This window comes from Salminus brasiliensis, chromosome 23, assembly GCF_030463535.1.
Source record: "Salminus brasiliensis chromosome 23, fSalBra1.hap2, whole genome shotgun sequence".
Classification (NCBI taxonomy): domain Eukaryota; kingdom Metazoa; phylum Chordata; class Actinopteri; order Characiformes; family Bryconidae; genus Salminus; species Salminus brasiliensis.
In genome coordinates, this window is record NC_132900.1 from 32,032,763 (window position 1) to 32,103,507 (window position 70,745).

Consider the following 70,745-nt stretch of genomic DNA (forward strand, 5'->3'; position numbering starts at 1 on the left):
GCAGCTCATGTAAGTTCCTCTACAGCTCAGCTCCTCCATGTACTGACCAGAGAGGACGCCATGCAGGTCCTGCAGATGACCAGCCTCTTTCTGTCAGTCAATCACTTCATTCCTAAGTGTAGCCCCGCCTTCTTACAATAGAGCAGAGTAAGGGGTTAAAAACTGATTTCTGAAGGAAAATGAAATGGTCTGATTTTAGCACAGGGAGACTAACTGCTGGAGTTTGGAAACTCTGGAAATGGAAGGACAGTTTAGAGTAAATGACACTATTAATATTACAGTATACTGCTGTTGATCTCTTATTACTAGGGACGTTCACAGACACCCAAGTATTTAGTTACCTGTTTGATGTGCCAGTATTCAAATATTCTGAAATCAGTATTTGGGTATTAGTAATGTTCACAGGTCCAACTGTATGGTTTTTATGTTTTTACGGGGCAGTAAAATGAACAGTTCTGGAACACCAGGGCTTAAATATGAGCACATCGCCAAGGGACATGTGGCAGTTGTTACCACTCCATTAGCAAATGACAGCTAATGTTAACTACTGTTAAATCCTCTCACTGATGTTAGCTGGGGAATTAAAACGTAAAGATAAACACAATCATATCAGAATATTATTACCTGTATAACAGAGTGTGCAGTGTGGCTTGGATAGCGCTAGCGAGACGCCGTGGTGTGGATTATAGTAGGTGACGGAGGATTATAGATGTTTATAGAGCTGCTCTACAGCGGAGCATCGGTTGTGCTGAAGTCGTTGTTCCCCTCTGGCATCAGTTGCCCGTGGTACACCACCGGCGTGCCGTTGGGAGGCACTCAATGTCCAATTAGCTACCACCCTTTGCCCAGATCATTATGACGACCCCTGGACAGGGTTTGCTGTATGTGTAGAGAACAGACTTCTTGCACATTGAGAGCCTCCCAACAGCATAATAGTGGTGCCCCCACAGGCCATAAATGCCAGAGGGGAAGGACGCCTCCTGGCGAGCGTACAGGGCAATCGACGGCCCACTGTAGAGCAGCTAACCTCTACAATGTCCACCTTCCATCTGAGCTGGTTAGCGGTCAAAGCACATTTTCCCTGGTTTTGTCATTATTTTAAAGTAACAACTAGAGGAATGATCCACTGTCGGACTGTCAGCAAGTGAGTTTTCTGTTGAGCAACACTTGCAAGTGAACTTCAGATAAGGAGCATGGGGAAGTTTTAAGGGCATTTGTGTAGATACAGTATCACACAAGCACAAAGTACGCGCTTACAGTACACACTCGGAAACACACAGACTGCTGGGCGGTTCTATTCCTATCACATGGGATAGCCTACAGGGCCATGCAAATCCGGACAAAGGCAACGAGTGATGGGGCTAAACCTTCCAGTCAAGGTGACGTCCCTTTATGGGTAGGGCACTTTTGCATACAGCTGTCCAGAACAATTGTTGGAGATGCCTCAGAGGCACATGCAGCCACCCTCCCTCCCCCCTTCCCCAACACACTTATGTATTTACACATATACACACACAAACACACAAATACAGGCATAAAGCTTTTTAGAGCAACAGTGAGTCTTAACATATTTTTCAAATGTAGTAGTATGGACCGGGTCAGTGGCCTTTCCAGTCCACCACTGATAATCTTCAGAATCCCTTACCCCCCCACCCCCCCATTCCCCAAATCCCTATTCTTAGCATGACTTAGTGCAAAGTTCTTCTTGGTCTTCTCTTGTACGCACATTCATTTCTCTTTGGAAACACATTCCTCCAATGTTACTTGTGCTCTTATCAACAGCACCAGCAAATCTTCATGACTTACAGCTCTACTGGACACCATAGCGTAATGCCAACACATCCGAACTTACCATCAGCAATAAATTAATGGAAATATACTACTGTAGTTGAAGATTACAAATAAAATAAAGCATAATCTGTAATGGAGTATGGTATGTTGTCCTTGGTGATCTCTTATGGAGGAGTTGAGGGTAGAAGGCAGCTGTGAGTCAAAAAGTCAAAAGTCTTCGAGAATGGCTTTGCTTTGGAGTTTGGTCTTTGCCGCGTGGTTCTCCTCGTCCTCTTGCGGTTTCCTTCCTTTCGTCTGTCCGTTTCAGTCCTGCCAATCTTTTCATCCCCTCCTTTCCCTCAGAGACATTCTATCCAGGTGTGTGTCGGCTGTGTGTGTGTGCTTGTTTACGGGAGAAAGAGGAGCGCAAGGCGTTGACGAAGATGAACTTCAGCCACTTTAACTGCACTTACAGCTTCTAACCGCCATGTTGGACAAGTGCTCCACCTGAACACAACAGACAGTGCAGAAGATTCAGAACATCTCATCACATAATGATAGGATACAGCATATACAGTTTAAGGACAAAAGTATTGGGACACCTGAAATCAAGGGTATTAAAAGAGTTGATCCTGCTTCTGTTGGAGTAACTGTCTCTACTGTCCAGAGAAGAAGACTTTCTACTAGATTTCGGAGCAGAGCATTGCTGTGAGGATCTGAGTGAGGTCAGGATGTTGAATGATCACCACCCCACCTTATTCCCAACTCCCAACTCATCATTCCAGAGAACACAGTTCTTCCACTGCTCCACAGCTCAATGCTGGGGGGCTTTATACCCCTCTAGCCCACGCCTGACATTATACATCATAGATTGTTTAGGGTGTTTTCTCTGCTTTTAAACATGGTGGAGGCTCATTGTTGACCCTTAAGGCAACACAAGAGTTAAACAGTGTTGCTTTTAAAATGGAGCTTTCTGCCCTCACATTTCGTGTTGAGATTAGATTTGGACCCTTCCCTTGACTGAGATATAAGGACAGCATGTAAGAAGGTGAGGGGAGGGGGATCAGATTACCCTGATTATCCCAAATTACCCTGCAATTACTGACTGTAAACTATCTTTTGTTGCACACTTTTCTCAGCCCTCCTCTGGAACTCTTTCTGGTAATTCAAAATGAAGCTTACACAGAGATGTTTACCTTGTGTTGTCTGCCCACATAATAGATGATTGGAAGAGGATCCAGGACCTGAGGTACGCAGCAAGGCTGGGCAGATGCACCAGGGTTATGGTGTTTGTACAGGGCTAAAATCTGCAGGAAACACACACACACACACACACAGAGATTCATATCAGACATGTTCCATCTGCATGGTTTAGGCCAGAGAAAGCGCAACAGGCATCAGCGGTCAGAGTGTGTGTGTGTGTGTGTATGCAAGTGTGTCAACCTTTTTCACACAGTAAACACTACTGCACTACAGTACCAGTCTTGTTTACAGGCAGCTGGAAATGATACAGTGTGTATCTACAGTACTGTGAACCTGCACTCTTATTATTCTGAGAAAGGCAGTCTTATATTTACAGCTATTTATCAGGCCAGTAATATAAAAAATACAAGAAAACAATTTAACAGTTTATCAGTATAGCCTAGTTTATCTAATCAGCCCTTCACCTGTGCACAGGGGACTGTATTCTTCTATTATTTCAGCAACTTTTCTGAAAACAAGATTTTTTACAATATTTCCATAGACATCTGTTACTTTCATGAATAGAAAGCAGTGTATATAATCCAAAACTGGGCTGTTCAATAAAATAGCCAATACAGTGAAGACAGTTGGAGAACCATTATATGAACAATCATCAGATATCAGCTGAAGAATTTAGGCTTGTGGCGCACACTTCTTCACCGAACACTGACTAAATAATCCATCATCCTCTAACTTCACTATGTATGACACAAGAACCTGTGCAACTTTACAGGAGGAGGAAAATGTTGTTCCAAGTCATTTTGGAGCATTTCTATTAGTCCATTCATCATGAAACTCTGACCCAATTTAAATACATTAACATTAAATGTGAGAAAACCATTTAGAGTGTTCTGGTGTGAAGAGTGAAGAGTGCAGAAAATGACTGAGATTAGCCTTACAGTGGTGCTGATAGTAACAGTCAAAGTCAATGCAAATTCAGCCTTTATAATCTGAGGTGTTTTATGTAATCCTGATAATAACAAGATTAAATAAAAGTGTTAAATCAGAAAGAATACTAGTTTTCTTTGGGGACTAGTTTACCTCAAAATGCCCTGCATGTAACTCTATATTAAAAACATAAAAAATGTATTCTAACATGAAGCAGGCAGTGTTTTCATAACCGTTTGCTCACATATTAACTATTTAATTATGCAGAAATGTTATTATTTTTAATCAGCCCCTTTTAGATGCTCTTTTTGTTGTTTTCAAATTCAAGCACAGAAGCAAATCTGTCAGTACAGATAGAAATGTAATTATGTATACAATGTAAATTTGAATTTGAAAAGTAAATAATGACTAAATTATACAATTTTTACTATAATTTAAATGTAATGTAACAGCAAAATGCCAAATTACAACTCTGAGACATCTGAGGCGTACGACCTTTCACACACAAAAGAGCTTTTTATAACTAAGGATGTTGGAAAGCTTTGGAAAACCATCAGCAAATTTTCCAGTAATGTCCGCCATGGGACGGCACTCAGGTACTCAGCTTCCTCTCTTCTGTCCACAACTTCGAAAACAATCCAGATTTCAAGTCGCACATTTACACCAAACACTACTCTCCAGCCAGCTTTGCGCATGCCTGCCCCAGGAATGCCTCTGACGGGAAATGACTTCAGGAAATGAGCGAGGCAGGAAGGAACAGAAAAAAAGAATGTTGTTTTGGAGACTGCGTGTTCGGCTCATCAGGGACTGCTCAGAGGCTTTCGGTCACGTGGATCCTGGAGAGGAGATGTTTTCCTACCTGTGAGTATTTGTTCTCAGTGTTCCAGATGTAGGTGCAGGAGCCCATGCAGTAGTCGGCGAAGTATCCTTTGGGCTTGTGGATCCACTTCCAGCCCAGGTCCTTCCGGAAGTCGATGTAAAGCTTCCGCTTGCAGCAGGTCTCGGTTTTCCTGTTAGAAAAATGGGTGAAGGAAAAGGGGTGAGAGTGGCTGACGTTACCCCACACTGTGCTCACGCGAAGTGGCGCGAGTGTGAAATCTGTGACGTTTCTGAAGGATTTATGTGGTCCTACATCAGAAACATGGTGGCTACAATCAGGCCTTCAATCTACACTATATAAGCAAACACTGAGAGAGAGGGAGAGAGGGAGAGACACTCACTCGTCACAGGCCTCGTCAGTACCAGTTGAGCGTTTTCTGCGTGTGGAGACGTGGGTGTTGCCGTCAGATGGGGAAGACATAGCCAGAATGTACGGCTTGACCATACGGTTAGCAAGGTCACTTCTGTCACCTCTCTTTTTATGCACACCTGGGAACACACACAAAGCCATTTAGCAAAAGTTTGGACACACCTACACAAATCACAACAGAATGATCTCATACTTTGGTGTTATGCGTGTTATGATTTCTGTAAGGATAAGCCCTCTTTACAGGCAGTATTTTTTAAAATATTGTATATATAATGTATTCTGTTTCTATCATAGTGATACTTCTTCCAATTCCAACCACTTAAAATCTCAAATATGATGAGAAATAATGACATATTATCTAAAACTAATAACTAATCAATGTACTTATAATAATAAATATATAGTGTAGGAATGGGCTTCCATAAAAAACATCTAAAAAATGGCAAATTAATAGAAGTTGATGTACTGAGAGTCTAAAAACATCATGAGGTTCTCACTGGACAGTGATGACGTCAGTGCTATACACGGCAGATAAAAACCGGGTATGAATGATCAAACCTGATATTTGAAAGTTGAACGTCTGCTCAGGCTCCCCGCAGCCACAGTACAGCTTCAGCTCGAAGTTCTGCTCCTTCTCCGCTCCTTCCCAACACAAACACAGAGGCCTGAAATTAACATTCACTAAAACCACAACATCCTACAGCGGTGCAGCGGCATTAGGCAGCATGGTGCCAATAGGGTCATGGTGTATTTATTCAATGTCCTATTCTACTGGTAGTACTTCTATACAGGGACTAGACTACACAGAAATGGTTGCAACTTAAAATAGCTGAATGCATTCAATAGAAGGGGTGTCCACAAACTCTGAGTTGCCTTTACATTTTTAATCAGGCCATTTAAACTTAGAAATCTGTATGTATTTTTCTGGTGTACAATACACCAGTATTTTTATTTTATTTTCTTCTTATTTGTATAATTAATTAATATTTATTTCATTTATTATATTATTTGTTATTGTTATTAATTTAATTTATTAAATTATTACACTGATGTTGCACAGGTCTCAAAACCTCAAATATGTATGAAATATGAAACACTTGGCTTTTCAGATGTCAGTGTTTTATTTTTTTTCTATCTCACTTTTTCTCCAAACCTTAATTCTAAACTCTGCAGAACCACCGGTGGTCTTTTTCCCCTCTGTTAAACTTAGGAAAAACTCCCGGTCACAGCCAGTTTGCATTGCTTTGCATGTAGTTACCGATTAGTAATCTTTAGGGTGTAATAAAAGTCACGGAGCATGAGGAGTTAATTTAACAGTGTTCCCTGAGACTTGCTTGAGTAGCCCATACTGTTCTACCATTAGACCAATAAACGACAGCTGTGCCGGGCACACTCACCCCAGCACCCTGTACAATACCATGCCTCTGCTGCATCAGTGTTGTGTTATATTTTCACACCAGGCGTTCACTAACCTTGAGACTGTAGCCAAGATCTGAGCGTGGCCGTAACGTCGAAGGAGATCCAGCGGTCGTCCAGCTCGTTGGAGATAATATGGTAGTCTAGGTAGTGTTCCTGACCCCCCTGTCCCTGGTAGAGCTCCAGCCTCTGCTCTGAGCCGGGGGCGATGGTGGGACTCTTAATGCGCAGCCTGAGCTCGGCCTTGGACAGCAACCTGTAGTCCGCAATACTGTTCCTCATCTCCGTCATATTGAAGAACAGCTGCGATGATTGATTATCAGCTAGATGAAGTGAAACAGGAAAGAGAGAGATCCAGACTTCAACATCACAAGGAGCACCAAGCAAAAAAGATTTGAACTCTCAGATACGTTTGACCAGGATTTCAGGCCTTGATTAGCTTGTTAGGGCTGTGGCTTGTCCAGTCATCGTTAGCAAATTTCACAGCTTTATAAAAACTCTTCAAAGCTCGTCCCAACAATCAGCAGCCACGGGCTCTCTTAAGCAGCTGCCGAGCACTCTGAACATTAACATAACTGAAGACCACAAAGCAGAAGAAGACTTCATGCTTTCCCACAACAATTTCCAGCTTCAGAAGTTCTCACAGGAACATCTAAACAGGTCTGATGTGTTTTGGAAACTAGTCCTGTGGAGCTGCATTGCTGACACAGATGTGCAAATGCACACACACAGCTTGTCTAGTCCCTGTAGAGATAGAAGTACTGCCAATAGAATAGGACTCTCTGGAGCAGATCAACATCATGACCCTATTGGCACCATGCTGCCTAATGCCAGGCATGGGCTAGAGGGGTATAAAGTCCCCCAGCATTGAGCTGTGGAGCAGTGGAAGAACTGTGTTCTCTGGAGTGATGGTGGAGGAGCTCCATCCAGTTGAATAGTTGTCACGCTCTTGTCACTGAATGCAATCAAGTTCTCACCCTGGACAGTAGGTGTCCTAATACTTTAGTCAAATGTTTGTTGAGTAAAGGGTGCAGACTTTCATGTTATGGACACGTCTCTAACTGTGAGGCTGTGGAGAAATGGTTTCAGTGCTTCCATAATCTGAAGGTCTTGCTCTGTAATGTAACGCAGATGACTTGAGTTGCTCCACTCTCAGCTAATCCTCTTGACACAGTAGCACCAAAAAGCATAAAGGCGACGACACACGAGTCCCAAGGACCGGCTTTCATCAGGCACTGCTGCAAATAATTATGAATCCGTGTCTGATTCACTTCCCCACAACCACAAAGAGCTACCAGAGAAGAGAGGGTGATACACATCCTGCTGGACATGCAGCTGGCCTAATGAAAGGCCTAATGAAAAGCACCTGCCGCGGCGACTCTGATAGTACAGCAGACGCCACCGTCCGTACGTGCCACCTGCTCAGTGTAGCGTGCAATTTTCTTTATTACAGTTATGTGCAGCTCTGCAGCCCTTGCAGTTAATTGTGCATGTATCGGGGACATGTAATTTACTAAGAAAGGCACTATCAGACATCTGAGCGGAGCATTATGAGCAGTGACCGTGTCAGCAGATTCTTACAAAGAAAAATTCAAAAGGACAATAATAACTAGGGTACCAAACTACTTAAACTAGTTTAAAAGTATAAAAAATTAACCCTGTCTTGAAAATGACCCTCCGCCATGTTTAACAGCTAAATGTTTTTTTTTCCAGCTTGGAATTGAATTAAGTTTTCCTGGAGTGACCCAAACATTATTTGTATTTCATTTTATTTATGTAAATATATATTTTTTGATTTAAACAAAATGTATTATAATAAACATTTTTATTTATGTAGTATTTATTCTATTTTTAAATATATGTATACATTTTTAAATGCAATAACTGAAATCTTTCTTTAATTAAAAATGAAATGTTATTGATTTTATTTATTTAAGTTTAAAAAAAGAGAATAATATCACAGATATAAACTGATGGTGGATGCAACAAGAAGTTGTAGAGTTTTCAGTACTTTTCTCAGTACTAGGTAATTAAGTTAGGGCAAGTGGGCTCAAACTAATGTAGGATAAAATGTAACAGTAATATTTTCTGAAGTAAAGAAAATATCAAGTGCAAGCATCTTGGCTGCTGATTGGCTGATTAGCATATTAATAACTTCAGTTATTTTAGTTATTACACACACACACACACACACACACACACTACACAGGCTATCAGAATTAAATGCATTTTCATTCAGAAGCAGGAATTGAAATCGAAAAAAGCATCATTTAGAAACAGGAATCAGTCGAGGCTCTGCCAGCTGAACATTAACAACATCCAGCCCCAGAAATAACGAGAGAAAATGCTGCCTAAGCAGAAAAAACAGGGAGGTGGGGTTCAGTGTCCTGAGGGCATCTGGTGTTGCATAATAGTGACATGAGGGGACAGTGGAGAGGAAAAGAGACAGGAGGAGGAAAGAAAGAAAGAAAAGTGACGTACTGAATTTACTTACTGCAAATATGTTTCCACATCAATAAAAGACACTACAGCAGTTCTACCTGCTACTAAAGTCTGTAAACTTGGAGATAAACGTGGTGATGCAATCGCTGTCATTTCTGCGGAAATGATGTAGACACTTAAATGAGATCAAATCAGTGAAGCCCTGTTTCAGTGAAGTGAAGCAGTGGCAGGAAAGCGGAGTCAGAAGGACGGAGGACGCACTGCAAAAGGTAAAAACCCACGGAGGAGTGAAGTAAAGCTCCACTTCTGCCAAACCCCAAACACACGTCTCTGCCCCGGCCTGTCTTACTCTGAAATGACAAATCTATTGCTTAATTTCTCTCTCTCGCACACACACACACACACACACTCAGTAGGCACAGGCCGTACCTTTCTGCTCCAAGCTGTCCTTCATAAAAATCTATAAATCACAAACATCTTGGTTTGATCGGCTGTAAGAAGAAGTCACGCTAAAACAAACACGATCACACATCTTGCAGCATTTTGGATTATTACATTTCTGCTCACTCGTGGCTCCTTGAGGTCTTCTGTTGAGCAACTCAGATGGCGCAATTTTCGTTCACTTCATAAACACCAACATAAACGTGTGTGTGTCTGAAGGCCTCACCAGCCTCCCTCTGTGACTCTGACCTCATGAAGCGGCTCAATGTTCGAAAGAAGAGGACAAAAGACTGTAAATCCTGTACCTGAGTAAAGGTAGAGATACACTTGAGGACAATTCATTCTTCTACTGGTCACTCTCAAGATTTCAGATCAGTGAATTTATTATTAAAACAGCAAAACTGTGAGGTCAGTGCATCCAACACCAGTGTGGTTTTAAACTTGCATGGGTCAACCACTATGCAGTAAACACTAAAGTCACTAAACTCAACACAATTATTATAGAAAGCTGATACCACGCAAAGATCCCATTTGAATGAACAAAATGACCACAAATGTTCAACTAACTCAAAATAGTTGAGTAATGAGTGGGAATATCTATTTATTAGTTCAAACAACTAGAGCTGGGCAATATAACAATATTTGATCATATTGTGATAAATTATGTTATTGTGATAATAATAAGCTTCTCTAATCATATGGAGGAGACTGTTAGTGTTAATAAACTCTGATCAGCTGCAGGTTTCATTACTAACAGTGTAATTAGACTGAAGGGTTCATTAGATGAAGAGCAGTGTTCAGTACAGGAGAGGATCTGAATAGTAGATTATAAGAATCTGATACTGATGTGTTTGTCTGTGATTACATGTATCGTGATAAATATCGTGTATCATGAAAAAAGTCTTTAAATATCGTGATACAGTATTTTTACCATATCGCCCAGCCCTAGTTTACAGTGCACACTGCTACTGTTCACAATTCCTTTTTACATTCATGTAGGAATGGTGAAACCACCCCGTTCTCAGTATCCTTCTGGGAAATAGAATTAGGGAAGGCGAAAGGAAATGAAGAGGAAAAACAGTTTCCAAAGATTCCAAAACTCCCAATCAGGAGAGTCCGATAAAGACTCAAAGAACATTAAACATCTGACAGCTCTGCGAAACCTGTAAACCACCAAAAAATTACCCCATCAGCTTTCCTCTCTGAGAGAGAGAAGAAAATCAAGCTTCACTCTCGCTTCCGATCTGAGAACATCTGTGTCCATACTTCCTATGTGAGAAGATGACGCAGTGGATCTGAGAGGATGTGGAGCTGATCAAGACGCTCTGAAAAACACGCAGCCAAAGAAGCTGCTGGTGTTCTCAGAACAGTGGACTCACCACCACCCCAGCGTTCAGACCCCATCACTGAAGGAATGGGTGAAGCCTCCAGAGAAGAACAGAAGCTGTTATAAACACTAAACAACAAACACTAAAACTTCATGGCTTGTTTGACTGAAAATAAAATAAACAAAGAGTGATCTCTGTATGCTACATACACTATATGGCCACAAGTATTGGGACATTTGCTCATTCTTGGTTTCTTCTGAAATTAAGGCTGTTAAAAAGACTTTCTCCTGCTTCTGTTGGAGTTACTGTCTCTACTGTCTAAAGAAGAAGACTTTCTGCTAGATTTATGAGGAGAATTGCTGTGAGGATCTAATTGCATTCCGCTGCTACAGCTGCTAGCATATAGCCTCCTAGATAACATGTCCATGTATAGTTAGCTCAACTGGGAACCAGAAAGTTTTGTCTATGGGTTTCATGTTGGCCCCACATTTGGATGCCCACCAGGGTCAGTGATGGGACCAGGATGGGTTAAACATGGGTCCTATCTGGGCTGTACACTAAACATGGGTCCTGGATTGGACCCATATGACATCACTGCGGGCTGTAATCATAGGGCCCATTTGGGAATCTCAACTGGGTTCAGGTTAAAACACATGTACAAACCCACTCAGAGCCAAAGCCCCCCTGGAACTCACATAGTCCATGTCCCACCCATGTGAGCCCCACATGGGTGTGTTGGCTGGGCTAATGTCTTGGGGTATGGTTCTTTTTATATGGATTTTAAATCACTGAGGTCTTTTAATGCTATGAGAAGGTATCGCTTGTTTTTGTATTTTTGAGTGTAGCGCTAAAACTCTGACATAAGCATTTATTATTTAGCCTCGCAAAAGGGAAATCCCCCCTATAAGGACGTTTTCTGTTTCAAGCCTTACTGCGTGCAGCATGTGGTAATTCTAAATATTTTCTTGTCTAGTGATGGAAAATAGCCTTAAGGGTTTTTTCAAATGGTGTCATATTGAAAAGATAAGGTCTTTACTGAAGGCGAGGTAAGTGTCATTTTACAGTGTAAATGTTCTAAAGTCACGTCAGTGCAACTCAGTGTAGATGACCCTGCAGAAGTCACCCAATAAAGGCTGCACTCAGAAAGAATCGACACTATGTGTCCAAATGTTTGTGGACACCCTTTCTAATGAATGCATTCAGCTACTTCGGGTGGCATCCATTACTGACGCAGATTTGCACGGCTTGTCCTTTCACTTAAATAAACATGACCCTATTGGCACCATGCTGCCTAATGCCAGGCGTGGGCTAGTAGAGGGGTGTAAAGGCCCCCAGCATTGAGGAGCTGTGGAGCAGTGGAAGAACTGTGTTCTCTGGAATGATGATGGTGGAGCTCCATCCAGTACTTTTGGGATGAGTTGTGGAGTTGGGGATTAGGTTGGAGATGCAATCATATCCTCACAGTGTGTCTTCTTCCCTGTACAGTAGACACAGTTACTCCAACAAAAGCAGGATACACTCTTTTTAATACCCTTGATTTCAGAAGAAACACTGAATGAACATGTGTCCCAATACTTTTGTCAATATAGTGTAAGTACTATTGGACCATTTCAATTGGCTGCTCATGATAAAACTGTGATTGCTTTACCAGACTTTTACCAGAAATACATTCTGCTGAGAGCAGTGCAGTCTGTGAGGGCCGTTTGGGAAAAAGGGGCGATGGAGTTCATGGGAACGAGAGAGGGATGGATGGATGGGTGGGTGGATGAATGGATGGATGGAGCAGTGTGCTTTGGAGGCTGGTATTTAAGCCTGCTGGAACGTGGCTGCGCCCGTCTGTAATGATAGGCCTGTCTCTCTGCCTGTTAGGACAGCTGTCCTGAGCTTACCTGAACGTGGGCCTACACACACACACACACACACACACACACAAAACTCCCTCCACCCAGCTGCTGTACGTGCCCTTGAACAAAAGCTGTCTGTCTTCTATGACTTTTTCCACGGGCGCTGCTATGTATCTATAGCTGTTTCCCAATCAGGACAAACGTGTCGTGGACGGGCGCTGAATAGATCAGACGTTTTTCAGTGTAAAATCCCTAAGCATTAGCATGATGATTCCACCTGTGTCATCTGTCACTGCGTTGACAGCCTAGAGCCCCAAAACACTGCCACTATAATGCCTTTAGCTTGAATTTGTCAGATGTACCCTGGCCTCCCAAGCCATGCTAGTTCAGTGAGTCATGGCAAATTGTAGGCGCTAACTAACTTTGACAATTACAGCGGATTGTAGGAGAGAAATCTGCGTGTCGAGGCAATGTTTATCCATGCAGGACGGCGGCAGTGTAATTACCCTGTTATGAGGCCTGAGGTTGTAGACTGCGGAAAGGTGGCTAATGGAACAGCCCTCTTTCGCTTAAACTCCTCCTGGCAATCACCCTTTTCTACTTCTGCCATCATCTCTCACTCTACATACACTATATGGACAAAAGTATTGGGACACCTGCTCTTTCACTGTTTTTTCTGAAATCAAAGGTATTAAAAAGAGCGGATCCTGCTTTTGTTGGAGTAACTGTCTCTACTGTCCAGAGAAGAAGACTTTCTGCATTGCTGTGAGGATTTGATTGCACTCAGAGACAAAAGTCATGATGTAGGATGATTGTCACCCCACCTTATCCCCAACTCATCCTAAAAAGTACTGGATGGAGCTCCACTATTACCCCGCAGCTCAATGTTAAAGGGTTTTATACCCCTCTAGCCCATGCCTGGAGAGTCTTATACTATTGGCAGTACTTCTCTACAGGGACTAGACAAGCTGTGCATATGTGTAGTATGTCCATATGGCCTGTATTCACAACATTCTAGAGACGATCCTTTCTCAGCACACACTTGGGGGCCCCCCTTTTAACATACCAGCAGCCTTTCCGAAATCTGGACTATGTCTATTTCAGGCTATCTATTCTTACGTAGAATGGAATTTTAATACTAAGACCACTGGTATGCATGGAATCAGAGCAAGTGCACTAGCGTACAGTCACCACTTAAGGAGTCGTCCGATATGCATATGCAGACAAAACCTCCTCAGGGCATTTTAAACATAGTCAACTTGTTAACTACAGTAAATAGAGATAGCTCTGATGACGTACATCAGAAGAAGTCACTTCATATTCTGTGACTCGTCCCGAAACGCCCTTCAGCTGGCACTGCAACAGTCAAACACGCACTAATTAGAAGTGTTTTTATGTGCAATTACAGAACGAGGTAATGGAGCCTTACTAGGACTGCTGACAGGGCAACTGTTCCGAGGTCCTGGAGGGCAAAAGGGTAAATTTTAGGAGTTGTTTTAGTGTAACCCCCTATGCAGTATATAGGTCCGCACCCATGGATGCATGGATCTATTGGCTCCATGCTGCCTAATGCCAGGCGTGGGCTAGAGGGGTATAATAAAGCCCCCCAGCATTGAGCTGTGGAGCAGTGGAAGAACTGTGTTCTCCGGGAGTTGGGGATGAGGTAGGGTGGTAATCATCCGACTACCTGACTTCAGACTCTATATAGTGAAGCTAATTCTTTTACTGAATAATGAGACATATATTTTTCTTGTATTTGGTACCCAATTTATTTTCGCTTGGCCATTATCCAACCTGTCATTGTCCCCTAGAATTGGACTGGCTGTATTAAAAGTGTTTCTTACTTACGATATATGTAAATACCTTTTTTCTTATTGGTCGCCCGATATTCTGCCCCATTCAAAAGGGAGTCTATATATATACTATATATAACTATATAACCCTTTGCTAAACTGCTGGGAGCCCAGTAGAGGCATAACTATTTTGTGACATCCTAAAAACAATAAAAACAACAGGCCTCGCTCTCCAACACAGCCCCTATTAGAAACACTGGAGAAAGTAACGGTTGGTGAAAGAGGCCTAGTGGTTTTAAAGCAAGCTGTCAAACTTTTAACAGTGTTTACATTCAAGAACATTCATTTTTCCATGACATGAGCTCTTTAAGATTAATAAATGTATAATAAACCCAAAGTCGGGGGGTTGGGGGGGGGTTAAAAGAATGCCGTCAGCAAGGCAGCATGAAAGTAGAGCACAGTCTTGGCTGTTGTCTCAGGGCAGAAAGAGAGCGTATGCACACCTCCTAATGAGGAACAGCATAGGTGATAAAGTGTTTTGTGCCCCCCCTACAGACAGCAATTAAGAAGCCTATCAGATGGGAAGGAACAGCAGATTGCCCCGAGTAATGAGGAAAACAATGAAAACAACTTCAGGTCATTATGGGAAAGAATTTACTGCTCTCGTGAACGCTAGCAAAGTACCAGAACCGTGCTCGCTAAAAAACATTCCGCTAAACTTCAGCTGCAGTAGCCAGCGCTTCTCAAGAGTGTGAATTAATACATTCCTGAGCTGGGTAGCTCGAGAGAGGGAGAGAGGGGCACTTATTTGGTAATGGATATAGATGTGGAGTGTGAGTGGAGGGCCTTGTGACTTTAATTGCGATGGGACAACTGACAAAGCCCTGTCTCTCTCTCTCACACACACACACACACACACATACTGCAAATCCACTACATCCTTACCGTCAGCCTACCTACACTATCTGTCCAAATGTCTGTGGACACCCCTTGAATGCATTCCATTACTTTAAGTTGCACCCATTGTTGACAAAGATGTACACACATAGCTTTTCTAGTCCCTGTAGAGAAGCACTGCCAGTAGAATAAAAGATCAGCGTCCCAGTACTTTTGCCCATATAGTGTATCTACCTATTACTACCATAGTTACAGCTATGTGAGCTCACATTAGCTATCTGTACAATTAGAAAATGAAAACCGAGTCAACCAATCATGCTTTGACTTCCAGTGGGTGGGACCAATGAGAAAGAAAAGTCACTCCAGGCCTCTGGAAAGTCTTGGATCCCTCACTTTCTGTGAACACGAGCTGTGGGTTTCAGGTAACTGTTAGAAAACAGCAATAGAATAAGGACTAGATCAAATACGGGCTAAAATATGGTATTTTTTATGCATCAAATGTTCATGGTTTATGTAGAACAGCCACAAAAACGGTACCTCGCCTGAGCTTAGAGCTAACATAGTACTAGAATCCCGTAGAGAGGCTAGTAGACATTTGCATGATCAAAAAAGAGGTGTTGTTTAACCCTTGTTTATTGTTTCAGTTTGGGGATCTATGAACCAAACTGAAGGCCTGGTTCTCTCTCTCCCCGTCATAAGCCCCTCTCGGTAACCTGGACACTACCCAGAGGAGCTGTATGTGTGAACGCAAATGTTCAAATCAGTTTACTGGACTTTATTCTGACAGCCCGCTAGAACAAAGTCTGGGTAATGTCAGAGTGAGCACATGTGAAAAGATGAAGAAGGTAATTTTCTGAAAAAACAGTGGGTCATGCCGTACCTCATGAGTGCGCTACACAGGCGCCGTCCCTTGCCTGAACAACATGGAACATTTCGGACAAGGAAAACCTCTGGCTGTACGGAAAAAGGGAAACTGCGGATCTGATTCTTTGGTACTTTTTCGGACTTCATATGTGAAAAAGGCTTAATGTCTCCTATATCTTGTGTGCTACACTTTACTGTGTCAAAAAATAAATCACAATAAATGGACCAATAGAAATGCTCCAAAATGACTTGGAATAAAATGTTTTTACATTGACTTCCATTAAAAGTTATTAAGTTTTTTTTTTCTTTTGGGGATTTTGTTTTGTGTGACAGCAACATTTTTATATACTTATTCAGAAAGCAGAAGCTGAGTGGAGATATGATTTTTATCCCTGGGTGTACTTGTCAGCAGGAAATTCATCGTTTACCCATGGGACTGCTTAATTCTGACTCATACAGAAGGCACTACCAGCCTTCCTTCCTGGTACTTTGTCACACACACACACACACACACACACACACACATATATAGAGAAAGAAAGATCCCAAGGTGGCCAACGATCAAGTTACGGGAAACCCCCTCTCCTAGAGGGATAGCGAAAAAGACAAAAAGGTACAAAACAGATAAGAAGAAAAGAGGAATTGAGGGAATCTTGCTTGTCCACCTCCTCCTTCTTCTCACCCTCATATCTCACCCCACAGTGTTATTATTTTTTTCTGGCTTCCCTCTTTGTCGACAGTTTGGAGCTTAAGTAAGCGCCCTGTCTCCTGTGCCTTTGTTCGTCGTTGTACATCTGTGATCAAGGGCTTCACGTTAATGTCTCCTTCGTTTGAAGTGGTTCAAGGGAGTAGAGGAGAGGGGTGATAAAAAGAAGGCGGGTGGCGAGGTTCAAAAAAACAAGTATTTACCCATCAACAGATGGGCCTAAATCACTAACAGCAGGTCCACGAGGTGGGAGAGCACTTCTCCATGCCCAAAGAAACTGAAACGTGGGCCTGGAACTGCCAGGACTATTAAACAAACAGATGCCAAAGACGCTAGATGTTTTGCCCAGCGCTTGAACGCAGAGGTGAGAGCATGATTAGTAATAGAAATTAGTAACACATGGAAGCAAACGCTCCATGCTGGTGCAGAGTTCCTGTGAAGTTCAAAGCATGGAAGGTGCCTGAGAAGATCAGAAAAGAAGAAGAGAAGGGAGCACGTGCTAGAGGAGCGAATGTCCACCAGTCTTGGGTGCGATGCATCATATGCTAGGCATCATAGTTCCTCAGTTGGGAAGGAAGGGTATAATCAAGTAATTCCCATGACCTGGCTGACATATACATATATATATATATAGAAAACACAGGGCGTTCTGTTCTTATGAGGTGCACGGTATGTGCTGCTGCTGACCAGGGCTGGAGCTTAGTGAGCTGGCACTGTAAACTCTCCCTACTATTTAACATTTACATTTACATTTTAGGGCATTTGCTCTAATCTCAGCACTTGGCCCTGACCCCGCTCTGTAACTTTACGTGGTCTGACAGACACTCGGTGGCTGAGCTGCTCTCTGTGAGCTGTTCCTCCTAAACTCTTCCACTGTTCAATAATAACACCACTCACAGCTGATGGAGGAAGATCTAGGAGGGAGGAGATTTCACCAGCTGACTTTTTTCACTGATGTGTGGAAGAAAGACAGACTGCAGAGCTAGGGGCTTGATTGTATACACCTGTTGGCAATGAGACTGAATCAAACACCTGAATTCAGTGATTAAGACATATGTCCCAATACTATTGTCCATACAGTGTATGTTATAAAATGCAGCTCAGCTCTGTTCTCAAAGAGGCACAGTCCAGAGCAATTAGGTAATTCCCCTGCTCAAACCGACCTGATTCAAATCATCTGTTTATTTCTAAGGAAAAAAACAAACCACTCTCAAAATGGCCAATAGAGGACGAGACAGGGTTTCTAGCAGTAGCAGTAGGTCAAAAAGAGAGTTGGCATGGAGCAGAAATGACAGGGTAAACAAGTGACTGGGCTCCTTTTAGGCACCACTTCCAAATGGCGAGTCCTTAAATACCCCCAAACATTCACACGTATCCTGCCCTCCTCTCATTTCCACCATCACCAGTAATTGCTACCGGATTCTAGTAGTCAACTCCCACATTCTTCTCTCCATAGATGTGAGGAGATATAACAGCTGAAACTCCTGTGGCTCTTTCTAACCCAGCCTATCCAGAAATCAGGGCTGAAACCCAGTTCACCTCAATTCAGCTCACATTTTGGCTACCAAAGATGGGCAATACCTCTGAGGTTTAGGTTCAACCTCATACCAAGCAATGTACCTTGATTGAAATTTCATATAAATATATTTACACATCTTCTTCTGCTTATTAAAATTAGAAGTATGTGGTGTAACTATGTTTCATGTAAGAACTGATTCTTCAGTATCGATCAGTTCATAGATACCAACACTCTCCTTCTGCACCCAAAAAACTGAAATCTGTGTGATTTGCATAAAGCATCAACATTGAATTCATCAATACTTAACCCTAGCAGACCCAATGTCTCACAGTCTTCAAAATAAAGGTTCCTACATGGTTCTTGCTTTGGACATGCAGTGCTGTGAAACTTTTTAATGAGTATAGAACCTTTACCTTAAGTATCAATTTTCCGATCCCTACTGGGTACTTACTGTGTGTCATGATGAACTTGTGCACCTCCTTGGCAAAGTACTCCTCCTCGTCCTCGGGCAGGAAGTCAGGGGTTGTCTTGTTCTTCCACTCCTCGCTGAGCTCCACTGTACTGTTGTAGAGCGACATGATGGTCTCAGGGATGTCCGTGCCCGTTTCTCCTTCCTCGGGTTCGGGCTCCTTGGCCATGCGCAGCTTGCTGAGTATCTGCCCACGGATGGCCTCGATGCGCTTCTTCCTCACCACCTCCAGGTCCAGGGTCTTGCAAGTGGACATGCAATCCACTGTGGCCCCCAGGCAGAGTGCAGCCAGTGCTAGACACAAGAGTCTCATGGTGATTTGCTTCTGAAGGATAAGCAGCTGGTTGGTACGGGGTGTACTGAGGGCAGGTGTGCGATGGAATAGTCAAGGTTGGTAGTGCTGCCAGGAAGCTACCTGATGGTGATAATAATAATACTGACGGTATAGTGGAAAGCACCGGAAATAATAGAGTCAATACACAAGCCGGTGTGTGTGTTGATAGAGGGGAATCCCAGCATGCAGTCTCTCTTAAAGTGTGCTTTCTGGCCCAGAGAGTGAACGGAGTGTGTGAGTGTGTGTGTACAGCTGACAAATGGAGCGATCTGTCTCTCCCACACTCCCACACATACACTTATTCAGAAGGTGGACTCACACAAAGCTCCCCAGGGTACAAGCACAGGCAACGCTGCCAGATCCACACTCAGAGGCAAATAAACACAGACATACACACACATACATACACACACATCCAGTCATTCAGTACATAAGCTGGACTGGCTAGCTTTCAGTGTTTCTCGGACTCTCTATAGTGCAGTTTCAACAAGCTGTCTCACTGCTGGCAGGCACACACAGGGTCGCTTGTTCGAGTCCACGGGTCTGGCCGTGATCCGAAGTCTCCCTGCTGTGTCTATGTTGAAGACCCTTGCTGCTCTTTGGCTCTGCTGAAGAGAAAACAGTGTACGGATGAGGGGACGCCTAAAGCCTACTGTCCAGACACAACGGCAAGTCTGCACGGCGAGTGAGCGGCTTACGGCTTCTGGTCCTCAGCTTTGCCCTTGCGTCTTGATGCTTCCTTTCTGACCTGTTCCGGCTTCTCGCCACTTGACAGGTCGCTTCTGAAAAGGTGCTCGCTTCGCTGTCCCACAGCTGCCCACCGAGTAACTTCGGGTGTAAAAAAAGGAGGCTGTGTCCACCCCCAACAGTACAGGAAGAGAGGCTGTCCTAGGCTTTTCTCACCAAAGGTTAATCAGATGACCCCTGGCTTCCTCTGCTGGCCAGATAGGTTCCCCCGGCAGCCTGTAGACAACCAGTTAGCAAAGGGGAAGAGAGAACATGAGCACTAATACTGAGCTGCTAAAGGCTAACAAAAAGCAGGGCATCCTGCAACCTTCTACAGCTAAGCAAATCTGAAGCTCTAGAAGACAAGCATGGACAGTACCTTAACCCTCAACAGCTGTCGTCCTCCCCCAAGGCGAGTGAAGAGACCTGATTACGGTTGCATGCCTCTCTCTGACAACAGAGCCAGTACATGTACACACTCTTCACACCAACCTGAGGGCATGGAAAGTGATGTCCTCTTAGGTTTGCAGCTGAAGACCAGTCAGATGGATCTTGGAGATCTCCCAAGACACTCAAGTTGTAAATTGAAGAGAAATGGAAGGACAAGAGCCAGTGAATGAGTGTCGGATTAGGACGCCACGGCAGTAGCAGTGGGAGCAGGAGTTACAAGGGTTCTCACTATTGTAAGCCCGGGATCAGGTTGCGCTCCCTCTCGCACTCTTCCACGGTCTCCCTTCTTCTCTCTCTCTTTCTCTCTCTCCACCGTCCACTTTCTTATGTCCTTTGACTCATTCGGAGTGCGAAGCCCTCCTCACCCTTCTTCTCGGCTCTGTTGCTCTCTTCTCTCTCACTCTGTCAGAGCTGAGGTTTTTCTTATCAGGTCTAGTAACTCCTTCTTGTCTGCCCCCTCTCTCTCTCTCTCTCTCTCTCTCGTTCTCTCTCGCTCTTGCGCTCTCTGTTTTGTCAGAGCTTGCTGGTGACAAAATGATTTGTGTAAGGCGTTCCTTACTCTTTTTCTCTGTGCTTTTTTCTGGTTCCTGTTACTGCACTATTAGAGCGCAGAGCTCTCCGCCCAGGAAATGAGGCTAACGGACTCTGTGAAACATCTGCTCTTCTCTCAGCTCTGCACTCGCCAGGAAGCCCACAGTAAAGCGAGATTGTGACAGAGTCAATGGAGCAATACTTCTAAGTCTCTCTCTCTCTCTCTCTCTCTCTTACACACACACACCGGACAGACAGGTAAATAGGCTGTGTGTGACACGGATGTCTGGCCAAACTGACCACACTCTCCACCACCAAACTGACACACTGAAAATGTGCTGATGGTAGACACAGTTCTCACACAGACCAACATGCACACACTCTCATAAACACACACACACACACAGGACAGACTCATCCCTAACTTGTGAAAGACCCCTGTCTCTGTTGACTTTATGAGCCTCTCCTCACACCACAGGCTGCTTCATTTGTTTCACGCTCCTCTACAGCGGAGTGAGATACGACTCCAGATCCCCCCTCATCAAATTCCCACTTCACTACTAATCCTGAGAGTTTAGCATTTTTATGATTCACGGTGCTGCTCCACTGACTGTATCAGGGAGGACAGCGTCTCTAGTGCTGCTACTCCGGGCTCGGAGAGCTGCTAACTGCACTATGGAGCTCTGGTGAAGCGAGCAGGACGGCGCTCTCCAGAACTGTGAGCGTAGCGCTGCGTAACCCATAGAGTCATATTAGTGTCCAATCCTGTAGTATTACTCTACCCCCTCAGTCCACATGCTGCTCTACCTTTCAGTGACGCTTCTGTAGCTCTCTCAGCTTGTCCAGAAATGCATGTGTACAGCATGTTCTTTAGGGGTGGGTGAAAGCATGAATCACACTTCCTAACTGTAGGGGGAGCCAAGGAGCAGGAAATATCAATTAACGCTAATATCACGCTAAGTAATGTTAATTTCACACACTTTACCTTTACTCACTTTCAGGGCAGGGAGATTCAGGTTTCCACACCTCCAAAGTTTAGTGTCAGAAGTTCAGAGCGATGTCTGTCTGCTTCTCACAATCCAAATAATCCCAAACACATTTAATGATGTTGAGGGCTGGACTCTGAAGTGGTCAGTCCAGTATTTTTGAGAACATCAGCTGCTTCTTTGAATTGCAAATGTTCTGCTTCCTTCCTTTTTGTCTGTTTGCTTTTCTCAGTAAGGTTTTCTCCATCAGCTCCACTTCCCTTTAAGACTCACAGTGCTAAGACATCTTCTCATAGTTGAAGGACGGACAGAAACATCTGTGGATGTTCTTCTATCTGAAGTGAGAAAATAATATAAGGTTGGTCTCTAAAAAAGTGGCCAGTTAGTAAAAGGTAGATGTTTTTAATACTGTAGAAACAGGCAGAATGCATACAAACAATTCATTTTAAGTTCTGTAATTGTTTACTGAACACATGCACTGAGCATCAGTGGAGATATGCTGAGATTCATGGATACATGACGCCCCCTAGTGGATTTTGCTGTATTTAGCCACAAGAGCATTAGTGAGGTTGGGTACTGATTAAGTACTGATAAAAGTCACTCCAGCTCATCCAAAACACAACAAAGTTCCACCGCTCCACAGCCCACATCAGAAGAAGGTGTCTGCATACTTTTGGACATACAATGTGTTTCGGAGTGCCCAGTTCTGTCAAACCCTCCCATGTCTTCTGAATGTAGGCCCAGCAACTAACTGGAACCCTTATGTAATCCTCCTGCCAGTCAGAGGTCACTGTCAGGTCAGGGCGGTCCAGGGCCTACAGCCAGTCCAGCATTTCGTGTATGTGGGTATGACCACAACTGAGCCGGGATGGTTTTCCCACCAGCAGACGCAGAGGACACCCATGTGTAAAAGCGTTTAAGCACTGGGACACCAAACTTTCCTTAGCAGGATTTCCAGTAGCTGGATTGTGGTGGTCAGGCCTGGGAACATGACAGAACTCAGAGAGTACACATTCACAGCAGAGTGTGGGGACAAAGCTCAGAATCAGCAGATCACCACCTCTATGAGAGCCACTCGCAGTCACTACACCTGCCAGCAACGACGGCAAAATGACCTCTGGCAGAATCTGAACCCTGACTGTGGAGACAGTTGGGCAGATGTAAAGTGACCCTTACTGAACACTGCCCAGCATCTCTGTTTTCCCTTTAAACTTTTTTATAATATTTAGCTCACATCATTTAAAGCCATCTAAATGTGTAACTATTAAAACTAGACATTCAGTTCAGTCCAGAAAAGTATTATTATAGGAAGTATTATTATTAAAACAACTATTATTATAAAATAATCACATTTTAATAAGAAAAGGCCACCTGTGAGATAAATGATGCTAATGTCTGTTATGGCACTCCTATGGGATTCTAGTGGTACTGTAGCTAGGATAGCTATATCATTAGCGCTAAGATAATATCAATGCATATTTTAGCTGTTCCAGATTAAATGCAGACATTTATATCTTATGAGAGATATTCCTCGTATGATTAAGAGATAAAGCTGGCTTCTGCTGTATTATGGCTATATGATATGATATGAGCGCCAGCGGGTTTCCTTACCCACAGCCAGTCTGTCATTCCCTGCATGTCCAGTAGGGGGGGCGTCAACAGCACCCTTAGTGATGTTCTCCAGGTCTGTAGAACCGCGAAGCATTTTTCTAATCTTTATTTTTAACCGCATTTAGTTACAATACTAACTCTGCACACATTTACACACTAAAAAGAGATCAATAACTAAGCCATCTGTGGTTGGCACCGGATGTTGACAGTACGCGTTGCTATGGTAAAGGCGCAGTACGCTAACTCAGGCTGCGTGGTGATGAACCTAGTGAATCGATTCTTTCGAACTGTCCGTTTCAATGACTCGAGCATCCGATTGAACGGGGCTTTTTTTTGCAGTGCCTAAATTAAATATGTTCCTATCTTAACTTTACAATAATCTTTTATTGATTTAAGGTATTTGTACTCATTAATTAAGGGATAATTTTCTAATCACAGGGAATCAAATAGTTTATTATTATTATTATTATTATTATTATTATTATTATTATTATGATTGCTGTAACAACATGTTAATACTTCGCTCATTTATCATTTTTCACATAAATGAACTTATTCTAATGTCTGTAAATTTAATTTAACATATAGATTATAACATTATTAAAGAATAATATCATAATATTAGATAACTACAATAGTATCACGTGCATCATTTCTGTTTTGCTATTGTTTAATTGATTTAAAAGTCATTAATAATAAGATTTATAGTGTTTTCTTATTTAATGAGGGACACAAGCAACATATACTCACCCCCTGGATCCTCTGGGGTGGTGTTTTATGAACTAAGATAAACTAGGTTTATTTTATTACTGACATTTGATAATAAGATAAATTAATTAATTAGCTTATTATTAGTTAGTTAGTTAGTTAGTTAGTTTGGAATTTTATTAGACGTTTTCTGTTGTTGCCCAGAGGCCACAAAGTACAGTTTGATTCAGTTGAACCTTCGAATCGATTCGTCTGATTCATTGAAAAGAACGGTTTGAAACGAGCCCCTTCGAGTCGAGCTTCGCTACAACAAACCCAGCCGTGTGAGGATGGTGAGCAGAGGGCAGCAGCTCAGACCCGGCAGTGTACACCAAGTAAGACAGGCTGCTTTACAGGGGCTGGGCCAGTGTACGGTCAGGGGCTTCTCCGGTCGTTGGTATTGGACGTAGCCCGAATGGCAGGTTGTGGGAACCGAGTGTAGGTTTGGGAAGCAAGGCTCTGTGTCGGGCTGTGGCCCGGGGTCAGGTCTCTGGGGAAGTAATTAACTAGACTGCTGCTGAAGTCTGATATTCGAGGGATTCGAGGGAAAGTCAGCAAAGTGTGAGGATGGAGATGGGAGGTTTTGTCATGTGACTTTAGTGTTTTTAGGACTCGTTACTGCAGCTCGAGGACTTCTTTTTCAGGTAGGTGCACATAAATGAGTCAGCTGTGTAACACCTGGGCTCAGGGTCTCAGTGTGATGCAATAGTTTAAAGCTTTGTGTTTATACATGTCTCAGACCTTTAATTCTGTTAACCTATTATTACAGGTTCAGTTTAATAGTAGTAATCTAAGTTCACTAACATTTTAAAATTAAGGTTTAAAAGTTAAAAAAAATTATAAAATAAGTTAAAATAATTAAAAATAAACATTAGAGTGGGCAAAAACAAACAGCAGAGGAAATAAATACGTTTATCAGCATGAACAGCTGTTATTTAGAGAATTCTTTAGTTTTAGATGAGTGTGAACACATTTAAACTGCAGTTTTTACAGGTGAGTTTCATTCAGTAACTTTTCTGATTTTCCAGTTATTTTGTAATGAATTCTTAAATTTGCACTTTAACTCAAGAACACTTGAATTATTAAGGAATACGATATAATATTGCTACTAAATATTACTTACTCAGCGAGGCTGAAATTTGAGGTTTAACTTTATTAATTAATTATTAATTAGTTTAATTGTTGGTGACACAAACCAGGAATGAACTATTCAAATACACCAAACAACGACTGTAGAGTAAACTGTATATTATGAAGAAGTATTAATGATTGATTATCTGTGTATCTGAACATCCTGCATTGTACTGATCCTTTTTAGCGTTCATGATTCCAAGTCTTCTGAATCTACGATGGAGAAGTACGAGAAGCTGGCTAAGATTGGAGAAGGCTCCTATGGCGTGGTGTTTAAATGCCGCAATAGAGACACAGGCCAGATAGTGGCCATCAAAAAGTTTGTGGAGTCTGAAGATGACCCCGTCATTAAGAAGATAGCACTGAGAGAAATCCGAATGCTGAAGGTAAGGAGAAAGCATCTCTGGTCATTCCTAATCCCCCTAATCACACACACACACACACACGTCCTCCTGTAACAGACATTTCTTCTCTTTCGCACATTCCTGGTCCACCTGCAGCAGCTGAAGCATGTTAACCTGGTCAATCTTCTGGAGGTCTTCAGGAGGAAGAGAAGGCTACACCTGGTCTTTGAGTTCTGTGAACAAACCGTCCTCAATGAACTGGACAAGCACCCAAGAGGGTTGGTCTTTCTTAGCTTCTCTGTCTTGCTTACATTCTTTATCTGCATGTTTCCAGTCACCACAACATTCAGAGGAACAAAATAATCAAATATCATCAAATACTCAGTATTACTATAATAATAACTTCAGAATTAAAGTCAGTACTATTTGTTGACTGAAATCAGGATTATAGAAGTTGGCTATTTTAATTTCTTTAAGACTTTAATGTTCACAATAACCTCAAAATATAGCTTCAGTCGTCTCTACCTTCACATTAACAAAACTGAAACGCTGTATGTCCAAATGTTTGTGGACACCCCTTTTAATTAATGGATTTGGCTATTTTAAGTTGCACCCATTGCTGACACAGATGTGCAAATGCACACACACAGCTTGTCTAGTCCTCTAGAAAAATACTGCCAATAGAATAGGACTCTCTGGAGCAGATCATCATGACCCTATTGGCTCCATGCTGCCTAATGCCAGGCGTGGGCTAGAGGGGTATAAAGCCCCCCAGCAGTAGAAGAACTGTGTTGTACTGGTGGTGGAGCTCCATCCAGTACTTTTGGGATGAGTTGGGAATGATGAGGCGGGGCGGTGATCATCATCCATCATCCTGACCTCACTAACACTCTTGACACTGAATGCAATCAAATCCTCACAGCAATGCTCCTCTAAAATCTAGTAGAAAGACGTTTTTTTTCCTGGACAGTAGAGACAGTTACTCCAACAGAAGCAGGAGAACTCTTTTTAATAATCCCTTGATTTCAGAAGAAATGATGGATGAGCAGGTGTCCCACTTTTATCCATATAGTGTATGTATACTTTCTGGCTACTTTCCCTCCACACTCCTCTGCTCACTACAGCTTATAGTTGCTAGTTTGTTTGTTTTCGTTTATTTATTTATTTATTTTCTACTTTTAACTTCTTCTTAGACAAAACAATTATCTTACCTGCTCAAGACAGGGGCTAAACCAACTGTGGCTACATGCAGACCTTTTCCCAGAACCAAATTTCTAGCAGTGCAGTTGAATCCTGGTGGACAGGCTCTGGTTTAATCATTTATCTGTTTTTAGGTTTGAGGCATTTTGGGCATTTTCTTCTTTAACCAGAAGCATTCTGACCACCTTGTGACCATTTGAGGGTAAAAACAGGCTGACTGGTGGCTGAGGAAAAACATGCCTAGTGCCAATGCAGCATTAACCTTATTTAAACCTGTACTAGTGACTGTAGAAATGTGCAGTATACTCCTAAATCGGATTATTTTTCATTCTTGGACTAATGCTTGGAGTCTTCCAAACAGCTGAAAGCTCACATTCACTGCATTATTACACGTACGACTCAGTTTCAGGTGAATGCCCCAGTCAGAATTCTTTGGGCCTGCTCCTGCCTAGTCACTGTTGGATTGAGTGGCTGTGGTTTAATGGAGCTTACTTTTTGTGTAAAACAAATAAAATGTGTATAAATATAAAGTGTATAAATATTTATTTCTAATAAAAGATGTATAAATAATGTCAGCTAGTTTTAGGACGGGTCTAATGGTCTAATGCATTGGAACTGTGACCTAAGGCCCACCCACAGCAGCAGGCCCAGCTGTTTAAAGAATGCTGGTTTAAGTGGGATACCAAAAAGTCACCAGAAGCTTTTTAATGCAGCGTAGTGCGTGACTAAAGGTCACTGGGCCGGGCCGGTTCTAGATCTGGCTTCATTTGTGAGTCCACAAAAGCCAGCGGCTGTCTAACTATCTCCATCCGAAGGCCAAAAGCCTTTTTGGAGTAACCTTAGCTGCCTCTGAAAACAAAGGCGCCTGTTGCTACGGGAGACTGGCAGTGCGTTACTACGGCGAAGCTTTTCCCCTATTGCTCTGCATGTCTTTTGAAAAAGCAAGGAACAGAGCCGAAGACGTATAGCTTTCTGTTGGTCCTCCAGCGTTCTTATGTCTTGACAACGGCCCCTCTCTTTGTGTTTCTGTGTTCTGTAGGGTTCCTGAGGCCCAGCTGAAGAGTATCATTTGGCAGACTCTTCAAGCCGTCAACTTCTGCCACAAAAACAACGTCAGTTTCTGCCATTTGAACCTCATGCCCCTAACCTCTTTTGGCCTAACAGACAGTGCGAGCTCTGTGATGAGTTCAGCTACAGTGTCGTCCTTTTCTCTAAGACAGAGAAAGCTCGAGAGCCTCCGTACTTACATACAGATCAGTGCCAGGCACTGCTGCAAGGCTTCTCGAGATGAGGTTGCTTTTACAGTTTAGACCTGAAGAGTGAAGCTGAGATAGAGACCTGTGCAGATCTGAGTGAGACGAGCCTATTATAAGTAAACATTGGGTCTCATTCTCACACACACACCACATGGACAAAAGTATTGGGACATCTGCTCAAAGAGATTAAAAAAAATAGTTGATCCTACTTTTGTTGGAGTCTCTATATTTGTATATGTATTGATATATGTCTACTATATTTTGGAGGAGCATTGCTGTGAGGATTTGATTGCAATATGCAACAAGAGCGTTAGTAAGGTCAGCATGTTGAATGATGATCACCACCCCACCTCATCATCCCCAACTCATCCCAGAAGTACTGGATGGAGCTCCTCCACCATCATTCCAGAGAACACAGTTCCTCCACTGCTCCACAGCTCCTCAATGCTGGGGGGCTTTATACCCCTCTAGCCCACGCCTGGCATTATTAGACAGCATGGAGCCAATAGGGTCATGATGTTGATCTGCTCCAGGGAGTCCTATTCTATTGGCAGTACTTCTTCTCTTCAGGGACTAGACAAGCTGTGTGTGTGTTTTTGCACACCTGTGTCAGCAGTGGGTGCAGTGGAAAGTAGCTGAATGCATTCATTAGAAGGGGTGTCCAAAACATATGGACATATAATGTAATTATGTAAGTATTACACTTTTAGAAGTGTAAGAAACCCATGAATGAGCAGGTGTCCCAATACTTTAGTCTACATAGTATTACACAAGTCTATATATGGATGTACATGAAAGTATATCATGTAGTGTTATGAGCATTTCTGTGTAGTTGCTAGTCTGGAGGAGATGGTGTGTTCAGCTCTGTCAGTCTTGGTTTGGTCCCAGAAATACTCACCTCTCAGTGACCTGTTAACGCTGATACGTCTTGGCTAGCCCTGAACAAGTGCTCGTTTGAATAATGCGGGGAAAAAGTGAAATCTGATCACAGCTGGACAGTGTGTGTGTCCTCCTTTCTGGTCAGGTGTAATGTGTGTGAATTGATTCAGTGTAAATGTAGATTTTAGGAGCCCAACTTTCTCTGAAACCACTGCATTCTGATGAAATTCCCTCTTCAACCCAAGAGGACACACAAAGCCTTTTAGAAGCCATCCCACATGGACGAAATAAATACTCAACATGTTTGATAATAGCTATATTTATATAATATTTCTAAAAGAAAATTTAAATGTATTTTTAAAAACGTATTTGGCATGTATGAAATTGGCCCGTAAATATATTTTTATTTTTTAGTAATTGGTTTAAAAAACAAGCTGAAAATCACATAATCTAGCAGCATATTTACTGTGTATCTGTTCCTATGAAACTTGTTTAGTGTTTCTGATTGTACCCAACAGTGTATTCATCGGGATGTGAAGCCAGAAAACATCCTCCTGACCAAGACGGGCGTCATTAAGCTGTGTGACTTCGGCTTTGCCCGCATCCTCAGTAGGTCACCATCTTCCCCTCCTGCCTTTCTTTGTGTCTCAGCTCAAGCACTTCTGTACTACAGTGAATTAGCCTAGTGTGGGACATCTTCACACTGGAGGCGCTGAATAACACTTAGTTACTAAAAAAACAGCTTAGTTTCGCAGAATCCAGTGACTGTAGAGAGCATGGACAGCACAACGCCTCTCAGAAGTGAAGCGGCCACAGGTCTAGCGCCTCTGCTGGCTGGTTGCAGTATGATGTGTAGCTCCGCCCATTCCCATATGTTTCAATGACAGAATATTAAAACATGTTCCTCCTCTAAACTCTAAACTGTCCCTCCATCACCAGAGTCTCCAATTCCAGCAGTTAGTCTCTCTGTGCTGATATTGGCCAGTTTCTAACCCTTACTCTGCTCTATCGTAAGAAGGCGGGGCTACACTTAGGAATGAACTGATTGACAGACAGAAAATAATTGTTATTCACTGTAATGTATGCATTATTTAATTGTGGGCATTTCTATTGGTCCAATGAAGTAAGTAAAGACCAGTAAAGAACAGTTTCTTCTTCTTAACAAAAAAAGGCCCGGTCTCTCTCTCTCTCTCTCTCTCTCTCTCTCTCTCTCGCGCTCCGCATTTATGTGCATTTAGCATCCTTGCTTCTCTAATGACTTATTTATGCTGCTGGCCTATGTCACCTCTCTTTCTTTAGCTGCTCACTTTCAGCCTTGTGTGAAGTCCAGGGCCTCCTAAACCCGGTCAGCCAGTTAGTGCCACCCAAGCTCCGCTTACCTTCCTCGTTCTTAGGTTTCAGTGTATTGTTACCATAGGCTAACATGTAGTCCATCATTCGGCATGCTGTTGTAATCCCCTCTTTATGATATGTGTATGTCCACGTCTGTACATGACAGCTGGCCCAGGTGATGACTACACGGACTACGTGGCCACCCGGTGGTACCGGGCTCCGGAACTGCTGGTGGGGGACACGCAGTACGGCCCCCCGGTGGATGTGTGGGCCCTGGGCTGCGTCTTTGCTGAACTCCTGCACGGAAACCCTCTGTGGCCTGGGCGGTCCGACGTGGATCAGCTCTACCTCATCCGCAGGACGCTGGGTACGGCCAAAGTCCCTCAAACCTTTCACCCAATTTTTTTCAGCCTGATACTCACTGATGAATTTCTTCAACGCCTCTTTATCTCTGAGTATATCTGTGTAAACAGCCTCTGTACTGACAGGCTGGCCCGTATGGTAACTTCAGAATTAATGGGCGGAGTCAAACAGCATGTATATAATGAAACTATTTTACACACTTTCACAGAACATGTGAATCTTAATGGCTGCCTGATCAGGTAAAACTTTTCCAAACTATACCTGATTGCTTAATAGGTATTGATAGGTATTGATTATTGATTGAATTGATTATTGAATCATTAATAAGCAGTTATAATGTATAAATCAAAAGGAGCGGTGACCTGTTGCTTATCAAATATTGAGCTCACTAATTCATCTATATTGTTGATTATGTTGCTTGTTGCTTATTTTACTCTGTCCTCTGAATCAGTCAGCATCAGGTATCAGGGGAACATAATTCCAAAGATTTTCAAATGTGAATTTAGTCGTTTTGTATGGTAATATGGGCCAGATTAGATTAGATGAATATTATTGATTAATGGTTGTAACTCCAGTAACAAATATCAGATGAAGCTGATTGGTACTGTGCTGACTGATGGAGAAGATAAAGTAAGATACACAACCATACGCATCATTACAAACAACATCAGGTTAGTGTTATTATTTGTGTTATAATATACTTATTGTGTTATTAATAATAATCCTATTAGAGTTCATAAGCATAATTATCATAACACAACAGTTTATTAAAGTCTATACCGTATCATAATTATTATAAATGGTCATGTTCTCGAGTGGTCGTGTAACTCGCTGATAAAGCTTTACCCCACTGTGTTTATTAAAGTGTATTAAGGATTAATAAAGGCTTTGTCCTCTCAACTTTAGGGGACCTGATCCCTCGTCACCAGCAGGTTTTCCGCTCCAATGTCTTCTTCAGTGGAGTCAGCATCCCTGAGCCAGATACCATGGTAATACACACACACACACACAAATACACACACTCACAAACACGCACATAGACAGCAAACAGTAATAATAGTACTGGGTGATGAATGAATAGTGTGTTATTGTAGGAACCGCTGGAGAAGAGGTTCCATGGTGCAGCTCCTCCTGCCATTGCTGTGATGAAGGTAAGCTTTAGTAGAAGTAATGAATGACTGTCCGCTGATTGATCAGTATACAGTATGACACTCAACCCCCTTTTACAGAGAGAACTATAGGAACATTTTGCGTTCAGCTGTAGGATGCGCTGGACCAGAAAAGATCTGCTTCAGAGGTCCTGAGCTGTAGAGTGAGCTGTTTTAGCAGCACATAGAGGACCAGCAGCATTAGGTTATAATGTAATACAGACCCTTTAACCTCTGGATGATAACCTACGCTTCATTACTGTCGTAATTTACATCAGTTTTTTAGGCCCCAAAATAGAACTCGGGGGGACTCCACACAATCTGGTAAGCTAAACGGCTGTTTAGTAGTTTTTTGCTTAATAATAACAGAATAAATAATTGAATCATAGGTTTAAGTGTTTATCATTATCAAATATAGGCTGATAATGATTTTTTGTCTGAATGTACGCAAGCAAGTGTTCAGAGCCTGCAGTGTGTATCTAACAGCAGTCTGGCTGAGGGTCCACCCCCTTTTTAACCCATTTGATGTATTACTTTAACCAACAACAGATTATTTAAGTTACTCAAATGTGGAAAATGGCAATAATAGCAACTAAAAATTTAGTATAGATAAATAAAGTATAGACCCCAACGTCTACTAGGTAACCTTTCTGGTTAATCTGGTCATTGTATTACATGTTGAAAATATATGTGTGTGTGTGTGTGGGTGAACGTGTGTGTGTGTGTGTAGTCCTGTCTGGTGATGGACCCTGCTGGAAGGCTGTCGTGTGAGGAGTTATTAGAGCTGCCGTACTTTCAGGAGGAAGGCGGAGCAGGGTGGGGCAGGGAGGTGGATCGTCCCGGCAGAAGGCATGAAAAAGTCCCCAGACGTAGAATGCCTGGGGTAAGATTTGCTCATCTGCGGTGGATAACACTGGCTGCACTGATTTCATACAACATGATTTTAAACCAACCCTGAGTTATTTAAGGGTGCACACTAGAGATAGGAAAATTCATCGGCTTTGTATCAGTATTGAACAGTTTTCAGCCCAAATATGCGATCGGCAATCGGCCGATATTTCTCTAACGTAGTCGACCCAGAGAGCCGATCAGTGTAGCCTCTTTGCACCAGGCTCCTCAGTCACAGCACACTGCGGGTCCTTGTTCAACCACTAGATGGAACAAAGGAGCTCGTATTTATTTATCCGGTAAGATAATGCATCGCTAGTGTCACTATATAAATGTACTTGTTATGTTAGCATCATGCTAACCGTCCCGGTACTTTCTCTCAGTTTAACACTACTTCCAGCAGCTACACATCATCACCAGTGTTTTGCTTCAGCACAAACATTCTGATTTATCTTGGGATGATTTGAGTTCACTTTGCTTTAAAGCATCAAATTACGCTATGAGCGCCCCCTAATGGTGAGCTGTACACATGTATTTCTGGACAAGCTGACAGATCCAGAAGCGTCACTGAAAGGTAGAGAAGCACATGGACTGAGGCGGTGGAGTAATACTACAGGATTTTACACTAATATGACTTCAAGTCCCATAGTGCAGTAACAGCAGCGTTCCGGCCTGGAGTGGGAATGACAGAGACGCCCTTCTCCCTGTTCCAGTCAGTGGAGCATCAGCATGATCCTGAAGCTGCTGATTTAAGATAAATTGCTGCGTGCTGCTGCTTTAAGGCACTGCATGTTGTTTTCCAGATGCAGTATTTGCCTCAACTCCCCAGCAGTAACATCTCCCCAGCACCCGAGCTGAAGAACAAGCACAAACCCAAATACGACCACCATCTGCCCAACATCTGAGAGGGAACATAAAGTACATATGTAAAGTAAATATGCAAATGAACATATTGTAGACATGAGCAGCATCGTGATTGGTGGCATGGTTGGACTGTGCAGAATAAATCAGCATATTACTTAAAGGAGCTACATGTAATAATTTGGGAATTATAATGATTTAACTAATATGTAATAAGTTAGTTGTACTGTAGCTTTGTAGGTGTTAAGTCAGAGCCTGCTCATCTACTGTGCCAAATGTAGTAGCTGGTAGTGTGTTCTGTGGCATAGATGCACAATAAATATATATATAGTTATTATTATTATTATTATTATTATAGATTTAATGCAGGTTTCCTTTTCATCTAAGAATCTCCCCACAGAGATTACTGTAATTAGCAGTAGTTTTACAGTAGTAAAGGATTTTAGCATGTAGCTCCTTTAAAGTCTTTCTGTGCCTTTATGCATCTTTTCCTTTCTGTACCTGGAGTTTCACCACTGTGCGTGCCAGTCAGTTGGTAATACATTGCACTGTTACTACATAGGGACCATTTTTCTTAAGCACCTAATGGAGCTTTAATGAAAGGACACATTCATTGTAAATGAACAAACATCAACTGCACAGACAATTTGTAGAGAAACATTTATTAACAGTAAAAAAATCATACAAATTCCATTTTCAGCACATTTGTGTTTCTTTCAGTTTACAGATCTGCCACTATTTGACTGGACGTACTGATATAGCATATTTAGACAGGAGATGTATAATTACACACCACAGTTTTCTGTGAGACTGGAAGAAAGGTTCTGTGTTGGACAGCTTTGGAACCTGACCCTGTTTTTTGGCCTAGTTTTCTGAACGGCCTTATTTGGAAATGTACAGTAAGAGCTACTGCTACTTTCTACCCATTGATATTCAGTAAGGGACAGTGATCCGCCGCTCTCCTGACATTTGGCTTGACTGATCGTCTCCGATCGTCTTATCAGATAACCAGGCTGAGTGACGGAATGCTCCGCACCCGCACCTCACTGCCTCATCTTCTCCTGCTCACAGGCCTTTAGGGTAGAGTGTCTTTGTTTACATCCTGAGGAATTATGGAATTATGCAGGATGTAATATCAGCAGAGAGTGGTCTGTGCTGCCTTGTCCACATGCAAAATCTCAATTAGTTGCTTACATGTCTCCTGTATTTTTATAGGAAGCCTGTGTAAAAAGGTATATGTGGTGTCAGCCGTCGCATGAACTAGATATGTCATATCTGGAAATACACTGACACTCAAACAAATGTTTTTGTTTTTACTGCAAGAATTTGTAAAATAGTAATTCTCACCATTCAGTAAAATGCAAAAGTTTGGGCAACTCTGGACACTATAAAGAATCTAGTAAGTAGAAGATGAGCTTTTTTATTTTAGGTACTTTTGGTCTCAAAGACCAAACAGGATGTTAATAAGTAGGGATCTGGAGGGTACCCAAACTTTTGCTTTGGTCCCTTTTCCTTTTTTATTGAAACTGTAAAGCATGGAAATGAAAAGTAGACATTTGGACCAGGGGTCCTTCTTACATGCCACTGTATATGTAGACATATCTGACCATAGAGCACAAGACTGTGGGAAATGATTGCTCTAGCTTAATTAACAGCGTTAGCTGCGTCGCTTAGGTTGTAATATATTATACACAACGATCGGCCATAACATTAGTACCACTGACAGGTGAAGTGAATAGCATAGATCATCTGGTTCCAGTGGCTCCTGTCAGGGGGTGGATATATTAGGCAGCAGGTGAACAGTTAGTTCATGCACCTCTCTGCAGTGGTCAGAACCTACCGACAGTGCTCCAAGGCAGAGCACTCGGCCTGAATGAAGGAACAGAAATATGGGGGGTTTAATGTTTTCAGGGATGGTACGAAGACTGGCCCCATGACACTGCAGTACTGTCCGTGCTCAGCGGGGGGTGGCGATGAGGTGGTATTTGCGGGGCAGGTTTGCAAAGCCGCTGATTTCAGGGGTGGTGTCCATGTTGTCCGGTCCTCCAGGGCAGCTGAAGGTGAAATGCTGGAGCAGAGTCACAATGAACATAAAGAGCTCCATACGAGCCAGAGACTCGCCCACACACGAGCGCTTACCTGCGGGACAGAGGGACAAAGAGGTGGTCAACGCTAGTTTATACTTTTGTCATTTTTAAATGATTATTAACTAAAGAAATTGGTTAAATAGTGATATTCATTATTCTGTACTAAGCAATGGCAATTATGCATATTAAATTAAAGCATTTTAATTATAGGCACATTTATATATATATAATGTTCCTTTCAGTCTAACTTCATTTTGAATATTGCTTTTATTACTACATTTTGGATAATCATTTAATTTAATCATGTCATTGTAACTTTATTCTGGATAAATGATGTACTTTTACTGTTAGTCTGGATTACAGTTTCATTATTATTTTATTTTTATATTCATTTAATTTGAACTTGGAACTGCTGACAATTATTTTCCAGAATTTCATTTTGAATATTATTTGTATTATAATTTCATTGGGATGTTATTTTTACTTGGATTAAAATGTTAATATTACTTTTTTTTTGCAGATATTTATTTAATTTGAACTTTCATTACATTGTTTTATTATAATTGCATATCTAATCTGCATATTTATTTTTTATAATTTCATTTACGACATGGCTTTTTATTTTTGCTTTATTATAAATTTAATTATATATTTCTGCGTATTATTTATAATGAATAATTTTATCTTTATTCTGTATATTTTATTGTTATAACATTGTTGATGTTCATTTTTTTTGTTTAATTTCTGCAGATTATTTGTATGAAATTTTCCCGTGCCAGCAATATAGTTCAATAATTTATACCCATGCTAAAATATATACACACACCTCTGTAATGAAAACATCCAGACCTTTAAACAGTAACAGACTGGTTTAGAGAAGCGGCTCATACTGAGACACAAACCTCAGACCTGAGGTCAATAATTAACCCAGTGTGTTTAATCAGCAAACACAACAAACAGTCTAAAGTGTATGTTCGGAGGTGTGTGTAGGTGTGTGTCCGGAGCTGTGGGGGCTTCCTGCATTTGCTTTATGATTGTGTTTGTGCATATGGAAGGGTTCTTTGGTGCATGACTGCATTTACCTGCAGAAAAAGGGAGGAAGGCGGGGTTCTTCTTGAAGTTGCCATTGGTGTCCAGGAAGTGCTTGGGGTTAAATGTCCAGGGGCTGTCCCAGTGGTCTTTGTCCCTCAGAACAGAGTGCAGCATGGGCAGGATTACCGTGTCCTGTAGGAATGGAAGGTTAATACACTGAAGGTCACTGAGAGGTTTAGTGAAAGGTTTCCAAAGGTATACGTGTTCTCTGTAGGACTGGAAAAGGGTTCTTTGACTCAATAACAGTGAAACAGTAGAAAAGGGTTCTGACTGTAATGTAATGCTGAACCATTTCAGCATTGTTGGTGATTATTGGTGATTATTGGTGATTTCAGTACTGTGTTCAGTTCCACACACACACAGCCAGTAATTTCCATAGAAAAGCATTAGCTGAATAGTGGAGCTCTGTCCAGTACCATGGAGTCTGTGGTCCAGAACTAATGAACCAACATCAGTACCTGACCTCAAATGATCTGGAGGCTGAAAGCAACTGCAAAAAGCAACTAGACATCGGACTGTTTGTATTTATGTGTTATGTAAATAATATCTATAACACATGTTCATAAGAATAAGCAGTGAATCTGATTTAATGATGGAATTATAATATCTGTAATTGAATGTTTATATACACGTATCATGGACGTGAACTTCTTGGCAATGTTGGGTTTTTAATTATTTCTAATTATTTTCCAGAACCTCTTAACTTCCTGTTAGTGATCATGATGGACTACAGCTGGCAGCTTCTCCGTACCCACATGAAAAGAGTGTTCATGTTTGTCTGCTCCAGGGAGTCCTATTCTATTGGCAGTATTTCTTTCTCTACAGGGACTAGACAAACTGTGTGTGTGTGTGTGTGTGTGTGTGTGTGTGTGTGTGTGCATCTGTGTCAGCAATGGCCGCAACTTAAAATAGCTGAATGCATTCATTAGTAGGGGTGTCCACAAACTTTTGGACACATACTGTATCTAACTAGGTATTCTGGGTACTTCATGTTCTGCGTTCTACCTGCTACTTTTCTCAGTTGGAGTCAGTCTTGTATGTTACCTTGGGAATCATGTAGCCTCTGAATGCGATGTCTCGTATGGCGTAATGGGGAACGTTGAGTGGTACCAGATCCACAAAGCGCTGCACCTCGTGGATCACTGCGTCAGTGAATGGGAGAGACTTCCTGTCGTCCATCATGGGGCTCCTGTCTTGTCCAATTACAGCGTCGATCTCTTTCTGCATGTGCTCTGATGGGACAGAATGAACGGACAGTAGTGTGTATCATTAGGCACCTTCGGTTGCACCGTGGGATAGCAAAGCTGGCTCTTGGGTCGACTCCTGCTTTGCGCTTTTACTGAAGATGGTGTTCCAGCTCCATATTACAGTCCAGTAAAGCAGTGCTTTGCCTTAGGGGCGGTTATAATGGTCTTACCCTGTATTTCGGGGTGCTTGATCAGCAGCATCAGAGCGTATCTGATAGTGGTGCTGGTGGTCTCTGTCCCAGCCAGAAATAGGTTTAGGACAGTTGCTGTCATATTATCATAGTGGAACTCTGTGTTGGGGATGTCCTTCTCCTGTTGGAAAACCCAAAACACCCAGTGTTAACATCACACACTTGGAGGTCAAGGAGTGACATTTAATAATTCTGTAATAATTCCTGTAATTCACACAAGGTCAAAATGAGACGTACAGGTTGAAGAATATCCGTACACCCATACAATTCCCTAAATGGTTTGACTTCCCAGAACCTCTTAACTTCCTGTTAGTGATCATGATGGACTACAGCGGGTAGCTTCTCTGTACCCACATGAAAAGAATTTGATTGACAGCACTTATTGTGTTTGCCATCACACAAAGCACACATCAAACGCTTTCCTAAAATCCTCAGTTGAAAATGCACTGTATGGACAAAAGTATTTGGACGTTGCTCATTTACTGTTTCTTCTGAAATAAAGAGATGTCAGGATCCTGTGATTGATCACCACTTCACCTCATCCCTAACTTCCCATTCATTCCAAAAGTACTGGATATAGCTCCACCATCATCATTCCAGAGAACACAGCTCTTCCACTGCTCAACAGCTCAATGCTATAGGGGGTGTTTATGGATGGCCCTACTGGAGATGTTGCCTGCAGCAATACGAGCTATCAAAGCAATGACTAAAGATAAGGCTTTGCTTACCTGCTTGAGTCGGATTAGGAAGCAGTCGATGAAGTCTCGTGGGTTGGCAGGGTCCAGAGTCTCCTTGTGCTTTTGTATTTTGCCCATGGAAAAGGTTTTGATCTCCTCTAATTCATCCATGATCTGATGATGTTTGCCTGGAATGAGCTCAACCAGCCGGGGGAAGATATTATACAGCTGAGAGATGAGAGGAGAGGGTGTAGGTTGGTGATGGCTGACTTGGTGTAACATGGTGGAAAATTTTTACTGAAAGAATGAGCGTGCAAATCTGACTCAGCCATAAGAGGACATCTGGAGACAAAAATAAACTAAAAATGACAAAGGATCTTTGAATTCTGACTGGAGGACTGAAATGTAAGTTTCCTCAATTTCCATCAGTTGTCTTTATATGGTTTGAAAAGTCTCCAGAGATGCCTTCACTATCAACAACTTGTTCAGAACACAGCAGACCGGGTTGTCTTCAACGTTTCTAAGTTCAGCCATGTTCAGCTCCTCCTCTGCTGCGTTCTCTCCTCACTGGCTTCCTGTAGCTGCTGCCCCTGGACGCTGGCCTACAAAGCCAAGACTGGACCAGCCAGCCCCTCTGTACTTGATGGCGATGGTCAAAAGCCGATCTGCACCAAGAGCTCTTCCAGCTTCAAGTACGACTCGGCTCGACCCGCCATCCTTTAAGATCCACGGAAGACGAGCGTCCAGACTTTTTACTGTCCTGCACCGAAGTGGTGGAACGAACTTCCCCTGGGTGTCCGAACAGCAGAGTCCAACGCTCGCTGTCCTCAAACCCAGACTGAAGACCCTCCTCTTCTGAGAGGACTTGGGTGAAGAGTAGAGTATTATGGTCTCCATATTGACTTGTGTTTAGTAGAGTCTAAGATTAGAGGAGCTCTGAATTTTAGTCTATTTAAACTAGCTGAGGTTCTTCCTCAGTAAATAGTGAAGCTCTGGAGTCACTCTGGAGAAGAGCATCTGCTAAATGCTCTAGATGTAAATCTTAATGTAAAGTCCTTCCTCCTCATCATGACCTCTTACCTGTCCCCACGAGCTGCTGCCAAAGCGTAGCACACCAGAGAAGATCTGGAGAAGGCGAAGGAAGTTGTTGTCTTCGTAACTGAAGCGCTGACCAAACACCAGCGCACAGATCACATTGGACACAGTTCGGCTCAGGTAGGCCGTGGGGTCAAATGGATGAGCTAGAGGAAGCAAACAAGGTGAAACATCAACAAACATCAACTTTAAACCACAGCCTTCGGACATGTTTGACCTGAATGATTTAGCTGGTTTGTTAAAAGTCCACTTACATTTGGTTTCTCTGAAAGCGTCCAGCAGGTATCTGCTTTCTTCCTGAATCCACCCTTCCATCCTCTTGCGGCCCATTCCAAAGTCTCGGAGGGTGGTAAGTGTAAACCTCCGGAGCTGACGCCAGCGCTCACCATTACTGATGGTCAGTCCTGAGGGAACATATAGAATGTTGCAAATTCTCAGAAACACAGTATTGATTATTAATAAATAGTTTAGATTAAAGACTGGTGTCAGACAGTTTTTCATTTAGTGTTATGTTTAAACTCAGGCCACTAGAGGGCAGTGTTGTACTCAGTCTTCAGATCCCACTGTTGGATAAAAAGTCCAGTCTATGAAAATTAATCTTACCGTAGCCTTTCAATGCTCTCAGAACAAAAGGAACAGGAGCTCTGCCTACGAAGTCGTCTGCATTGTCTACGAGTGCCTCCTTCACTGTGTCATAGCCCACCAGGACCACCACTCTCTGTGTTCCCAGATATGCTGTCATCACAGGCCCGTAGGTCTCACTCCACTGTTGAGACAGACAGACTTTACCAACATGCACCACTCTGTCCTGAGCAAGTTAGGACTGTGTCCCCAGTCCCATCTATTGGAGCATTACTGTGAGGATTTGATTGCATTCAGCTACAAGGTCAAGGTGTTGGATAATGATCACCACCCCACCTCATCCTCAACTCATCCCAAAAGTACTGGATGGAGCTCCACCACCATCATTCCAGAGAACACTGTTCTTCCACTTCTCCACAGCTCAATGCTGGGGGGCTTTATACCTGGTATTAGGCAGCATGGTGCCAATAGGTTCATGATGTTTATCTACTCCAGAGAGTCCTATTCTATTGGCAGTACTTCTTTCTTCTTTCTTGCTCTGAAGCCCGGCAGTGTTACACTGCCAATCACTGAGCCTTTAAATGTGGTTCTTCATGACACTAACTGCTGATGGCTGCATTAAAAAAAATGCTCTTTTGCTTATATTAAATCCGGGTCACAGTATTGGACAAATAAACAGAAACAGATGATTCATGTGGTTCTCATGAACTTTACTCCATACACCTGCCCCCTCGCAAGTAGCTGCAGCGACGTGCACAAGCATGCCTGCATTCCTCTTACCTTCAGAAAGGTCTTAAAGGGTGCTCGGTTGTCCATAGTGAGGATATTGCCAAGTAGAGGCAGAGCTGGAGGTCCTGGGGGAAGTCTGTATGTCTTTCTCCTCCATCTCACGAACAGTAACAGGACCACCACCAAGCCCACCAGAAGAGACGTGCTGGAGATGTCCATGCCTTTCCTCCAGAACCTGAGCAGCGTCACAGCGTCAGTGTTTCCGAGCTGGGCTTCTTGCTTCTCACCTCAGCCTGTGTTTCTGCCTGTCCTGGACGGCACCTGGGGTTTTATACGGGGTTGACTGGGCTCCAGGAGGAGTGGCTGTGGAAGTGTGAATGGGACAGAGGTGAAACTCTCAGGTTTGCTTTATGCACAGTGCACCCTCACCTGCTTCCTCCATGACTGCAATGTTTACAACTCCTGAAACAGTGTGGGGCACAGCTGTGGAGAACAGATGAAATTAGGGAATGAGAGAGGGCCCCATACAATCAAATCACCCTGGTTCTATTCTTTTGATCATTTGCGTTTGAACAGAGGGGGTCTGAGTTTCTGCAGATGTTCTTCATAAAAGCTAATACTGAAAGTCTTCTTACTGTGTCTGTCCTGGGGGGGTTGGGGTGGCCTCTCAATGGTTGGTAGGGTGAGAACGCCCCCCCACCCCAGCTCCTCTCAACACACCCAGACTTGCTTCATTGCCTGTGCTGTGATTGCTTTGGGTTTAAACTAATATCTGCAGCTTAAACTGAGGATATCTCATTTAATTCATGCTGTTTAGTCTGTTAGCAGTAACACCACGCACACACTGCATGACTTTAACACTCCCACCTCATCCCAGAGCACTTAATAAAGCACTAAAATCACCTCTGTTATGACTTTTATTGCATTTACACTATCACTATCATTAACACTTATTGCACTTCTTCTCCACAGGTTTCTGCAGAGTTTAGTAAGCTCTACATGCAGGTTGCAGAAACTGAGATTACAAACATTATAAAGATTATTATAATATTTTTTAGAATATTTTTACTAGTTAAAAGTCATTTTATCCATTTAAAAAGTGTTTTATTCTTCTGGCCGATCATGTCTGCTTGTTTTAAGTATTATTTCTTGATTAAAAATAAATCATATGTTGTTTCTTAAATGAAGAAAAATATCTGCCAGTAGAATAAGACCATTTTAGAAGATAAAATACCTCAAAATAAGCAAAAATAAGTTAATAATCTTCTGATATCACTATAATAATCTCAAAATGAGAAATATCAGATATTTGGGCGAGATTTAAGAGATTTTCACTGGTAATGTGTGTGTGTGTGTGTGTGTGTGTGTGTGATACTTTTTTTTTTTACCAGGTTTTGATCCATGTTCTCGGCAGTCTGTTTTTAATATGAAAGCAATCAATTAAAATGAATTAGGTAGTCATAACAGCCCGAGTCTTTCTGAAAAAAATCTGAAAAAAGACAATGTAGACCAGCATGAATTCTGTTTTATGGGGGAGACACTACCAGGCATTCTGTTACCAAGTAAAAACAGTTCAAATCCCAATACTTTTAAAAACCTTCCTGCAGAAATCCCGTAAACAGATGAGCCCTTTCTGACTCTTCCGTGATAACCAGTCACTCCTGAATATTAAAGATCATATTGGAATTAAAAATGAAGTAAACATAAGCAGCACAACCTGAAAAGGTTCTTTCTTTTCTTTATTAGTAATTAATACACATATTTTAACACATCAAAGACAAATTCCCTTTCATAAAAATACATCACATGGATTGTTTTGTTTGTAGTGCACCATTAAAAATAAAGTGTTCTTATAAAAACCGGCCATGGTGATACCATAGAGGAACCATGTTGGTTGCTGATGTAACTGACGCCTCTGTTACAGATGATATGATGATAAGTGTCTGTAACTGAAACACACAGCTATGAGCTGCTGTTACCGTGTCTGCTGAGTGGTTGACTCTTAATTAGTTACGCAAACAAACCCTAATAAACTGGCTCAGACTGAAAGCGTTAGCTACTTTTGAAAACATGCCTTGGCATTATGGGAAATGTAGTGCCTGCTGGTGACATCTCATATAATAAAACTAAGTTGTGGCCACGCCTTAGTATAACAATCTAATACAATTCCCATGTCTTACTGACACTCCTGTCCCCCTGTAAATTGGGTCTAATGACGCCCCTGGAGCAATGGCACTCTGGCCTCTGCAGTCCTGTGTGCAGTTGCATGTTCCTGTAGTTTCCTAAATCACATCATCTGTAGTATTCCTTAGACTGCTGAGTAAACCTGCAGCACTGCGCTTGGTCAACGGGGGGAGGCGATGAGCTGGTACATGCGGGGCAGGTTGCCAAAGCTGCTTAGTTCAGGGGTGGGGTCAACACTGTCCGGTCCTCCAGGGCAGCTAAAGTTGAAATGCTGGAGCAGAGTCACGATGAACATAAAGAGCTCCATACGAGCCAGAGACTCGCCCACACACGAGCGCTTACCTGCAGGGAGAGAGAAGGAGCAGCTTCACCGCTGTTCAAACCTCACATAGTATAAATACAATTATTATACTTTAATATCAGTATATTCATTTCATATTAAAACTTGACATAAAATAGAATTGTGTTGTAGTTAATATTTCAATAAAATATTGAGTAATATTCTGTGAAGTTATCCACCTTAACAGGCATATTGCTTTTTATTAAAGCTATAGATAGAGATAAATAATATAGAGAAAATTCAGGTCCAAAAAGTAAAAGTCCACCCCAGAATTTTGTTCCAACTGCCTGACAAGAGTGTTGGTGAGATCAGGATGTTAGATGATGATCATCACCCCACCTCATCATCCCCAACTCATCCCAAAAGTACTGGATGGAGCTCCTCCTCCACCATCATTCCAGAGAACACAGTTCTTCCACTGCTCCACAGCTCCTCAATACTGGGGGGCTTTATACCCCTCTAGCCCACACCTGGCATTAGGCAGCATGGAGCCAATAGGGTCATGATATTGTTCTGTTCTGTTGGCAGTTCTTCTTCTCTACAGGGACTAGACAAGCTGTATGCGTGCATTTGCACATCTGCGCCTGCTATAGGTGTAACTTACAGTAGCTGAATGCATTCATTAGAATGGGATGTTCACAAACTTTTGGACACACATCTTTGGCATCCGAAAAGACGCAGAGCTCTGGTCATTAATATGTACAGTGTATGTACAGTAATTACCATGTCTAAGTGTGAAAAATACTGACCCGGGGGGAGAGCTGCTCTAAGCCCCTGCACTGCTGTGGGTTATGGTGTTCAGCAGTAAAAGCATTTACCTGCAGAAAAGGGTAAGAAGGCAGGGTTGTTTTTGAAGTTGCCGTTAGCATCCAGGAAGTTGTTGGGGTTGAATGTCCAGGGGCTGTCCCACATTCCCTCCTCTTTCAGAACGGAGTGCAGCAAAGGAATGATCACGGTTCCCTGAAGAACCCAAACTGAAGGTCAGCGACCAATTACAGCTGTGAGAGTGGATGTCTGGCCTTGTTGTCAGATGTGCACTCAAAATAAATAAATAGCATTTTTACTAGCATAGTATGTTACTCTGCCTTTCCATGTCATCCGTGTAGTTTGGACACCTTAAAGAGTTAGGACTTAACCACACTCCCTTCCGACAGACACTGTATGTAGTTGAAAGTCTTCAGTTCTTGTAGCTGGACTTTCCCCTCACTTTGCTTTGCTGAAGATTCTTGTTCATAGGATATTCTTGCGTATGCTTCGTCTTGCTGCACATAAATATAACCTTAACACTCATCTGGCTGCTCTAGATGGTCTGTAACACCACGTTCTGTGATGGGGTTGTAGGTATAACGTCTTTTGACTCTTCCATCAAGGTTATTTTCATGCAAGCAATGCTGCACAGTGGAACAGTGCACTGACCTCAGTCTTTAGCCAGTTGCTTAGAGGAATGCACCAAAGAGCACCGCAGGGGGTCATTCCTACCTACGACCATCAAACTCTATAACTCCTCCTTCAGTGTGTGAGACTATGGTTCAGCTGTGCAGTTCTCAAATTATACTGTTCATATGTGTAATAATAATAATTATTATGTGTAATAATGTAATAATTATAGTACTGTAACTCAATTTAATGTGTGCAATAATTTTCTATTACCAATAAGCCTCTTTACTATATTCATATAATTTATATATATTTACTTTTAATTTTTTTCTCAATTTATTCTCTCTTTGTTCAAAATGTATTTTATTTTATATTGTAGAGTGTTTATTCTTACACAAACAGTTGCAACTGTAATAAATGCAGTTTCCCTCCTGGTCAATAAAGTATTTCTGATTCTGTCAAAACGAGGTTAGAAAAGTCTAAAATGGTTTTCATTTTTTTATTGTTAAAATCTTGTGTTTTTGATTAGCTTTAGAGGCTGTATTTACTTCTAATCAATAAAAACGAAAATGTGGCATTTGGCCAAGGGTGCCCAAACTTTTGCATTGCAGTAAATTTTGCAGTAAATTAAAAAATCTTTCCTTTCTTTAATAAGGATGCATTCAGTGCCTGTAAGCTGAACAGCCCTGTTCTGTTAACTCGGTTTAAGTGTGTAAGCGTGATGTACTGAAGCTGAGTGTTGCTGGTTATCAGTGTTCTTACCTCAGGAATGGCAAAACCTCTGAATGAGAAGCTGTGTGTGGCGCAGTGAGGAAGGCTGAGTGGAACAAGATCCAGGTAGCGCTGCACTTCATGGATTACTGCATCTGTGAAGGGAAGGGCCTTTCTGTCTTGCATTACAGGGCTTCTCTCTCCTCCAATCACGGTCTCAATCTCCTTCTGCATTTGATCTGATGGAACAGAGTGGCAGGCAGCATTAACCTGCGCTCCAGAAGCATGAGAGCTGATATTAATTCAGTTAATTTAACAGGATTTATTCACATGCACGCCAGGCATGTTGCAGTTATGACAGTAAGCACTCAGTTCTTTTAGAAGGGTAAGAAACAGACATGCCTTGTATGTGTGGGTACTTAATCAGCAGCATTAAAGCATATCTGAGTGTGGTGCTGGTGGTTTCAGTCCCAGCTAGAAACAGGTTGAGGACAGTAGAGACCATGTTATCATAGTGGAACTCCGTCTCTGGATTGTTCTTTTCCTAAAGAGAGAGGGAGACAGGTACAGAGTCAGCTGTGTCCAGAGTAATGATCCTGTGACTCTAATGAATGCTAACAGCATTTCCCACTGACCTGAGGAGAACCTGACCAGCACTGAGTGGCAAACCCATGTAAAGACTAGAGCAACTAGAGCGGCTAAACAAGAAATGTGGTTCCCTGAACTGATTAAATGCTTTATTAAACATACTGACACTATGCCTAATGCCAGGCGCAGAGTAGAGGGGTATAGAGGGGTGATCATCATCCAACATTCTGACCTCACCAACTCTTGTTCCTGAATGCAATCAAATCCTCACAGCAATGATAACTCCAAAATCTAGTAAGTAGTCTTCTTCTCTGGACAGTAGAGACAGTTACTCCAACAAAAGCAGGATCAACTCTTTTAATACCCTTGATTTCAGAAGAAACAGTAAATTAGCAGGTGTCCCAATACTTTTGTCAAATAGCGTAGCTCTCCAGGAGGAGGGCTGACGAGCGTCAACTGATAGCAGCTTGCCGAGCCCGGGTGTCGAACCTACACCGCTGTCATCAATAGCCCGGATCCGCTAACCGCTGAGCACCACTGCCCCATAAAACTTTGTACCCCGAACCCCGGTCAGGTGAAGATACCGTCCACTATAATAGAGGTGGGAGCCGCATAATGCTGCCTGTAAGGAAACAACATCCACAATCAAAATAACTTCACCAACAGCAGAAGCTCACCTGCTTCATTCTGATGAGGAAACAATCAATAAAGTCCCGTGGGTGGTCTGGGTCCAGGCTCTCCTCATGTGCTTTAATTTTCTCCATAATGAAGCCCCTCAGCGTGTCCGTTTCTCTTAGGAGGGTCTGGTGACGACCTGGCAGGTGTTTCATCAACCAGGGGAAAATGTTGTATACCTATTAGAGGGGTTGACATGACCACTGCTTAGGTTCTTCACTTCATGAGATCACTCTGACATTGTATGATATGATCTACAATAAGCAAACCTGGACCCCTTTCTTCTGGACTGTCCTCGTCTTACCTGTCCCCATGGGTTGCTGCCAAAGCGCAGGATTTCAGAGATGATCTGGAGAAGACGGAGGAGCTCATTGTCTTCATATCTGAAACGCTGCCCAAACACCAGTGCACAGATCACGTTGGACACAGCTCGACTCAAGACGAAAGCGGGGTCAAATGGGGCGGCTATGTGAAGTAAGCACAGCCATGAACCTTCAGACTGAAGACCAAGACCATTATCTTCTAAAGTAATGAAACAAACTCGATTACAGAGCAGTCGGCTATTTGTCAGATTTCGTAAGGCCGCTCACATTTGGTTTCTCTGAGACTGTTCTGAAGATGTTTGATCTCCTCCTGAATCCAGGTCTCAATCCTCTTGCGCCCCATCCCAAAATCTCTCAGGGTCATGAGGGTGAAACGCCGGAGCTGACGCCAGCGATCTCCGTTACTGATAACGAGACCTGGTAAGAGTGGAGCAGAAAGAGAACGATTGAATGATCACAGCTCACTTTCCTATAAATACACTATAAATCCTGTAAATACACTATAGCTATGTCCAAATGTTTGTGGACACCTCTTCATTGCTGACACAGATGTGCATATGCACAGACACAGCTTGTCTAGTCCATGTACAAAAGAAATACTGCCAACAGAATAGGACTGAGTGCATGAACCTATTGGCTCCATGCTGCCTAATAATGCCAGGCATGGACTAGAGGGGTATAAAGCCCCCCAGCATTGAGCTGTGGAGCAGTGGAAGAACTGTGTTCTCTGGAATGATGGTGGAAGACATCCATTCAGTACTTTTAGGATGAGTTGGAGAGTTGGGGATGATGAGGTGGGGTGGTGATCATCATCCAACATCCTGGCCTCGCTAACGCTCTTGAATGCAATCAAATTCTCACAGCAATGATAACTCTAAAATCTAGTAGAAAGTCTTCCTCTCTTGACAGTAGAGACAGTTACTCAAACAGAAGCAGGAGACTCTTTTTTTAATACCCTTGATTTCAGAAGAAGCAGTGAATGAGCAGTGTCCCAATACTTTTGCCCAAAGTGTTTCATATTAATAGTTATTAATAGTAATGGTCTTACCATAACCTCTCACAACTCTGTGTAGAAAGGCGATTTGGGCTCTGCCTACAAAGTCATCTGCCTGGTCTACCAGGGCCTCCTTTACTGCATCATAGCCCACCAGAACCACCACTCTCTGGGGTCCAAGGTACACCGTCATCACTGGACCATACTTTTTACTCCACTGTAACAGAAGATAGGCTTTACCAGAACATGCAGCTAAGAACTTTGTCAAGTGCTTTCACATCACAGCTCTTTTTCTCTGCACACTGAAATGCCTGCTGTTTCCCAACATCTGGAGAGTCTGGAAGCGTCTGTAGAGTCGTATACATGATCTCTTACCTCAAGGAAGCTTTTAAAGGGTGCATGTTTGTTCAGCATGAAAAGATTGCCGAGCACAGGCAAAGCTAGGGGTCCCGGAGGAAGAGGAAGTCTGCGTCTGTTACTTTTCCATCTGACCACCACAAGCAGACCCACCACAAAGCCCACCAACAGCAGTGTGCTGGAGATCTCCATAACTCTCCTCTGGTGAGAACATTTACTGCTCGTCTGCTTTCAGGCTCTTCCTCTGTTTACTACCAGCCTGAAGCTCACAAGATAAGGCTTGCAGCAGTGAGACAGTTAAGTAGGAGGGGCAGAGCTGAAGCATGTGACTGTTTTCCTGCAGGCCACAGGCAGAGTGCACTGCTTCCAGTCGGGGTCAAGGCCCAACAGCGGCAGCTTGCCGAGCCCGGGTATTGAACCCACAACCCTATCATTAACAGCTCGGCGCTCTAACCGATGAGCCCTTAGTCATATTAGTGTTAGAGTTTAGGCCGCGGGGTGCGGTCGCTCTGGGCTGAGTGTGCAGTGGTGACAGTTGCAGTAATCTCTTCAGATTACCAGGGGACAGCATCTGGATTTAATGGTTCAGGCTGTAAAGCAGTCAGACAATGTCACGCATAGATTCTGGACTGAAGACAGCGTGCGTCCTTACTGTCTTTATCCTCTTACACAACACCATAGCTTTTAGGTGTGAGCGAGAGATAGCCAAGTATTCACACGCCTATACTGTACAAAACAGGCCGGTTTCTTCCATGAGCTGAGAGAGCATCTTATAGAGTATATATATATATATATATATATATATATATATATATATATATATATACTTAAACAGTAAATACAATTTCAGTCAGCATATTTATATTTAATAAATGTCTTTATTTATGGCCTTTATATCTTTAGATGGACATTTTTATTATTATTGTACATTTGTTAACGTGTGAAAATGTAGAATGATCTGATGCTGACTTGGTGTACCAGGAATGGAGCTTTTCTGGAGATGCTGATAGCACAGAGGTTAAGGGTCAGAAGCTTCAGGGTCAGGCAGATACAGCCTGTTGCGACTGCCTAGATCGTAAAAGTCATAAAGATTGACCATCTGTGTACAGTATTCACACGTGTTCCCCCTAAATCTGTAAACCAACTATAAGTCTGTGCACTAGGACACAATATCTGGGGAACCTGGGGGAAGTTGTGGTTGAGCTGCCTGCAGAACGGACTGTGAAGCTTCTGCACAGACTAATTAAACACAGTCGTTTCTGCCCCCCCAAACCTCCAGCTCACTTTCACCTTTTCTACACGAAAATACAAGTACACAACATGATGACTGTGTAATAAAAGACAAACAGACAAACACAAATCAGTAAAGCAAAGGTCCTGTCACTGCTCCATCAACCTTTATTCTACTGCACCGCCCACTCACCTTCACACACACACACACACACACACATGCATACATAACAGCAGGGGTAGAGTATGAGGCAGGGATTTAGAAAAGCAGGTCATGCCGTCATGATTGGGAAACAGAGAATATCAGGACAAGATAATGAGTAAAAAAGAAGATCAGAAGACTCCTGAACACACACTTCAGGCAGTGACTTAAAGTTCAGTAGAAAAGTCAGAGGCGCAGGTGAAACACAGGAGGGTTTCAACACCAGCTAAGCAGAGAACTGCAGTCATCACAGTAAAACAGCACAGAGAACGGGGGCAGCAGATAATCGTTTCTGCAGTCGTTACAGACACGACCAATCGTAATGCGGTTTACAGTCATAACAAAAAGATTGTCTTCATGTAGGCCATTGATCTGAATAGTCCTGGAATTGTGGCCTGAGGATAGGACTAAGAACAAATAAACAAATAAACAAATGAATAAATTATTAAATCAAATTAAAATCAGTGTATTTGTAGTCTGTAAAATCTGAACAGGGAAGGTTTAAGAACAGCAACGATGACAGTAGCAGCGCAGAGAAGCGCAGACGCTGGGAAAACTTCCCACTGGGTACTTATAGGTGCACACATAAACCACGTTTATTACACTGTCAGTCATTCTGTCACAGTTTAATACACAGCATGACACTCACCAGATTACACACTTCTAATTACAGTGAAAGGGCTCAGTTTACAAATGCTGCTGAACGTATTTAGCATCATGAGGCAGGCCGGCTGGCTGGCTAGCAGCTGTGAGCAACGTGAAACAGAACCTGCCTCCCAGCCAACATGCTCATGTGGTGGAACGTGGGTTAGGAGGGTTTCAGGTGGGCATGGGCTCTGAGTGGGTTGGTACATACATGTGCAGTGTACAGCCTAAATGGGGTCCCATCACTGGCCCTATGTGCGGCCTACATGTGGACAACCCGTGGACAAAACCTTGGCTTGGCAACCCATACAGGACCCTAATGGACCTGGAATTTCTTTTAATTCACTCAAAGACCCATTTTCAGGGGTCAGTTACAAGGCCTGTATGGGTAGCCCAACTGGGAACCAGTTTGATTGGGTCCATGCCTACCTTAAAACCCACCTAGCCCACGTCTCCACTCATGTGAGCCCCACATGAGCATGTTGGCTGAGGTGAATTATTTATTTAGTGAAAGATGACCTGATTTCCAAAAGATATGAAGAATAAAATATTCCTATTTTAGGCAAGAATACTTTTTTTATTTACATATTTTACATTTTCAAAATAACAAAGAAGAAACAAGGATAAGACATATGGATAAAACAAAGGTAAGCATGACTGTGATTGCATGTGATCAGATCAGGCATTGCATTGTGATCAGATGCAGCCAGGGTTCAGCACTCAGCACTGGCTGAGGTCGTTTTTCTTTTCTCGTAGCTTAAAAATTCTGGAATGTTCTGCATGTGTTATACCTACTCTGTAAAGACTGAGGGGAGAAGTGAGATCTGATCAATAGCTGGATGCAGAAGCACCATCTGAGAAGGCCCAGTGTAAACATGAAGCATGTTGAGTAGATGACCCCAGCTAACATGTCCATGTGGGGCCTGTATGGGTAGCCCAGGTTTCATGTTGGCCTCAGATATGGATGCCCACCAAGGTCAGTGATGGGACTAGGAGGGGTTAAGCATGGGACCCATGCACATGCACATGTGGGTCTAGATGGTACCCATGTCAGATTAAGATGAGTTGTAACAATGGGGCCCATTTGGGAAGCCCAACTGGATCCCAGTAGTAAAGTATGTACCAACCCATTCCGAGCCCATGCCCATCTGGAGCCCACCTGGAACCCACCTGGATCCCACCTAGCCCACGTTCCACCCATGTGAGCCCCATATAAGCATGCTGGCCTGGCCTGTGTTTGGACGTTAATGCCAAGTGTAAACAGGAAACCATTGTCGGTGAATATCAACCACATACTACAGATGCAGAAGATGAGATTTGGGCAAAACAAGGCTGGAGAACTCCTTCAAGCCAGCGTGTTCCTTAAACAGGAACTGTCCCTGGAGGACTAGTTGTGCTTGACCAAACTAAACATAAACTGTACATGACCAGAGCAGCGAAGTACCATCTGATAGCTGCTTTCCAGTGAAGCACCTCTACAATCTGCACTGGCGTGACACGACGCTGTCGATCAGAACGCAAATCCTCCACAGTCAAAAGCATCGAAGTCGGAGTCGCCCTCGAAGTCGAAGCTGTTAAAATGAGGTGAGTCGACCGCCTGGCTGCAGGCATGGTATGAAGTGCCTCCTCCGAGCTCAGAGAAAGCCGTAGAGTGGGTGATCTCCGGGGCACGGGCGGCCATGCCGGAGGCAGGTGTGCAGGAATTGAGGTACCCCAGGGCAGACGAGGCGGCGGCTCCGCCCATCAGCAAACAGACCGCCCTCACGGCGCGAGCGTCGCTGCTGTTGCCATGGCGCAGACAGTCGTTGGAGCGATGGGGCGGGACCACTGAAGGGCTGCGGCCTTGGCGCTGGCGTACACTGCCTAGAAGATACAATACACAGTATTAGAGTACACACAGTCAGGTCCATAAGTGTTTCTCTTCTCTTCCACCAGGAGGCACCAGAGAATGATCAGAGTAATCAGACAACACTGATGTGATTTTAAATAAAACTCACAAAGGCCTGCTGACCGCTACTAAACTATAGCCTCCTCTGAGAAATCTACAGCCCAGTTTGCTCCTGAAAGCAACACAAAACAGCACTCTGCTCCGCACCTCTGCTTCTGAACGAGTTCTCTCTGGATTGGGTGCGTGGGGAGTTGAGGGGTTTGTCGCTGAAGACGGGCGAGGAGGGCTCTTTCTCAGTGGGGGTGTCCGGCAGAGGGTCTCTGTCTGTGATGCAGGGCACAATGCTCTGCTGTCGCTGCAGGGTCAGTGGTGACGTCACACCCTAAAGAGAAGAGATACACTACATTTACATATGACTTACAGGCCAGAACATTTCAAGAAGGATTTAACTGTCTCTACTGTCCAGAGAAGACGGCTTTCTACTAGATTTTGGAGGAGCATTGCTGTGAGGATTTGACTGCATTCAGAAACAAGACTGTTAGCGAGGTCAGGACTCCAACTCCCCACCTCATCCCTAAAAGTACTGGATGAAGTTCCTCCACCATCATTCCAGAGAACACAGTTCTTCCACTGCTCCACAGCTCCTCAATGCTGGGAGCTTTATACCCCTCTACTAGCCCACGCCTGGCATTAGGCAGCATGGTCATGAAAGTCTAAAGATACAGTTTAGCCCAATGTACCAGTATGGAGGACATCCATGAAAGCTAGCAAGGCAGAAACCTTGCTTAATTTCACAAGAAGCTCCTGGTTGAAATCCAAGCATTAACAAACTGTCTAACCCCAACCTCCAATGAAAACACACCATGAGAGACATGAATCACTGGGTTTGGATTTAGATGGACTACACAGATGAAGACTCACCTCTTTGACTTTCCTCAGTAACTTCAGCCATTGACTGCAGATAAAAGAACATCAGTGAAATGAAATTATTATTCAGTAGAATTGAGATTTCTGAGGGTTTGATCGTGTAAACGCCATATAGTATTTTCATAACTTCATTTCATACTTGTGACTCAGCACCTCCCCACTGTTTGGCTTCACTGACAGCTCTTCAGATTTTAAGTTAGTGAAACTTTGACAAATACACATACATTGATCAGCCATAACATTAAAACCATCTGCCTAATATTTTGTAGGGTTGCGCCTCCAAAACAGCTCTGAATTGTCTAGAGTCACGACTCCACAAGACCTCTGAAGTGTCCTGCGGTATCTAGACACCTTCAGACATTAGCAGCAGATCCTTTAAGTGCTATTGTACAGTTGTGAGATGGGACCTCCATAAACACCTCTGACCCTCAGGTTCTAGGGTTCACTGGTTGTCCTTGCTTGTAGCACTTTTGCTAGGTACTGTCCACAGCATACCAGTAAAAAACACACAAGTAGTATATGTATAGTATATAAAGACTGACACAACTGGACACCACTGTCCAGCAGAAGTGACGATAGTGTCTAAAAGCATTTAGCAGAACCAGAAACCTCCAGAACAAACTGACCATATGTTCAGACTGACCTGCAGTCATCAGGGCTGTCTGAAAGCAGCAGGAGGAACTTGTCCTGGGGCAGAATTAGGGCGAAGCAGCAGTCCCTGCGCCCTCCCGGGGGCAAACGGGGCAGATCCAAGATCTCCTTGCCCTCCACTATGGAGTGGCAGTCGCTCTGTAGTGCCACCACCTGGTCTGGGGGAGAATCTGCATCTTTGCACACGAACAGGCTGCCTTCCACAGTCAGCACTATGTACTTCTCCTTCCACTGCTTGAACATGAAACCACCTGGAGAAAAAAGAGAGGAGACGAAACTAGTGGGTTGTGGTTGTTTGTATGCTTGAGGTGAGCTGGTGGACGCCATGAATCAGGGGTGGTGAAATGAGCTCAAAATACTCAGTGAATACTTTTTAGGGCCCCTGTCACTCACAGGCCCTTAGAATCCTGCTAACCCAACCCAACCCCGCCATACAGCGCTCCTGCTGGTATACCTTCCTTCCACCTGTACCAAACCCACCCAGGTCTTCTAATTTAACTGTGGTTTCAGCGTGTTGATCTGTTGCACATGCACGGTTTGTATAATCTCTACAGATACACACTGCAGATATAATGGGAGGCCCTGGATCAGCCGCACAAATGCCCAAGGATACTACACCCAATGCCAAGTGCTGACTAGGGGGTATAAACCCTCCCAATAGTGATGGGACATCATCCAATCCTCAGCTCTGATCCAGAACAGATCATCCAGCATCAGTACCTGACCTCACAAATGCTCTGCAGAAAATGATGGCTTAGAAAGTGAAATTCTGAAATCAGAGATTACTGTAGTAATATCATAAGATAATTAAGTCATTTTTTACTTGTTTTTACTTGTTTTAAGGAATTGTAAGGAATCAACTCATTTCTATTTAGCAGATAATTGCACTGATAATTTAACTTTTATTACGAAATAAAGCTTAAAACAAGCAAAAAAAAAATCTGTGAGTGAAATAAACCACTTTCATCAGATAAACTCATAGTAAAAATGAGAAATATCAGATATTTAGACTACATTGAAGAGGCTTCTCCTTGCTATGATGAGTTAAGTTAACATGTGACTGAATGCAGTCAAATCCTCACGGCAATGTTCCAACGTCTATTCTAAAGCCTTCCCAGAAGAGTAGAGTCTGTTACTGCAGCACAGTGAGGATAAATTCCTTACTAATACCATTGATTTCAGAAGATTCAGAAGAAACACTAGATGATCAGGTGTCTCCAAACATTTGCACACATGGCGCTGTGACGAAGTCTCCTAAGGGCAGAACTGCACTAGCCTAGTAATCTCAGCTGACATTTAATTCCAGGCCAAACAGCCATATCAGAATTAAGGAGGTCTCAATGTCCTGATGTCCTTGCCTGACAAATGTAAATAAAAGCCAGGCAGACAGACGATGCCCCGGCCTCCTAGCTGACATACTTTAATATCCATACACAGAGAGCACATGTCCACGCTGCATAGTTCGCTCCATTTGTTTTTCATGGGGATTATTAAAGTCTCATCCAGGTGGATTAATCCCAGAGGCTGCTGAGGAAGCTCCCTGACCCAATCGTGTGAATTCATGTCACAGAAGTGCTGTAAAGATCAGGACTGCCGGCTGGATTCCTGTCCAATTTGGTATTTCTGACTCTGATATGAGGAGAGAAGCTGTGTTCAACGCTGCTCATATGGAATGTAAATCAAATGTAATTCATTACATAACAGTGATTACATATGTAATGATGTAATTACATTTCAATAAAAATGAAAGCAACAGCTTTAATATCAAATTATGATTTCAGCATATTGTAAATTATGATAATTGTGATTTTTGAGTTTTGGGACGTCTGCTCTTCATTGCTTCTTCTGAAATCAAGGGTATTTTAATAATATAATCAATAATTGATCCTGCTTTTGTTGGAGTAACTGTCTCTACTGTCCAGAGAAGAAAGCATTACTGTGAGGATTTGGTTGCATTCAGTGCAAGAGCTGGTGCTAGTGAGGTCAGGATGTTGGATGATGATCAGCACCCCACCTCATCATCCCCAACTCCCCACCTCATCCCTTTTAAAACGTATTGAATGGAGCTCCACCACCATCATTTCAGAGAACACAGTTCTTCCACTGCTCCACAGCTCAATGCTGGGGGGCTTTATACCCCTCTACTAGCCCACGCCTGGCATTAGGCAGCATGGAGCCGATAGGTTCATTATGTTTATCTGCTGCAGGGAGACAAGCTGCGTGTGTCAGCAATGGGTGCAACTTAAAGTAGCTTAATGCATTCATTAGAAGTGGTGTGCACAAACATTTGGACATGCAGTGTATGTTAGAATACTGTATATACAGTAGATTGTTTACAGTGTCTGTATGATGTCAGTACAGATACATTTCCATAGGCTTGCAGCTGCAGCACGGAATAAGCCCTGAAAGCTGTGGGATGTAAATCAGGCTTTGGGATTTTATATGGATGTTAAACACGGAACTCTAATCTGTTCAGAGTGCTCAGGATAACCAGACTATATAGGAGGGAGGCTGAGAGTGCCACACACACACGCACACACACACACACACACACACACACACACACACACACACACACATACAGATAATTATGTTTCTTGTGCAAAACGCTTGGCCAAATGCCATGTTCTGACATTTCATAACACACAGAAATGATCAATAAAATCATCAATGTGGCCTGTGAAAAAATGTAGACACCCTAAGCAGTGCAATGGCTCAGATATTTATTGTCAGGCCTTGATTAGCAAAAAGGTCTGTGGTATGTCACCAGTTGTAGTTCGGCACTGTCAGCTGAAAACCAAAGAAATCAAGGTCCACATGGCAGGAGAAGGCTATACGCAGAGAGCCCAGTGCTTTCAGCTTGTGGTCTCTACAGTGTAGAATGGTATTAAGCTCAGGGGAACTGTGGAGGCCAAGATGTACAATACATCTTGTACAGCCCAGTACAATACAATCTGTAAAGATGCATCTGCATTTTAATGACAAGAACACCTTTCCAACTGTGAAACAAAGAACAGATTCCACCAAATAACAGAAAATCCTGGAGACAAATGTAAGCTGGAATGAGGACGACTTGCAGAATGGTTCCCAACCTCTCTCTTACTGTATCTCTGTCCAGACTCGCCTTATAGCTTCTTAGCTCTCATGTTAAGCTGACATGCTACAGGCAGATAGCTGGATGTCCATATATGTAAATGCATTGTTTTTTTGTGACATCACATGGGCTGTTCTTTCAGCTTAGTTTCCATTTCAGAACAGTACAGATAAAAGTATGAGGGTTTTTTTTTTGTTCCAATATATTAGACCTCAATTCACCATAAGCAAATGTCCTCAAGCAGAATTCTCACAGAAAACTAAAGGAATGAGATAAGAGGGTAGTTCTAGAGCGATATAATACAAGAACCACTTGTGGATCCATAAAGCAGTGAATGTCAAACCGATCATCAGGAGCCCTGGATGGACCACCTGTTTCTAAGTTTCTATGTATTGTGAGCAAACCTCTGAACCTTCTGGAACCTGCTGGTGTGCAAGTGTGCGGGTTTAAAGAACCTCCAAACAGTGGTAAGGTCCATACATTAAGGGCCTCACGTTCCATATGAATCCCATATGCAAGCTTAATCAGTTTGGGAGTCTTTGGACCAAGGTACATCAACAGCTATGCAGTACCCAGGGTGCACCATCAACACAAAGGCATCTAAAGGCAAACAAAGGAAAACCAGCCAACTAAACGTCTCATTTGGATCTCAGAAAGACTGCACGGAAGAGCTGAGATGGAAGAGAAGATGGTGCCGGCCTTACCGTACTTCTTTAGGAAGCCTCTGCGCACCCCTGCTGCACTCATGTCTGTGGTCAGCCAAGCAGCCAAAACACAAAGACCTTCAGCTTCAGGATGCACTCTTAATTTGTGTGTGTGTGTGCAAGCGTGAGAGAGAGAGAGAGAGAGAGAGAGAGAGAGAGAGAATAATCCCTACTCATTTAGGACATTCCAGCAGCCAGTGCCCAATCCGAGAGAGAGAAGGGAGGCCTGATGGGATTGCTGCCTCTGCATCTGAGAGGGGAGGAGCGCTACACATAAACATCACATACACCCCCGAACCGCCGTAATCATAATCTCAATCATAACCCGCAGCAAATCCCACCCGGCCTACGATCAGGGCTTTTTTATCTGACCCCACGGTGGAAAATACGCCAGCTGTCATCAGCAATTCCTCCTCACACTCTTTCTCTCTGATCAACACAGCCCAGCACTTGTTGATCGCGGCTAGTGTCTCTTTATGTAACAAATTTGAGAAAGAGCCAGAAAATTGACAAAACCGCTGCATTGACAAAAGTATTGGGACACTAGTGTTAAGTAACTGTTTCTACTGTCCAGAGAAGAAGATTTTCTACTAGATTCTGGTTGTGTTGTGGGAGTGTTGCTGTGTCGTTAGTGAGGTCAGGATGCTGGATGATGATGGTCACCGTCCCACCTCACCCTCAACTCCCCAACTCATCCCACGAAAAGTACTGGATCATTCCAGAGAACACAGTTCTTCCTCTGCTCCACAGCTCAATGCTGGGGGGCTTTATATACCTCTACTAGCCCATGCCTGGGATTATCTGTCCACAAACCTTTGGACAGGCAGTGTACAGTGTAACCCACAGTCTCTACAGTTTTGCTTCTGCCTGTGGTACTGACTGGTACTTGCTGATGTCCTGGCCATGCATGGCCCATGTGCCCAAAGATCAAAATGCATGCCCTCTCTCAGGGCTGTTAGGATTACGAGGCGTGGGATTGTCATTCTGCATACAGCCGTCCTGTACTCGAGCGGGCCGTGCTAATCTGAGGCTGTAGGGGCATACGTTCTCATTTGCCCTGCCATAATTTTGATTGTTTTCAATGTCATGTGTCAGAGAAAGAGAGAGAGAGAGAGGGAGAGAGACACAGAGGCTGAGATAGTGGCTGGAAGTGGAGGATTACTGGTCAATCAGCCTCGTAGGCGCCTACCCACAATACTGTTGCATAACCTCTCCAGTGTACCGGCCTGTCAAAGCCATATGTCTGCAGCAGGCTGGTTCAGCGTCTCTGGAAAAGTGGCTGGCGGGTGCACCAGGTACAGTACACAGGTGTTAACATGACAGTCAATGGGGGATTCTTCCATCCAGCAATTGGTACAAGGGCAAACCTGCTTTTGAGAACAACAGTAGATGCCTGATCTTTGCTAAAGCTGCTGATTGTGGATGAATGAGCTGACTGAACTCATTTCTCCACTATTCACTATGAAACAGGAGGGACACACTATATCTTCACTAGGGTTTTTAAAAAAAATAATAAATGGAAGTATTGTGATTTTATATTTAGCAATTCTGCATAATTTCTCAGAAACAAAGTATTGAATATTAATAAATAGTTTGATGTGTTAATAGATGTAAAGACAGTGGTTCATTTAGTGTTGTGTTTAAACCCTGACCACTAGAGGGCAGTGTTGTACTCAGTCTTCAGATCCCACTGTTCTGATTGGATAAAAAGTCAACCATACTCAGATTATATGCAAATGATTGCATGTTTTTATACTATGATAGTTTTTCTAAAATATGATTGATGCTCACAGTGTCGCAGTCTATTGAATCGTAGCTCCTGTATCGTGATGCATATCATATCAGCAGGTTCTAATGTCCATATATTTCTGGACATTTCTTCTGACATTAAAGGTGCTAATAGGGAGTTTGCTACAGCCTCTACTCTTCTGTGAAGGCTATGATGCAAGCTTTTGACTGCATTTTACCACAGGAGCATCAGTGAGGTCTGGTACTGATTAGTTCTGGATCACAAACACCCCTCCAACACATCCCAAAAGTACTGGATAGAGCTCCATCATTCCACCGCTCCACAGCTCAATGCTAGGTCGAAGCTTGGTGGTCACGTGCACCTGCTCCATGGTCCTGCTCAATGCCCAGAGCTTTTCTATAGAGATTGTAGTGACCAGTGTCAACACTGTTTAGAGGCAGGCCTGTCACGATTCTAATTACATCATCGCCTTATCATACAATACATAGACCTGACCTTAAATATTTTCCAATGACCTTGAGATTGTCCACTGTGTTTTCTTGCGGGTTTGTTTATGTAAGACTGAACGTCGCCAATATTTTAGACAGTTGCGCAGCTACCAATGCATCAATAATGACACCTTCACACACACAATGTGGACTGTGACTGGTGAAGCTGTCTTACTGAAGGCTAAAAGGATTGAGGTGATGTTGATATATTGTACGATAAGGCGATAATGTAAGGATTGTGACTGGCCTACTTCTAAATAGTGACTGCAGGGCAAGGTGCTGACCCTGGCGTTCTCACAGCTCTACAGTCTCTATAGAAAAGCACTGCTTTCAGAAATTTGAGGCTCACAGCTCGTTAAAAGGCTGCAACTGCTTTATTACACAATTATATTCTAAATAAATCAGTGTTAAATGACAATAATCTCTTTAATTACAGTTATCATCCAATACATCCTCCAAAATGAATAGTCAGTGTCACAGGCCTGCACAGAAGAGGCGTCTGCATGCTGTGATAGTGTACCTGTTCTGTCTTTTTGCTCTCGGCCACGAGGGGTCAGTCTCCCAGAGCAGTGTGGGTGTCATATTTCCCATGCCCTCTCTGGGCCTTTGTGTATTGACCCTGCTGAAGTGTTTGTGTGTTTAAGCCGCAGCGGTGGGAGATGCAGTGTTTGCTGATTGTGTGTTGGTATGTGTTTCTCATGCTAGGTACGAGGCAACACCCACTGAACAGGTGTGTCACTTTGTTGTGAACACAGGTTGAGGAAGCCCTGTGTGTAAAGCCTTTTATAAGCACCAACAAGAGACATCCAGTAGAGTCAGTAAGCAGTAAGCAGATGGGCCATTGCAGCTATAATAACTAGAACTATAATAACTTTTCCTTCCCATTAAAAGGCAGAATTTAGTGAGCTTTGCTAATTTTTCCATGACTGAACCATTAGGATGGAAATAAAGTTGATGGGAAACGCTGTGTTCTACAGAAACGTACAGAGTCAGGTTTATTCAGTAGAGTAGTGATTGGTCTTTGATAGGTCAGTGATAGGTTATTACATTAACAAGGTTTTGAAAATGTTACCTGATACTCAAAACATTGTTAAGAAAAGATTTAGGCTTAAAATGTTCATTGTTAATCCATACATACAAAGTAGGCAAAATAGTCCCTAAATATTTACTTATTAGTTGTTTTTTGTTTTGTTTTTTTTTTGGGTTTGCCCCTATTTTACCATTGCAAATATTGCCTGTTAAACTCTGAAGACGTGTGTAGTTCACAAGTTATTTTTATAGTAAATTAAATGTCTATATTTGTGTTGTTGACATCTACCCAACCCAACAACCCAACAACCCAATCCCCATTTCCTGTCTCCTCCACTGCAAACGAAAGGTGGTACAGTTCTCTACAACGCCCCCATTTCACTTCAGATCACTCTGAATCACACTGTTTACCTCGAAATGACTGAATTATGGCCAAACAGCTGGAAAACTGGTGGAGGCCTCGTTTAAAGGTGCCACAGAATGCCTATATTGAGTGTATAAGTTGTTGTGTGGTGTATAAATAGTAGGTGTGGGACTTTGTTTGGGGTGAAAAATGCTCAGACGCTGTTTTACGAGCCAATTTAACACCCTGTTATTTTATCTCAGAATCAAACATTTTCCTTTATGGTGGACTTGTAAAAAAAAAAAAAAAAAAAAAAAAAAAAATATATATATATATATATATATATATATATATATATATGACTGGTTTGCATGACCATGAAGGCTCACATAGTCACATAACACTATTCACACAATATTCCCTCTGTTAGCAAAGTTAGCAAAGGTACTGTTAGCTAGCTAAAGTGATTGTTGAAGGGTCTGCTAGGGTTAGCTTTTAGCCTAGCACTGATGTGATCCTAGGGAATAGGTAACCCAGCTGGTTAACCCCTTAATCAGCCGTGTCCGAAAGTGTTATTACACACCTCTATCAGCCGAGAACAGCCCCGCCAGACTGTAGTTAGTAGTACACCTTTGTGTGTGATAAGCCCTGGAGTGTTAAGAGGTTAAGCAGCTCTTGACCAGCATGGGTATGTTGCATTTGAGTTTGGTCATGTTGGTCAACCAGCTTGGTTAAGCTGTTTTGTTCACTCTGGTGAGTGGAACTGAATCCCGGGCTGAGTGTATGGGTGCAGCCCTGGTTAACTGTAAGTTCTCAGCAATGCGTGATGGGGATCCCTGTGTGGCCCTTTGACATTATTGCAGTGCAGTGAAGTGTTAATGGTAGGACTGTGTAAATCTGCCTCTTATAAACCATTAGTAAAGAGGAGCAAACTGTGAGGAGCTGCAATGCTTGAGATGTTTTAGATGATCGAGCACTTGGAGATCCTGTGATAGAGCTGCATTACTGTTCAGTCTTTTCCTGATTCTCAGTCACATTTCTGGCATTTCTTGAAGGACTGATCTGAGCTGGTGGCTGTGGTATGATCTCTGGGCTGTTGCCTGTTCGGCCAGTTTTGTGCATTAATGCATAAATGGAATGAACTTAATCCACCCTTAGAGCTCTCTCTCTCTCTCTCTCTCTCTCTCTCTCTCTCTCTCTCTCTCTCTCGCTCTCTTAATTAACCCCGCCCTTTACTGCTGTGCCCTGTCTTCCAAGAAAAAAGACCTCCATTCTTCTAATTTTGTGTTTTTGTCTCTCTCTCTCTCTCTCTCTCTCTCTCTCTCTGCATGTATCTATGTGATGTGTGAGCCTGATTCCTCCAGTCGGGTCCTATTGAAAAGCAAAGGACACACAATGGGGTCTTTCTCAGACGAAGCTCCATCTCCATTAAAGACCCTGGGAACACTGCTCCGTCCCCCACAAACCTTCTCTTAAAGGGCCGACACACACCCACACACACACATACACAGTCACACACATACACACACCACACCCTCGGCAGGGCAACCTGACTCCACAACAGCACCACTCTCCTGCGTCTTCATGGGAGCAAGGAAATCCTCTACCAAAAAAAAAATTAAGAAAATCAATAATTCATGAAGAGCCCATCCTTCCTCGTCCCCTCCTCTTCCTCCTCCCGCTGCAGTCAGACCTGCCTCAGCTATATCACAATCTCCTTCCCTCATATCCCCTCTGCCTGGTCTAAACATGCCCTCCTGCTGCATCCGTAGACACAGCAAAGTGCGCACCCAAGCAAAACCGGCCCGAATCCAGACCTGCTGTTTTAATGAGCTGCTGTCTGTGTGTCCGTCTGGTCTTCAGTCCTCCTCTCCGTTTACATGTGTCTGTCTGAGGGGGGGACAGGTTGACTCAGATTTGATGGGCTGGGTCCAGCTCTGTGTATCTGAATGTTTTTCTTTTGGTCATGGGTGGAAAAGTGCTTTGGCCTCAGATATTCCTGTGACAAAACTCTGACTCAGAAACGTTAGCCTTATTTCTAGAGCATCACCATAAAGTCCATGAATCCAAAGTCATTAAACAATGACCTGAAAAGGAGCAGACAGTGACTGACACCAGCGTTCCTCACTATCACTTCATTATAACTCAGTATAAACAGTAAGCCTAAGCACAGCTCAGGTTGGAGGTTTACACACATCCATGAACATGACTCCCACTGCAACACTGGGTTTCACTCTTTCCTTTGAGCTGGTCATCTTCTGGAGCAGTTTTCATTTTTGGTGTCTTCGGAAATCGGCACAGGGTCAAAGTTACAAACTGTGCTGAAATGTTGTTTTGAATCAGAATCAGAATCAGAATCTCTTTATTTCACCAAGTATGTTACCCATACAAGGAATTTGTCTTGGTGAGAGCAACACGTATGACAAGTAACAAAGAAACACAGAACACAGTCTTAAACTAAAGGAAAATGACACTAAACAATAAATAGGGTAGGGGATAAATTAAAAAAAGTAGAAAGTACTAAAGGTAATAAAGGTAATAAAGAGCTGAAAAATATATTTACAGAAATTGGGAATCTCTGGACAAAATATCCAAAAGAAAAGAAAAGGCTTGAAAGTCTTTCTGTTCTTGTTTGGGGGATTGTCACCCGCTCTAGTTCTGTGAGGTTCTCGGGTCGCCTTGCTTCAGTGTTTTATGAGGCTGTGTAGGTCAGGAGACTGTGAAGACAGCGGCAAACCCTCCAGCTCGCTCCTCTGCAGGTCGTCCGTTGTGGATGTTGAGGTGTGTTTAGGATCTTTATTCTGGTGGAGAAGCTCCTCCTCTTTCATATTCAGCTGTTATAAAGATGGTGAGATGTCTGCTGTCAGAATGTTCAGATCTTTCCTCAACCAGTGAAATGATTGGTGATGATGACCGGTTTACAGTCAGAGAGGTGTTCCTTTATACGACAGTCTGCACTAATATATACCAAATACACCTTCACTCATCACTCACTCACGTTTTACGCTACTTTTGTACAAACATGATGAAAAACGATGAACTCATTTGGCCTTTAGGAGACGTGTATCAGATCTAGGCAGAGTGCTGCATTCAAGAGATTTAAGAGTTGTACTGTCATGTGCACAAAAAACAGGTAGTAACAATCTACAGTGAAACTCTTACTTTACCAATCCTCCACACACACACACACACACACACACACACACACACACACACACACACAATCAAACACACACACATTCACAAACACACACAAACACACACCCACACACACACAAACACACTATTAAAACATAAGTAGAAACTATACAACATAATTAAAACCATAGACAGTAACTATATAACTAAAATAAAGGAATAGGCAGTAAAACTATAGATATAAATAAAACTATAGAGAGTAAAACTTTAGATATAAATAAAACTATAGAGAGTAAAACTTTAGATTTAAATAAAACTATAGAGAGTAAAACTTTAGATATAAATAAAACTATAGAGAGTAAAACTTTAGATATAAATAAAACTATAGAGAGTAAAACTTTGGATATAAATAAAACTATAGAGTAAAACTATAGATATGAATAAAACTATAGAGTAAAACTTTAGATATAAATAAAACTTTAGATATAAATAAAACTATAGAGAGTAAAACTATAGATATAATTAAAACTATAGAGTAAAACTTTAGATATAAATAAAACTATAGAGAGTAAAACTTTAGATATAAATAAAACTATAGAGAGTAAAACTTTGAATATAAATAAAACTATAGAGAGTAAAACTTTGGATATAAATAAAACTATAGAGTAAAAAAATAGATATAAATAAAACTATAGAGTAAAACTTTAGATATAAATAAAACTATAGATATAAATAAAACTATAGAGTAAAACTTTAGATAGATAATTAAAACTATAGATATAAATAAAACTATAGAGTAAAACTTTAGATATAAATAAAACTATAGAGTAAAACTATAGATTTAAATAAAACTATAGAGAGTAAAACTATAGATATAAATAAAACTATAGAGTAAAACTTTAGATATAAATAAAACTATAAAGAGTAAAACGTTATATATAAATAAATGTATATACTATAGACTGTAAAACTATAGATATAAATAAAACTATAGCGAGTAAAATTATAGATATAAATAAAACTATAGAGTAAAACTTTAGATATAAATAAAACTATAAAGAGTAAAACGTTATATATAAATAAATGTATATACTATAGACTGTAAAACTTTAGATATAAATAAAACTATAGATATAAATAAAACTATAGAGTAAAACTTTAGATAGATAATTAAAACTATAGATATAAATAAAACTATAGAGAAAAAAAATAGATATAAATAAAACTATAGAGTAAAACTTTAGATATAAATAAAACTATAGATATAAATAAAACTATAGAGTAAAACTTTAGATAGATAATTAAAACTATAGATATAAATAAAACTATAGAGAGTAAAACTATAGATTTAAATAAAACTATAGAGAGTAAAACTATAGATATAAATAAAACTATAGAGTAAAACTTTAGATATAAATAAAACTATAAAGAGTAAAACGTTATATATAAATAAATGTATATACTATAGACTGTAAAACTATAGATATAAATAAAACTATAGAGAGTAAAACTTTGGATATAAATAAAACTATAGAGAGTAAAACGTTATATATAAATAAATGTATATACTATAGACTGTAAAATTATAGATATAAATAAAACTATAGCGAGTAAAATTATAGATATAGATAAATCTATATGAATAAAACTATAGAGAGTAAAACTTTAGATATAAACAAAAGTGAAGTAAGTTAGAGCTATAGACACAGTGCTGCAGACCTGGGGGGTGAATTGTTAATTGAAGCGTAATGACTGGGGCCCCCCTACCCCCCCCCCCCCCCCCTCTTTTTTTTTCACGTCCTCTGTGAGAAAGAGAGGGAGAGTCGGAGGCTCAGAGGGAGGAGGAGGAGGAGGAGGAGGAGGAGGAGAGGGAGGAGGAGGAGAGGGAGGAGGGACGAAGAGAATGGAAAGAAGTTGTGTTGAGGAATTTGAGTCCTGTTGGAGGGGGAGTAAGAGGGGAGAAGAAGGAAGAGGGGCTCTGGAGAAGTTGGGGTGTCTTGGAAAACTCTTCAGTTTCAACGCTTCAGAAATACACTTCCAGTCTCCCACAGCAGCCTGTCCCAACCTCTGAGAGGACACGGAGGCACTGGGAGAAGTTCGCTGCGGTTCCTGGGAGAGTTCCTCAGCTCAGGAAGATTAGAAAGCCAGAAGGCTGCGAGTCTACAGGGTCTACAGGCTCGTTTCCAGCGCTGGACTCTGTTTATTTACCTCAGGCGGTCTCTGAGGGTCTGGAGGACAGGCAGCTCGAGCAGACTTCTCCTCAGCTTCAGGGTTTAAGCTGTTTAAGTTTTTTTTTCTACTCGAAACCTGAAAAAAGAGAAGAGAGAAGTAGCTGGAGCTGAAAGCCTCCTCAGACCTCCTCAGACCTCCAAACCCTTCTGCAGCTCCGTGCTTTGCTGTGGAAGCGATGCGGTGACGTGAGTCCGCGACTGAACAGCAGAGCACGACCCCGACACGACTGCAGGTCCCCGACGAGTTCCCACACGCAGGGCGAAGATGAAGCTCCTCGGCTGTTCACTGCTGTTCCTGATCCTGGAGCTAACCTCGGCTGAACGCTTGTCAGGTAAGCCATGGCTCCCTTGTTTGTTGTCCTTCACCAGCTTCACCAGCTTCAGGATCTTCAGGAGCTTCAGGAGGAGTTGCTCTGGGCTTGGAGGACAGGAGGTTTGGGTTACACTCTTGTTTTTGGATGGGAGGCAAACACAATGGCTAAACTTCTCAAATGCTGTGTGAAATTTGGCCAAACTTCAGCTTCTGTCCTTTTTCTGGTGAAAGTTTAGAAGATCAGCAGGTGTGGTCAGCCACGGGTTTCCAGCCACAGTCAAACCCCTTGCTGGATGCTCCAACGCCCAGTGTAAAGTTTTCCTAAAAGAGTGGAGGCTATGAGCATGCTCCTTACTTCTGTAAAGATCTGCTCTCCACTGCTTATTGCTGTGAGGATTTGGCTGAATGCTGCCACCAGAACATTAGTGTTGGATGAGTAGTTCTGAATAAATCACAAACCCTATCCAAGCTCATCCCAGAGGTATCCAGAGGTTCCAACACTCCACAGCCCAGTGCCCAGTGTTTGGCGTTTGGGGATGGTGACCTTAGACCCCAATGTCATCAATTAGGAGTTAAGTCTGGGCTGATACACATAACCATCTTACAGACAGTGTTTATCTTTATTCTCAATATTAGAGTTTTATTCTGTTCCAGAAGCTTGCTGGAGACACTTTAGGAAACTTCTACGGAGTCTGGTTTCAGCTGAAGTTAACCACATCTTAAGTTTTCAGGATCAGAGAGGGATAGGTTCAAACTTTCCTGTAGTGTTTTTTCCTCATAGTCATGGAAAGGGTTTTTATTCTTGGTTTCTTTTAGTGATTCTTCTTCACGATCTTAGAGCTTCTCCTCTTGAGCCTGATTTTCAGTATTTCTTCCTAACGCTCTCTGGGAGTTGCCCTACTTTTGCGTTTCTCAAAGTTGCCGTGGGACAGCATCTGTTGGAAGAAAGCACTATGTAAATACAAATAAATTGAGTTCAGCTGAATGGAGCTTTTAAGCGAAGTGGGCGAACCCCACTCACATGGTGACACATTTGTTTGGGTGCTGTTTTCCTGTGTCTTGCGCAGTGACTTGGTGATGGTTCAGACAAAAATGAAAATTACCCAATTTTCCCCTCATAGCCCAGATACAGCCGATCTGCCAGGAGATTTTTGGAGTCTGAGGACTCACTCCTTCAGTTTTGCACTGGAACAATAAGGCCAGTGTAGCTCAGCAGTAAAGAATACACACAGTTGATCCAGGACATGCTACATTACATTACGTACAGTAGTTCCAGAGGTAAAGAAGGCCTTTTATTTGACCTGAAGACCGTCTCTGTACTCTGGTGGAGAACAACTTTCATGGACAAAGGTGAACAAAGAGTTCCACTGTCTCTAATGCTGAAAATCGTTTAGGGGGGGTTTCTCTGCTGTTAAACATGGTGGAGGCTCATTTATTTTATTTGCTTGTTGAATTTTTCCTTTTTTCTCCAAGAAAAAAAGTTTGGGTCTGCCAGTTGACCCACCCGTTCCTAACTTCCCCTAGCACTAGCAATGCTCCCGACACTAGGAGGGTAAGGGCTTAGCACACACATCTATCTGATACATGTGAAACCAGCCACCGCCTCTTTTCTAACTGCTGCTGATGCAGCATCGCGGGGCAGCCGACATGCCCGGAGGGCACCCCCAGGTCCCCAGCTCCACCACACCAGCTAACAGAGGCCTGTGCCGGCCAACATCGCTTAAGAGTGATTAATAAAATGAATGAATACCGATTGTGCTCTCTCAGACTTCGGCTGCTGATGGCATAAGACCTAAACTTGTGTTGTTTAAGTGAGCTTATTTAAGGTAAAGTAAAAAAGTAACATTTAGGTTTTTGAGGGATTTGCTGTGCTGTGTCTGCGCTGCTCCCTCATCTGTATTTGCATCAAAACACCCATACCTTTGGTGGGAGTCAGATATTTGGATACACTGGTGCTGCTGCGAGTCTGACGCATCTTAGCAGATGCTCTGGAAGACAGGAATGCAAGCTAGATCTCTTTGATGCTGCGTTTGGATGTGTGTGTATGTGTGTGTTTGACGGGCGGCGTTGGACCAGGGCAGGGCTTTGCTGTGCGGGGGCGGAGGAGGGGGATAAACAGGGAGAAGGCTCTGGACTGTGAGTCAGGGCCTGTGCTGATTCAGTGCACAGAGATGATGGATTGAGTCAGGAGCAGAGGGCCCACGTCGAGTCCGATCCAGAAGAATGGCATGGAAAGGCGAGGATAGGGAGGAGAAGTGAGAAATGAAAGGAGGGGGAAAGAAAGGCTAGAATGTGTGAAAGGAAAAGGGGGGGTGGGTGAAGGCAGCGAGGGAGGGAGGGAGGGAGGCAGGGAGCTGGTTTGACGTTTTTCTGCATGTGTGAAGTGTTGTCCATGGCAGCCGAAATGTTTCAGGCTTATCGATGGGACGATGATGGGGGTGTTGAGACGTAAATCAGTTAAATATGAGGAAGAAAGGCTGGTGGGCAGCGACTGTGGTGTGACATTTGCAGAGATAAAGGTAAACTAGATGCAGTTACTCAAATCTGTGAGTTTCTGAATGTACTAGACTCAACAAAACAAAAAAAAAAGTATTCAGACGCTACTTTTAAAGAGTGAAGTCAGCTATGTTACGGTGCCCCCAGCACTGACACTGGCCTTTACTGTAGTTGCACATGCACAGCTTGTTTAATCAACATAGAAAAGCACTGCCACCTCTGACTTGCACACTACCCTGAATTTTAAATAGCCCATTTGGAAATGGGACTGTTTATGTTCAGACCAGCCCGGACCGTTCCCCGCAGATCAGAAAGACATAAAAGGAGAGGTGCCAGAGGAATCCAGGGAAGCTAGAAGCCATTCAGCCTGGAGAGGCCCAACCACAGCAGAGCTCGCCCAACTATCACAGCAGAGTCAGGGGGCCTCAGTTCAGATATCATCTCGTGGGTTGTGTGTGTGTGTGTGTGTGTGTGTGGTTCTCCCTGTAAATCCTGTGTTTTTCTGCTTAGCTTGTACAATTCCTGTTTATATCATATTGATGTTTTGGACTACACCCATTGATTACGTCATATCATCTGAAAGATTATAGGCATTGAACAGATATTCAGATTTGATTGATATTCAAACCAGTATCTGATGACAGATGACAGATCCTGCTTTTGTTGGAGTAACTGTCTCTAATGTCCAGAGAAGAAGAGTTTGGAACAGAGA

The 70,745-nt window shown here is 42.7% G+C and overlaps 5 protein-coding genes across 10 annotated transcripts in view; 2 read left to right on the plus strand and 3 right to left on the minus strand.

Annotated features, from left to right (window-relative positions):
* Positions 1–1,527: 1,527 nt before the first annotated feature.
* On the minus strand, positions 1,528–20,965 carry tgfb1a (transforming growth factor, beta 1a). Of its 4 annotated transcripts, none has more exons than XM_072668680.1 (9): positions 20,308–20,965; positions 19,901–20,165; positions 18,851–19,807; positions 6,622–6,888; positions 5,708–5,791; positions 5,121–5,268; positions 4,760–4,910; positions 2,967–3,077; positions 1,528–2,277 (listed from the first exon to the last, which is right to left on the minus strand). In XM_072668680.1, the coding sequence occupies exons 3-9, from the start codon at positions 19,179–19,181 to the stop codon at positions 2,230–2,232; spliced, it is 1,140 nt and encodes a 379-aa protein (XP_072524781.1). In that variant the 5' UTR covers positions 19,182–19,807; positions 19,901–20,165; positions 20,308–20,965; the 3' UTR covers positions 1,528–2,229. The 4 variants fall into 4 exon arrangements, with proteins under 4 accessions (XP_072524781.1, XP_072524782.1, XP_072524778.1 ...); XM_072668681.1 differs by having other exon boundaries at positions 18,851–19,810; XM_072668677.1 differs by having other exon boundaries at positions 18,851–20,165; positions 20,421–20,965.
* A 3,556-nt stretch (positions 20,966–24,521) lies between these two features.
* On the plus strand, positions 24,522–36,007 carry LOC140545653 (cyclin-dependent kinase-like 1). 2 transcript variants are annotated; one of them, XM_072668564.1, is made up of 10 exons: positions 24,522–24,588; positions 25,572–25,770; positions 25,885–26,006; positions 27,968–28,040; positions 29,582–29,672; positions 30,562–30,762; positions 31,665–31,747; positions 31,853–31,909; positions 32,637–32,789; positions 33,598–36,007. In XM_072668564.1, the coding sequence occupies exons 2-10, from the start codon at positions 25,603–25,605 to the stop codon at positions 33,697–33,699; spliced, it is 1,050 nt and encodes a 349-aa protein (XP_072524665.1). In that variant the 5' UTR covers positions 24,522–24,588; positions 25,572–25,602; the 3' UTR covers positions 33,700–36,007. The 2 variants fall into 2 exon arrangements, with proteins under 2 accessions (XP_072524665.1, XP_072524664.1); XM_072668563.1 differs by having other exon boundaries at positions 24,528–24,897.
* Positions 35,544–41,574, minus strand: LOC140545652 (cytochrome P450 2G1-like). The gene is made up of 9 exons (XM_072668562.1): positions 41,407–41,574; positions 40,648–40,810; positions 40,299–40,448; positions 40,030–40,190; positions 39,001–39,177; positions 38,252–38,393; positions 37,879–38,066; positions 36,825–36,966; positions 35,544–35,794 (listed from the first exon to the last, which is right to left on the minus strand). The coding sequence occupies exons 1-9, from the start codon at positions 41,572–41,574 to the stop codon at positions 35,613–35,615; spliced, it is 1,473 nt and encodes a 490-aa protein (XP_072524663.1). The 3' UTR covers positions 35,544–35,612.
* Positions 41,575–43,077: 1,503 nt separating this feature from the next.
* LOC140545651 (cytochrome P450 2G1-like) lies at positions 43,078–49,146 on the minus strand. Of its 2 annotated transcripts, XM_072668560.1 has the most exons (9): positions 48,923–49,146; positions 48,602–48,764; positions 47,821–47,970; positions 47,535–47,695; positions 47,233–47,409; positions 46,370–46,511; positions 46,019–46,206; positions 44,698–44,839; positions 43,078–43,881 (listed from the first exon to the last, which is right to left on the minus strand). In XM_072668560.1, the coding sequence occupies exons 1-9, from the start codon at positions 49,094–49,096 to the stop codon at positions 43,700–43,702; spliced, it is 1,479 nt and encodes a 492-aa protein (XP_072524661.1). In that variant the 5' UTR covers positions 49,097–49,146; the 3' UTR covers positions 43,078–43,699. The 2 variants fall into 2 exon arrangements, with proteins under 2 accessions (XP_072524661.1, XP_072524662.1); XM_072668561.1 differs by lacking the exon at positions 44,698–44,839 and having other exon boundaries at positions 43,720–43,881.
* Positions 49,147–66,955: 17,809 nt separating this feature from the next.
* axl (AXL receptor tyrosine kinase) overlaps positions 66,956–70,745 on the plus strand; it is a 45,399-nt gene continuing 41,609 nt past the window's right edge. Inside the window, exon 1 of the mRNA XM_072668713.1 lies at positions 66,956–67,556. Within this exon, the coding sequence (XP_072524814.1) occupies positions 67,490–67,556 (67 nt within the window). The 5' untranslated portion in view covers positions 66,956–67,489. The remainder of the gene's footprint in view (positions 67,557–70,745) is intronic.

Coding starts and splice junctions, on each gene's coding strand:
- LOC140545653 (XM_072668564.1), top strand. CDS start 25,603: ATGGAGAAGTACGAGAAGCTGGCTAAGATTGGAGAAGGCTCCTATGGC. Junction 25,771..25,884: donor GAGAAATCCGAATGCTGAAG/GTAAGGAGAAAG, acceptor GTCCACCTGCAG/CAGCTGAAGCATGTTAACCT. Junction 28,041..29,581: donor ACTTCTGCCACAAAAACAAC/GTCAGTTTCTGC, acceptor TGTACCCAACAG/TGTATTCATCGGGATGTGAA.
- tgfb1a (XM_072668677.1), bottom strand. CDS start 19,181: ATGAGACTCTTGTGTCTAGCACTGGCTGCACTCTGCCTGGGGGCCACA. Junction 6,889..18,850: donor CAAGTTCATCATGACACACA/GTAAGTACCCAG, acceptor CACTTCATCTAG/CTGATAATCAATCATCGCAG. Junction 5,792..6,621: donor ATCTTGGCTACAGTCTCAAG/GTTAGTGAACGC, acceptor TGTGTTGGGAAG/GAGCGGAGAAGGAGCAGAAC.
- LOC140545652 (XM_072668562.1), bottom strand. CDS start 41,574: ATGGACATCTCCAGCACGTCTCTTCTGGTGGGCTTGGTGGTGGTCCTG. Junction 39,178..40,029: donor GCAGCAGCTCGTGGGGACAG/GTAAGAGGTCAT, acceptor CTCATCTCTCAG/CTGTATAATATCTTCCCCCG. Junction 35,795..36,824: donor CTTCCTCCCTTTTTCTGCAG/GTAAATGCAGTC, acceptor TCTGTCCCGCAG/GTAAGCGCTCGTGTGTGGGC.
- LOC140545651 (XM_072668560.1), bottom strand. CDS start 49,096: ATGGAGATCTCCAGCACACTGCTGTTGGTGGGCTTTGTGGTGGGTCTG. Junction 48,765..48,922: donor CCTTTAAAAGCTTCCTTGAG/GTAAGAGATCAT, acceptor CTTCTGTTACAG/TGGAGTAAAAAGTATGGTCC. Junction 46,207..46,369: donor TAAGTACCCACACATACAAG/GCATGTCTGTTT, acceptor CTGTTCCATCAG/ATCAAATGCAGAAGGAGATT.